This window comes from Odocoileus virginianus, chromosome 32 (assembly GCF_023699985.2).
Source record: "Odocoileus virginianus isolate 20LAN1187 ecotype Illinois chromosome 32, Ovbor_1.2, whole genome shotgun sequence".
Taxonomy (NCBI): domain Eukaryota; kingdom Metazoa; phylum Chordata; class Mammalia; order Artiodactyla; family Cervidae; genus Odocoileus; species Odocoileus virginianus.
This window is the reverse complement of record NC_069705.1, coordinates 29,351,818-29,412,765: the sequence shown is the minus strand read 5'-3', so window position 1 is coordinate 29,412,765 and position 60,948 is coordinate 29,351,818. Positions and strand designations below refer to the sequence as shown.

General features: G+C 40.6%; 2 protein-coding genes, 1 long non-coding RNA gene and 1 pseudogene across 5 annotated transcripts; 2 read left to right on the top strand and 2 right to left on the bottom strand.

The window, feature by feature from the left end:
- Window positions 1-512: 512 nt before the first annotated feature.
- RWDD4 (RWD domain containing 4) lies at window positions 513-10,083 on the bottom strand. Its single transcript, XM_070460091.1, has 7 exons — window positions 9,800-10,083; window positions 8,358-8,438; window positions 6,234-6,343; window positions 6,004-6,151; window positions 4,769-4,886; window positions 3,742-3,931; window positions 513-2,316 (listed from the first exon to the last, which is right to left on the bottom strand). Exons 1-6 carry the CDS (start codon window positions 9,821-9,823, stop codon window positions 3,825-3,827), a joined length of 588 nt encoding a protein of 195 aa, XP_070316192.1. The 5' UTR covers window positions 9,824-10,083; the 3' UTR covers window positions 513-2,316; window positions 3,742-3,824.
- Window positions 10,084-10,242: 159 nt separating this feature from the next.
- TRAPPC11 (trafficking protein particle complex subunit 11) lies at window positions 10,243-47,511 on the top strand. Of its 2 annotated transcripts, none has more exons than XM_070460090.1 (30): window positions 10,243-10,435; window positions 15,624-15,848; window positions 16,694-16,863; window positions 17,540-17,610; window positions 19,566-19,680; window positions 20,435-20,534; window positions 20,899-20,972; window positions 22,581-22,677; window positions 24,700-24,833; window positions 25,488-25,635; window positions 27,641-27,734; window positions 28,676-28,755; window positions 28,855-28,933; window positions 29,018-29,072; window positions 29,425-29,570; window positions 30,051-30,112; window positions 30,207-30,339; window positions 30,947-31,077; window positions 32,010-32,165; window positions 33,929-34,116; window positions 34,223-34,371; window positions 34,590-34,711; window positions 36,003-36,122; window positions 37,238-37,303; window positions 37,412-37,568; window positions 38,494-38,605; window positions 41,564-41,655; window positions 42,897-43,030; window positions 44,517-44,684; window positions 46,548-47,511. In XM_070460090.1, exons 2-30 carry the CDS (start codon window positions 15,645-15,647, stop codon window positions 46,584-46,586), a joined length of 3,396 nt encoding a protein of 1,131 aa, XP_070316191.1. In that variant the 5' UTR covers window positions 10,243-10,435; window positions 15,624-15,644; the 3' UTR covers window positions 46,587-47,511. The 2 variants fall into 2 exon arrangements, with proteins under 2 accessions (XP_070316191.1, XP_020732192.2); XM_020876533.2 differs by having other exon boundaries at window positions 46,542-47,511.
- LOC139032609 (glycine cleavage system H protein, mitochondrial pseudogene) lies at window positions 17,637-19,559 on the top strand (annotated as a pseudogene).
- Window positions 26,260-28,491, bottom strand: LOC110126708 (uncharacterized). Of its 2 annotated transcripts, none has more exons than XR_002310515.2 (3): window positions 28,428-28,491; window positions 26,626-26,675; window positions 26,260-26,312 (listed from the first exon to the last, which is right to left on the bottom strand). It is a non-coding gene; the product is annotated as an uncharacterized lncRNA (long non-coding RNA). The 2 variants fall into 2 exon arrangements; XR_002310514.2 differs by having other exon boundaries at window positions 28,366-28,489.
- Window positions 47,512-60,948: the final 13,437 nt, after the last annotated feature.

Sequence of the window (60,948 nt, the reverse complement as noted above, 5' to 3'; positions counted from 1 at the left end):
GCTACGGTCTATGGGGTTCCAAGAGTCAGACACGACTTAGCGACTGCACCACCACCACCACAGCGGGGAGGAATTTAGGCTGAAACCCAAGAGTGAGACAATTTGCGATGAGTTGCAGAAGAGCACATGTATGTATACCGACATTTACCGCTCCATCCAGAACCAACGGTCAAGACGAGAACTCTTCCCCAGGGGCCCCACGAGGGCCAGTCCTGGCCTCATGTGTGCTGTGCCTGCATGTCTCTCTGCCCTGAACTGATCCTGGACTTCACCTCCGGTCTTCTGGGTCCCCCAGGCTGTGAGAACTAAGGTTTTCAACTTGCATGTAACTTTTTAGATGCTGGGTATTTCTTACCCTCTCATCAGCTCATTTAAAAAATCCTTTTTTGGGGGGGGTGGGGTCCAACATTTTGCACCATTTCTGGCTGGATGGTACATTTTGCACTGTAAGTCAGAGCAGTTATAAAATCAACAGTTCTCTCTCAAGTGACTCGAAACAAGACATACAGAAATGTCACTGGGTGTGATTCAGGTTTTATTGCTTGTTACATCATTCCATACAACAGACTTTGACAAAATATACTGGGAGTATTAACCAGATGATGGCAACCTTGATGAGGATGTTCGAGTGTTTTACGTAAGGTAGGAAGACACACCGCTGCCACCATCGTCCCCTGGAATTTGTACATTTCATATAAAAAGAGTAAAAATAGTTCATTGGCATTTAACTAGCATCATTCTTTGTAATCTATGAACCACGACACACCTGAATAATTTCAGAACCTTCTGCGTAAAACAAAGCATTTTTTTCCTACTAGCAGATGTAGCAATTTGTTTCTTCAAAAAACAAGCAAATTGGCACAACAGAAATTACGCACACAACACGAAAACAAAAGTTAGCGTATTCCAGTGGTCCTGAATTTTGATGTCTCCATTGGATTAATCCAAGCAATAAAAATGTGATTCAGCATCTAAAAATGAGACTGAGCTTCTTCACTGTAGTTATGCTTACGTTAGAATTCAAGCGATTTAACTGACACCTATGTGAACCTAGCAAAAACCACTGCTACAACAATCTGCTCTCTTGCTAAGGAAACGTCTTTAAAAGTTTACTGTTGTTTAGAAACTCAGACCCAAGGTGCACAGGTATAACTTGAGGGACCAACAGCTGACCTTTCCAGAAACCACGGCAGTAGTCTAAGTATTTTTGAAGCTGGGCAGCATATACTATCTCACATACATGTCAGTAACTTCCTGCTAAAACTGCACTAATAGTTTCCTCTGTTAATGACTTAAAAAAAAAAAATCCAGCAAGTACTACAGTTCAGCATTTGAAAGACTTCTATGTCTATTTGTACACGGATGCCTGGGCTGAGACATACATTTGGGTACTGGAAAATGCACAAGGCTTAAAATGTAGTTTTATGTGAAACCACTTAGAAGAACTCAGTTACCAAGCAACTAAAAATACACAATGGATAAATAGGAATTTATTAAAACCGCTGTCTTTAACAATACAAAAATTAAATATTAAGGCATCTTTTACTCCCATCTAGGTATATGCAGCAAAGAGAAATGGTTTAAATGGGAACCAGCACTTTTATTCAAATATTTTCTAAAGTATTTGGCAGATCTTTTTTTTTTTTCCTTTCTGATTCCACATATCATTGAAAGCTCTCAGGATCAAACATCATTACCCAAATCAAAAGTATTAACAGATATATATTTCTTAAAAAGCAGTTCACCCTTGAAAAATAAAAAGGACCTAGAAAGAATATTACATATAAAGTTAAAATACTAGTATTTAAATCTCTCTGAAGCAATTTATGCTTCAGTAATTAAAAGAAAGAAAGAACAAAGACTTAAAGACGAGAAGCTTATTAATACGGATCATACTGTGAACACATTGTTCATTCATATTCTCCAATGGGATAAGAATCTGAAAAGAGCTTAAAACTCCTTTAAAAAATATCATATCCACCGGAATAAGATCACATAAATTGACATTGATTATTTATAATTCCTCACATTTCTCCGTTTATAACTGGTTCAATAAAGTGTTATACTAAACAGTAACATTTCACCTTTTATTAAGGCAAGTTTGTGAAAATAATTTAATACAACCAGATTCCTTTTTCAACTTGAAACATTTTTTTTACGTAAGAAACATACAAAACAATTGTTTTATAAAAAGCCACCTCAATACCAGAAAAGAGTAATGAAAGATTTTGAACCCCGTTTACTTATTAAAGGATGCTCTTCCCTCGTCTCAGATTCCAAGGGCTATTCATCGTCTTTAGAGCCAGTTTTGCTCAACTACAAAAAAAGATGAAAACAAACATTCAACAAGTTTAAGCTATCGTCTTATCTGAGTTCACTTTTTCCACTTAAAATCAAAAGTCAACATTTATAGTTAACAGAACAGGCAACAGGGTTCAGGTAACTTGTATCACCTAAAGATTTCACCACGTGGAAATACTAATATTTTTTAACTTCAGGCTCAGCTTCTTTAAACAGGATTCTTTGATAACATAACCTCAACAGAAAAAGTAAAAAAAATTCCTTGAAGCTTTCCAAGAAATAAAATTGGAAACAAGAGTATACAAAAGGTGCCAATTTATAAAATGAATGATATTCTTGGTTTTCTTTTACAAACAATAAATTCTAAAATTTTTAAACTGTGGTAAGAAAAAATGGTAAGATTTATCACCTTACCCAGGCAATTCTTACAATTTTGAAAATGATACAACTCTTGAATTGCAGGGTCAGCCTCTTGCCCAAGAAGATGATAAGAAATAAAGGTCAACCTCAAATCTTGTGGGTTGGGTTTTAGACCACCACGGTAAAGCAAACATCACAATAAATCAAGTCACACAAATATTCTGGCTTCCCAGTGAATATGTTATATTTACACTATACTGTTGCATTATGTGTATAAGAACAATGCACATGCCTTTATCAAAAAAATACTTCATTGCTAAAAAATACAAATCCTCATTTGACAATGCAAGGTTGCCACAAACCTTCAATTTGTACAAAATGGTATCGATGAAGCAAAGTGAACTGCGGGAAAACGAGGTCTGTCTATACTGAGTTTCTTTATTCCAATTGCAGCTCATGGCTCCTCAGTCTCAGATGATTGTGTACTAGGTTTTAGAACCACATAAATTGCTTCAAATAGTTTCTACAGAAAAGGCCCAAACAGCTGGCTTCAAAATAAACTCAGAAAACACTGCTTTTAAATTACCCATATTTGTGGGTCCTCATTGATCCTAACTTTGCATCACAGGAATTACTTCACATGGCACAGGGACACTAATTGGCATGAAAACTCATTTCACAAATTCCCAGATAGGGCATTAACTGGCTGTGTTAGGATCTATTGACGAGGAATGCAAGACAAATACTGAGAGAAGTGGGCCGAAAATTCCAAGTGGAAAGTAAACAATTCTGCACAACAGAAACAAAAAACTTTCCTTGAGGATGGTGGGCAACCAGATTTAGGGGTCTGTCCTAAAAAAAGTACTTCACCTCCACTAAGAAATCAAAGCAATCCTTTTCATGACTTGTACCTTCAAATTCCATATTATCTATAATTTAGAGTCATGTCTTACATTAACAGTCACATTTTATTGTAGTTATAACTTATTTCTATAGATTTTCCACTATTTAAAAAAAGAAATCCTAAAACTGAGGGGCCAGGGAAGAGAAAAATGTGAAGGATATTTCAAAAATACTTACATGCTGAATGTGAAAAAGGAAACACAGACATCCCAGTCCAATGCAAAGATTGATGGGGGAGAAAATGGAAGACATAAATTTCATTAATCGACAGCAGTAACTGTAACCATCTTTTGAAGACAAGAACAAACGTTACATACCTTCACCACATCAACCCAGTTCCATCCTCGAGGAAGTTCTCCTTTGTGATCTAGACCATAAAAACAGTAATTTTATTGCTAAGATCAATCAGAATATTTAAATTTAAGTAAGATTGTTCTATACTATTCTATACCACAAATGGATTAAAAATTTAAATAATTTATTATTAAGGCGGAAAAAGAGCTTATCATCATTCTGCACTGAAAGCACGGTTCCCCCGGGAATACTTGCAAGGTTTTAGATGTACTGCCTTTCTTATTTATCCTCTTCCAATTCAAGACAAAACCTGACATCATGGAAAAAGATGGAGGTGAGCTGGTAATGCCAGGAAGAGAAGCTAATTAATTTATTAGTTTGATGCCCGTGTACAACTTCCCTGCTTTATACAAGGTCCCTGCTTAATGAAATAAGTTGGGTCGGTATGCTGTTTTGTGAGTTATATAAATAGATCAACTACAGAAAAAACCATTATTTATTGTGTTATGATCTGATGGTAGACCAGACTTCATTTCAAATCAAAGCTGTGTTTCAAAAAAAAATGTCAACAATATACTTATCTGTCATAAAGGTAAACAAACAGGAAAATCCCAGACATGCCAGAGAGGGTCCCAGTAGGACACATATTTGTTCACTCTTCTAATATTCTACAGTATTCAGACTCATGTATACTTTGCCACTTCACCTTCTTAAATGCTTCTCTCTTGTGGTAAAGTAGTAGTAAGTAGTTTCAATACACATTTGTGACCTAAAATTGTCTCTGATCCAAATGGTTCAAGAATAAAGAGTGCAGAGAACCAATCTTCCAAATCTAAATAATACTTACTAGGCACCCGTATCACATCAACAAGCAGTCAAATGTGTCTTAAAGAAAAAAAATAACACAAACCTGTTTTATCTGCCAGTTTACGTTTCTGGGCTTTTGAAAGTTGTTCCTTTTTATCTTTTTTCTTACTTGACGGGGCTGTGCTAGGAGTTTCAACTGAGATGATGTTGCTTATGGATGTCTAGAAAAAAAGAAATAATTCTTAGACTCTTGCTAAAGCTTACTGAATTACACTAAATATGTCCACATCCTGAAATGAACTGACAATTTTAGGTTTGTGAGGTAAAAGAATCCTTCATTATTATATTCAATAATCAGGTCAGGAAGCTCAGCACACAACTGGTTTTACTCTCCTAAAAGTTCACACTGAAGAACATAATATTGTTACACTGTTATCACCAGTTCCTTGAGAAAGAAGATCTGATACCAGGATTATCCTAAAGCTCTGAAGTGCAGAGGTAATTTTACAACTCAGTTAATGTGCTTTTATTCAAAAGCTTAAATATGTCTTTAGAAAAATCACGTGTGCCTACTTAGACCCTTCTGGTTCCCAGAGAAAATGAAGGAAAATTTTTAAATATTTGAGACAGACAAAACTGGAAATGCTTACCAGGTGCCAAGCATTGCTGTAAACGTTGTGCATATTATCACTCATTTGATTCTGAGTACAATCTTATGAGGTAACTGCTATTATAGCACCTATTTTACAGATGACAAAGCTGAGCACAGCAAGACTGAGAAACCTACCTAGAGTCACGCAGCAAAGAGTGCATTTTCAGGGCCATGCAGTCGCGCTCCCAGGGCGGGAGGCACCGCCCTTCTCTGCTTCTCTAGCTGCCTCTCAGGGTCCAGCTCTAACTATCATTGTGCATCTAATATAAAGTCTCCTTCCAGGCTCTCGTGGTGGCTCAGTGGTTAAATAATCCGCCTGCCAATGCAGGAGACACCGGTTTGACCCCTGATCTGGGACGATCCCACCAGCGGAGCAGCAGCTAAGCCCGTGGACCACAACTACTGAGCTCTGCTCTAGAGCCCTGGAGCTGCAACTACCGACGTGCAGAGGTCGGAGAGCCCGAGCTCCGCAAGAACAGAAGCCGCCACGATGAGAAGCCCGTGCACCGCAACCAGGGAACAGCCTGTGTAGCAAGGAAGGCCCAGCACAGCCAAATAAATAAAACCAATCACAAACAAAGTCTCCTTCCAATTAAAAAAATAACTAACTAACTAGTAAAAATGAATCACTAGTAGAATAAAACCAAAACAAACAAAACGTGGCAAAAGCCGAACCCCCTGCTCACAGCAGAATGAACGGGATGATGGTTCTCCATGAACTGGTCCTTATGGTCCTTGGCGTACTCAAACAGCGTGTAGGTCATGGCCGTCCCGAGGTGGACTTCCACCGCCTCCTGTAACTTGGCTAGTATGCTCTGTTTTACGTCTGATGATCTGCAATGCACAGAAATACACCGCTAAGAGAAGAGTAAAGAGGGAGTTACCATGACTGAAATGACAACAAAACAGTACTCACATGGTGTTGTTAAAAAAGGCATTCATGGATATGATGGGAGGTGTCTGCGGATAGGTTTCTGTCCAGGAAATCTCTATGAGGAAGGCTTTGGGATCTCCGTTTTCACCTATCTGAAGAAAAGGGGAATCTTAGACTTGTAAAAAGTTCTACAAAGACTGATAAATGATGTTCGTTAGAATGATGACCCCTTTCCAAAGCTCGTGATCAGATAGGAAATGTCATTATTTTGAAAAGTTCAAGGAGACGAGCTAAGATCTTGCCGAGGGTGAGGGCAGTGTAAACATGTGTGACTTTTAACCCACTGAGGCTGTTTTAACAGCTTTCGTTGATGTCCATGGCCTGCCTCCAGTCTTTCCCAGGAAAAACTATATGTCTTATACGTACAGTTTTTATACCATCAAAGATTTCTGAGGACAAAGGTAAGAGAACAACCATGGAGAACAGGAAGAGAATAGATAAAATAAAATCGACACACTTGAAATACCTCATCTTTCCCTTCAGTATTCCAATTGCTAAATCATAATAGACATTAAGAACATGTAAATAGATAGGCATTAGCACAATCCCAAGAAGCTAGAAAATGAAATGTAAAATTCAGAGAAATAAAGAAAGGGCAGAGAGATAAGGAAGGAGTGCCTTAGCCTGGAGGACAACTCTTAAATAAGTTTTTCTTTTTTTATTTATTCTATTTTTGAGGTGTAATTGACATAGATTATGTTAGTTTCAGGTGCACGACATAATGGTTTGACATTTGTATACACTGCAAAATGATCACCATAATGAGTTTAGTTAACATCACACACACAGTTACAGGTTTCTTTTGTTGTTATGATGAGAACTTTAATGATCTACTCTCCTAGCAACTTTCAACTACACAATAGGGTATTATCAACTGCGGTTGCCATGCTGTATACAATATCCCCAGGACTTATGATTGGAAGTTTATATCTTTTGACAGCCTATTTGCCCTGAGTTGGTTACAGATATCTTTTTTCTTTTGCTTTCCCCAGCTTTTCACTTTGAAAGCTTTTACAGAAAAGCTGGAATAAAACAATGAACACTCATGCATGCTTCACTGCATATAAATCCATCAGTGTCTACCCGACAGGACCCTCACGTATCCTGCAACATCCTCAGTGAGTAACTGCTGGTGTCAGCGCAGACGCTGGGGGAGGACGGGGTGCCCTTCCATTCGCTAGGGTTGGAGGGGCCATGGATGGGGAAGTCTGGGGAGGCGACTGGATGCAAAGAGAAGGGCCTAGTGCTTAACTTCACTGTTACCTTTGGCCACGAAGTCTCTGCTGTTCTTCATGTGGGCTGGTATGAGGACTGTGGAGCTTGAAAGGGAATTGAGAGGCACTGAGCAGAGAGGGGAGTTTCTGAAGGAAATAACTATAAAGGATTTATTTCTTGTGAGGTCGGTAACAATCATGTATAAGGATCATTTCTCAATTTCTTTTAAATGATGACAATATCAACAACCATAAACCTTTAAGGCTATTATTAAAAAAACCTTCCCTGACCACCTGCCACTACTTAACAGTTTGGATAAATGGTTTATATTATTTGTTTACGAAATCAAATACTGGTGCTGTTCCATGCTGAAAAAGAATTATAAGCAACCTGAATTTTAAAGAAAAATTGACATTTCACACATGTGAGAGATATTCAGATATGTTGACAATATAGAACTACAAAAATATCAACTTTTCTTGACTAAGTTGTAAAGCAGTAAAAAGAAAACTAGGCGTGGCCTAGAGACCTGGATTTTAACCCTAACATTTATCACTGTGGAAACTTGGGAAGTCAGGGCTGAGATGCTATCTTTAAGATTAGAAGGTAAAAACCCCAATTTCTAATGTTTCTTCCATTTCTAATGTTTTATATTTCTGTTACAATAAACGCACGTTTATCTTAGTTTGAAAAAGCTTCTGAATTAAGTTTTCAAAGTTTGAAAATAATTGATGTCATGGTGATGAGTTTTCATTTTCATTTAAATGTGTCAGCAAATCCAAAGACATGGTAAATGTAAGCCACTAAATAAAAAAAAAAAAAAACCAACAGCATTTTAAAAAACAGCTTCCCAACAAAGTAGTAAGTGCTCCTATTCATGTCAGGTCTTACCCTGTATTGAAATGAAACTGGACTTAATTCCCGGAAACTTTCATCTCCTTCATAAATAGAGCGTAATGCCTCCAGTTCCATCTGAAAGAAATGAATTAAAAGGGTTTTAATTGTACAAATGGATTAGAAATAGAACATAAACTTATCATATGTCCACAGACACACAATTCTAGAAGACTAACGGAGCTAATAAGAATGAACAAATGGAGAAAAGCTAAAAGGAACCAGTGTGAGAAGAGGAGGTCTGAAAAACTGGGCAGGAAAATGATCTTCAAACATCTGAAGATCGGTCCTATGAAAGAAGAACCGCATTTTATTGTTAAATGGAGATCTGGTTCTCACCACAGGAATTTTGATTCAGTGTATATGAGACAGAGAGCAGGCATCAGTTTTACTAACAATTGCCCAAATGGTTCTAGGTGGGGGTCTCTGGGCCAAACTGAGAGAAACATTACACTGTACACTGCAGCTTCACAGTTAGAACTGTTCAAGCCTTAGCTTAGAAACTAATCTGGCAAGAGTTATTTTAGAAGCATTTGGACATCATGGCTTGTGGGCCTTCTTTAAAGGTAACTTCCAACCCCGAGATTCCATTACTTCTATCATGTACTGATAAAAGTGCTAACTTTCAAGCAGTATATTCTAAATGAAGAGTGAGATTGGGATTATTTATCTAGGAGACTGGGATTCTAGACCCGATTTTACCACAAACTCACTGTGCAGCCCTGGGACTGTCATTTTATGTTTGCAGACCGTTCTTCTTATCTGTACACATTACACATTTAGAAGCTCCCTCTAGAGATGACCTGGAGCATCCCTTCCGACTCATGTCATATGATTCAATGTCAAAGTGGCATTTCATGAGAAAATACCTAAGTGTAAACCATACAACTCTCCTAGTACATGGATGCTCAAAACAGACTTCGTATCTACTGGAAAACATCAGGTGGATAAATGATTCCTTCCACGAAGCCATATGGCCAGAAGACACTACGGTCATTACTTCCTTGCACCAGAAATCTAACTAACTCAATTAACTTTCTCTGCCGGCCAACAACAGATTCTAAGATGTAAAGGAGACGGGACTCCAAGGAGCCTAACTCCGAACGCGGGCGCTAAACAACAACTCCGGGGTTTAAGGCCAACCAAGTGCACCGGCTTGCGGGCCAAGGACACTCGCCCTTATTATCAAGAGACCTGGGGGTGTGGGGCGGATCCCCGGCTTTACAAAAATCCAAAACTGCGGGGCGGGTGGGGGTGGTGGTGGAGAAAAAGCAGAGGCGGGCACCCCATCCTGGCAGGCGTGCCGGGGCCCCTCCCCGCAGGACGCCGGCAAACTTGGGGCTGCTCCAACCAGACTGCCGCCTTGGGGGCGAGGGGCACGAGCGGGCGGAGAGGGGCACCGCGCCTGCGCGGGGAGGGGACGTCCAGCCCGGACTCACCTCCTGGTCCTCGTTGGCACCCATCGCCCCGGTTTCGGGGCGCACGGCGTTTCGCGACAACGAAAAGGAAGCAAGGGCCGTGGCCCCGAGGCCAGGGCCGCTCCCTCTCCGGCGCCCTGGGCTGCTGAGACAACACGCTTCGCGCGGCACAAGAGCCGCGCGCCCCCGAGGTCCGGGCTGAGCAGAGCCGTGGGGCCGCGGGCAGGGGGACCAGGAGGCCGCGGCCGCCGGGGCGCCGGGGGACTCGGAGGAGCGGCAGCCGGGCGGTGATCGCAAGAGCCCCGCCCTCTCCTCCTTCCCGCTGCTCCTATTGGCTCCTCCTTTCCCCGCCCCCCAGCTCCTTCTCCTCTAGGACGCGGAGCCCCTTCCTTACGTTTCCGGGAGCGGCGTCCAGTTCCGGGGCTGCGATTGGTGCATAGCGCTGTCACTCAGGTCCGGAAAGTGCTTCCTGTGCCTGCGCAGGTGGGCCCTGGGAAGTTTAGGTTGCTGGCCCCCAGCGCAGGGGCGGCGGCGGCTGGGACGGCGGCAACCCTTCTCCCGGCGGCATTCTGTGACATTTCTGCCTGCTTCCTCTCTTCCTCCGCCAGCTGGTGGTGACTGGCCACAGCCGCAGCGGGCCCGGGAGGTGCGACCTGGGTGAGTCCGGGTTGGAAGACCTCCGGGGCCGGGGCAAACCTCCGAGGGACATTGCTAGCGCCTAAATATGCTGGTTTTTTTTTTTTTTTTGGTGTGTGTGTGGGGGGGGTACTGTGGTTTCCTACAGCATCAGCGAGTGCATTTCTCTATTACCTGCTAAAGAAAAGACGCCCCAGCTTTAAGGGGGGTGGGGCTGGGAGGAGAGGAGGAAGGTGAGCGTCTGCCTTTAGGACTACAGCGTTTCTTCATTTGAGCCCCGGAGCAAGATTCTGCACCGTGAGGGGGGGCCCATGTCTTTCCTAAGTCGGGCTATTGCTTCACAACCTCAGCATCAGCTTTTGTTTCACCGTCCCGGCCCCAAGCTGTCGTTCCTCTTTTGATCGTTTTTGTAATTGGACATGGTTGAGTCCCATCCTTACCGGCCTTGTGTCCTGCGCATCCTGAACCTCCGTTAACTAAAAAATAGGGCCTGCAGCATTATTATTCTTATTACCTGCCACTTTGATTAGGTCACCTTTCTTTGCAGTCTGTCATTCCTGGTGGCGCTAGTGGTAAAGAACCCATCCGCCAATGCTGGAGGCATAAAGTTGGTGGGTTCGATCCCTGGCTCGGGAAGATACCCTCGAGGAGTGCGTGGCCACTTAACTCCAATATTCTTGCCTGGAGAATCCCATGGACAGAGGAGCCTGGTGGGCTACAGTCCATGGGGTCGCAAAGAGTCGGACATGACTGAAGCGACATAGCACTCATGTATTCCCTCCGAGAGTCTTCCTTGTAATTGATGATCACGCCAGCTTCCAGACTACTCCCCTTGCACTGCTTGGTCTCCCATCCAGAGTGTTTACTTCCTATTTCTCCATCTCCTTCTAGATCATAGTTTGGTTAGTTGCCTCATTGGTTTCTTCTGGAGATCTGGAAATTTCTCCTATAGGCTGTCATCGAGATCCAGACAATCTCTGCAATTGGCCTTTGCTGATATTCTTCCCATTTTTTTTTTTTTTTTGTCCACTGACAGGGCATAGCCATTTCAAATGCAAAAACTTCCTAAGGTAGTATGTGGCAAGACTTTCTGATTTATTTTCATATGGTAATTTTTTTGTACAGAGTTACCATCATTTAGAGCTGCAGAGTTTAGTATAATAGCCAGTCGCCATAGATGGCGTTTGAAATAGACTAGCCTGATTGAGATAGCCTGAGTGTACAATACAGACCAGACTTTGAAAGACTTAGTATTAAAAAAGGTAAGAAGTTTCACTAGTAGCTTTCATGGTTATGTTGAATTGATAATATTTTGGACATCGGTTAAATAGCATATTAAAATTAATTTCATCCCTTTTTAATGTGACTACTACAAAATTTGAAGTTATTTATGTATTAGTAGTTTATGTTATATTTCTCTTGGACAGGATTTTAAATGATTAATAGTCATTTCTGTTTCTCCTTATTTCCACCCCATATTCAAGGACCACAACTAATTCTTTTGAGTCTCTGGGGTTATTAAAGGAAGTAGGCATTTAGGGCTCTAATCTAGACTCTTTGGGATCAAGCAGTGGTACTCAGATTGTGCTTTGACCATCTCATTTTTCTTTTCACCCCAGATTCACTGAAACTAGAATAGCTGTTTTTCTGAACATGCAGTCCTTTGCCCTCATAGCTTAATCCTGTCCTCAGACTATCTGTTTAAGCAGTTCTGAAACGTCTGTCTATTGTGGACCTCTGTTGTTTCTGGTAGGCTTTCCAAACCGATTATCTAGTACCCAGTGTTCCTTTAGTACCTAAGGTGAGAAGCCTAATAGCCTTTCCTAAATCAACTTTTCAGGTAAAAATACCGTTCGGTGGCCTAAGTGCTCTCACAGAAATTGTGTGAGTCCTGTATGACATGCTGATGAAGATCACCTTTTAAACCAGTCTTTTGGTACATGTGTTTGGAAACAAGAAATTATTCTTTTTTTTTTTTTGATAAATTATTCTTATAATACAGTGATAATTTTGTTCGCAATAAGCACATCTTTATATGATTGCTTTTGTAAACTTAGTGCATCTTGGATTGATATAGCCCACTGCTCAGCTAACAGACACAATTGAAATATGTTCTCCTAGAGGGTTCCATTCATTACTAATTTTTCCCTTGTAGATTTTCCTTTAAGTGATGTTTTTGCATTAATTGTGGAGAAATGAGACAACATAGCTATTTAGATAATTAGCCTACAATTTTAATGATAGTTCAGGAAATCAAACATTAGCAGTTACAGAGAAATTAGAGATAATTGTACTTTATTGTATAAGTCAGTCAATCATTACTATATTATTTTTAATAATTGAAGTAGGTAGTTTGATCATCCTCCTGCTTTTTTAGTCTGTTCATCCTGAAGTTCTGTGTGGTTTTGAGATGTTACTAGAAATAGTGACTGTCTTAAAGTTAACTACAACCGTTATACATGTTGTTCAGTCGCTCAGTAGTGTCCGACTCTTTGCAGCCCCATGGGCTGCAGCACGCCAGGCTTCCCTGACCTTCACCATCTCTCAGAGCTTGCTCAAACTCATGTCCATCAAGTTGGCGATGCCGTCCAACCATCTCATCCTCTGTCGCCCCCTTCTCCTCCTGCCTTCAATCTTTCCCAGCATCAGGGTCTTTTCAAGTGAGTCAGTTCTTCACAAGAGGTAGCCAAAGTATTGAGCTTCAGCTTCAGTATCAGTCCTTCCAATGAAAGATTTTTAAAAAATGTTACACCAGTCAGTTCATTTCAGTTTCTCAGTCATGTCCGACTTTTTGTGACCCTGTGGACTGCAGCACCCCAGGCTTCCCTGTCCATCATCAACTCCTGGAGCTTGCTTAAACTCATGTCCATCGAGTCAGTGATGCCATCCAATCTCATCCTCTGTCATCCCCTTCTCCTCCTGCCTTTAATCTTTCCCAGCATCAGCGACTTTTCCAATGAGTCAGTTCTTCACATCAGGTGGCCAAAGGATTGAAGTTTCAGCTTCAGCATCAGTCCTTCCAATGAATATTCAGGACTGATTTCCTTTAGGATTGACTGGTTGGATCTCCTGCAGTCTCGAGTCTTCTCCAACACCACAGTTGAAAAGCATCAGTTCTTCTGCACTCAGCTTTCTTTATAGTCCAACTCTCACATCCAAACATGACTACTGGAAAAACCATAGCTGTGACTAGACGGACCTTTGTCGGCAAAGTAGGTCTCTGCATATGAATATGCTGTCTAGGTTGGTCATAGCTTTTCTTTCAGGGAGCAGGTGTCTTTTAATTTTGTGGCTGCAGTCACCATGTGCAGTGATTTTGGAGCCCAAGAAAGTACAGTCTGTCATTGTTTCCCCATCTGTTTGCCTTGAAGTGATGGGACCGGATTCCATGATCTTTGTTCGTGAATGTTGAGTTTTAAGCCAACTTTTCCCCTCTTCTTTCACTTTCATCAAGAGGCTCTTTAGTTCCTCTTCACTTTCTGCCATAAGGGTGGAATCATCTGCATACCTGAGGTTATTGATATTTCTCCCGGCAATCTTGATTCCAGCTTGTGCATGATGTACTCTGCATAGAAGTTGAATAAGCAGGGTGACAATATACAGCGTTGAGGTACTCCTTTCCCGATTTGGAACCAGTCCATTGTTCCATGTCCAGTTCTAACTGTTGCTTCTTGATCTGCATACAGATTTCTCAAGAGGCAGTTCAGGTGGTCTGGTAGTCCCATCTCTTGAAGAATTTTCCAGTTTGTTGTGATCTACACAGTCAAGACTTTGGAGTAATCAATAAAGCAGAAGTATATATTTTTCTGGAATTCTCTTGCTTTTTCTGTGATCCAGTGGATGTTGGCAATTTGATTCTGGTTCCTCTGACTTTCCCAAATCCAGCTTGAACATCCAGAAGTTCACGGTTCATGTACTGTTGAAGCCTGACTTGGAGAATTTTGAGCATTACTTTGCTAGCATGTGAGATGAGTGCAATTGTGTGGTAGTTTGAGCATTCTTTGGCATTGCCTTTCTTTGGGATTGGAATGAAAACTGATCTTTACAGTCCTGTGGCCACTGCTGAGTTTTCCAGATTTGCTGGCATATTGAGTGCAGCTCTTTCACAGCATCATCTTTTAGGATTTGAAGTAGCTCAACTGGAATTCCATCACCTCCACTAGGTTTGTTCGCAGTGATGCTTCCTAAGGCCCACTTGACTTTGCATTCCAGGGTATCTGGCTCTAGGTGAGTGATCTCACCATCATGGTTATCTGGGTCATGAAGATCTTTTTGTACAGTTCTTCTGTGTAGTCTTGCCACCTCTTCTTAATATCTTCTGCTTCTGTTAGGTCCATACCATTCCTGTCCTTTATGGTGCCCATCTTTGCATGAAATTTCCCTTAGTATCTCTCTCTCTCTCTCTCTTTTTTTTTCCCCTTAGTATCTCTTAATTTTCTTGAAGAGGTCTCTAGGGGAGGTCCCTAGATGGGGGGAGGTCTCTCCCATTCTATTGTTTTCCTCTATTTCTTTGCATTGATCACTGAGGAATGCTGTCTTATCTCTCCTTACTGTTCTTTGGAACTCTGCATTCAGATGGGTATATCTTTCCTTTTCTCCTTTGCCTCTAGCTTCTCTTCTTTTCTCAGCTATTTGTAAGGCCTCCTCAGACAACTATTCTTTTTTGTATTTCTTTTTCTTGGGGATGGTCTTGATCACTGCCTCCTGTACAATGTCACAAACCTCCATCCATAGTTCTTCAGGAACTCTATCAGATCTAGTCCCTTGAATCTACTGTCACTTCTACTGTATAATCATAAGGGATTTGATTTAGGTCATACATGAATGGTCTAGTAGTTTTCCCTACTTTCTACGATTTAAGTCTGAATTTGGCAATAAGGAGTTCATGATCTGAGCCACAGTCAGCTCCTGGTCTTGTTTTTACTGACTGTATTGAACTTCTCCATCTTCAGCTGCAAAGAATGTAATCAATCTGATTTTGTTATTGACCATCTGGTGCTGTCCATGTGTAGTTATTAAATTTTAATAGGTCCAATTCAAGAGTTAAACTTTTCCCATTTGCTCTGTTTTGGATTTGCTCGACAGTTTGTAAACACTCAAAGTCTTTTGCCTTTTTGTAATATTTCCTGAATGGTAGAGGTTCATATGTTAGATGAGGATATGGGCTTTTACTAAATTAATTATTAATGTTTTAACGTTTGCATTTCAGAGTTTTCGTGACATCTTAAACATGAGCCCTACACAGTGGGACTTCCCTGTAGAATTATGCTGTCGGCCTATGGCTTTCGTCACTCTCACAGGCCTGGATGTGGTCTACAATGCTGTCCATCGAGCTGTCTGGGATGCCTTCTGTGCCAACCGGAGGGCTGATCGGGTACCTATTTCTTTCAAGGTGCTCCCAGGTGACCATGAGTATCCTAAATGTAGACCCAAGGTAATGACATTATACTTGCAAGGGGACCCTCCTTCTCCCTCTCTCTCCCCTTCTTTGAGTGTGTATATCTTTTTTGTTCCTATATCTGTGCAGGAAAACCCCTGAGTTTATCAAGGGTATGGTTACAGAGGTGCGTGAAGAAAACTCTAGATGTTTTCATGTGTGTAATACGCTGCAAGTTCCCAGGGTGTTTTGTGTTCTGTCCTCTCTTTGCTCATGTGGAGTAAATGTTGGACCAGCGTGAGCGGGAGTAGTCTGGGTTGGTGCAGGTGCTTTGGGGGTGATGTGGGGGGATCTGGGTGCTTCAGGCCATCCCCTCCCCACGACGTGGCACTCCTGCTGACCCAGTGATTGCTCTTACGCCACTGTACTTAGGAATTATCCTTCATTTTTTTCTTTTACCCACAAGGAGGTATAATGCCATCCTGCCATGTGACTTAGAAACAAATGAAGCCATTATGGGCTTTAGAGAACACCTGAGCAGCTTTTACAAGAGCAGAATCTGGATAGTGAGGCATATAAGTAGAATTTATTGGGAAAAGGGCTGTTTCGTTCAGCCTCTCGAATTTGAAAGCTTGACATCGTTATTTGAAAGACTTGATGGCATTAGAAATGCTTCGGCTTTGGTCCTTTAAATGGTTACGGTACTGGCTCTAGGGTTGAGTGTCTACCTCTAAAAATTGCTGTCTCTTATTTGGTCTCTGTAAAAGGTGTTATCTTTAAAAGGTGTGGCATGTGTATGTGGAATGAGAGAAATAACCAGAAAGTGCCTGCACTTCATAACAAGTGGTCTCTGCTGTTCTCCTTGTCAAGTACCTCTTTTCAACTTTGGCCAATGTTTGCAGAGAACTTCGTATGAATGGTACATCCCCAAAGGGATCTTAAAGACGGGCTGGATGAACAAACATCTGAATCTGGTGCCAGCCCTAGTGGTCGTGTTTTATGAACTGGACTGGGACGAGCCCCAGTGGAAAGAAAAGCAGTCCGAATGTGCCACCAGAGTGGAAATAGTCAGGTATGGTCCCCTTCGTCAGGTTGACCGTGTGCGGTCAGACCCACCTCTGGGGCTTACCGAAGCTTAGTGAAGGCAGCTGAGTGCTGTTAAGACTGCAGTGGTCATTCGGGGATCTCTGGCCTCCAGGGAAACCTGTTGACTTGCTAACAGGTAGCATTAACTGACCTTAACTTACAGAATGCTAAGCAATGGGAAGAAATTTCAGAGACAAATTGGCCTGAATATCCAAATGTTTCTTCTTGCATTTATATATATTTTTGAACTGTAGTGGTTTATTATTTAGTCTCATAAAACACTTTTTGCTTTATTACCATTTGTTTCTAAATAATTCTTTTGGATGACTGTTCTAACATATCACTATAAAGAAATAAGTAGTTGTGTAACTTTTACATTAAAGTATATGTTAAACTTTTGCCTTCTAAGATTTTTTTTGTAAGAAATGAGAGCTCAATGTGAGATTATACTTTTAAAATTTAAATAATTGTGGCATGTATGTTTCATTATATGTGGGGAAAAAAATATCCCTAATCTTGATTTTTTTTTTTTTTTAGTTTAAATTTGTCTTTCTTGGACTAAATTGTCAATCTTGTATCTTATGTAAAATCATGAATATACTTTTTAAGTTTTTAAACACAATTTAATTATTAATTCATCTTATTGCTCTATTCCCCCGCAGGCAGAGTTTACAAGGGAGAAACACCAAAGTTGCAGTGGTTCTGATTCAGAAGAAAACCCCCTTGCCCCCAGGTAGCAGAAAGTTGCTTAACAAATAATTGGTTTATCCCTCTAGTTCTTATTACCAGGAGGCATTGTCTTTAATATTAAAATCTTTTGGCCCCCGCCGGCCGGGGTGCTCTAGGAGCCACGCGGAGACCCACTGCACCCGTGCGAACACGGCGCTGCAAGCGGTGCGGAGCGTGCGGGCGCGGTCGGCAGCCTGCGCGCCGTCTCGGCACCCAGCGCACCCTGCTCGCCGCGGCCCCGGGGACTGCGGTCGGGCGCCGTCCGGGCACTGCGCACCGGCCCTGCCCTGCTGTCGGTGCGGAGATTCACAGAAAAACACGATTGGGTAACAACAGAAAACGGTGTTGGAACAGTGGGAATCAGCAGTTTTGCACAGGAAGCTTTGGGAGATGTTGTTTACTGTAGTCTGCCTGAAGTTGGGACAAAGTTGAACAAACAAGAGGAGTTTGGTGCTTTGGAAAGTGTGAAAGCTGCTAGTGAACTCTATTCCCCTCTATCAGGAGAAGTGACAGAAATTAATAAAGCTCTAGCAGAAAATCCAGGACTTGTCAACAAGTCTTGTTATGAAGATGGTTGGCTGATCAAGATGACATTCAGTAACCCTTCAGAACTAGATGAACTAATGAGTGAAGAAGCATATGAAAAATACATAAAATCTATTGAAGAGTGAAAATGGAACCCCTAAATAAACTACTTTGAAACAACTTAATCTAGCATAGTTGTCTTAAATTAGTGGTGGATAGATATTTAAAAAGCAACTTTTAGCAAAAGAAACTACTTGTAACAATGTTCCTGAAGAAAATACCCCTTAACTTTCTAATGCCTTCAGATAAACACTGTATCTTTTCCACAGCATCCTGTGATTTTTAGGCTAGGGTCCAGTTATACTATTCAGAATTCCTGAAATTATCTCTGATAAAACTAATTACAAAAATTATGTAATTCAAGGATAACATGGTTATCTTATACCTTATATGACATTGTAACTTGCTTACAGCTATCCTTGGTTTTGGGTCAAAATGATCTTCCCACTAGAAATAACTGGCAGTGGAGAAAAGTTTGTTAGTTGTATAGTGTCCAGTGAAGAATATTACTGTCTTAACTTTGCAATATACTATGTTTGCTGGCGCTATTTTTATACAGTGAAGCAACAGCCTTGCAGGAGAATAAACAATTTAATAATAAAATATTCAACTTCTTAAAAAAAAATAAAATAAATAAAATCTTTTATGCATTTGGTTATGCGAAAGATGGTATGTTAACCTTAAAAAAGTGCCAGTAATGCAGGAGTAAATGCTTATTATAAAAGAATTAAAAACATTAAAGAGTGCAGATCTTCTCAAGTTCTGCTCCCCAGTTCCACTCACCTCACCTAGGGAGGCACATATTAATTGACAGCATAGTTGTTCACTTAATGTTTAAAATTAAGGTTTTTTTGCTTATGAGATCTAGTTGAAATTATATTCCTTATGTAATTTTATTTTTTTTTTAAATTTCCAATAGGGCAAAGATAAGTACTGGGGGGGAGTTTTTCTAATTTCCTATAAGAAAATGTCTTATTTCAAGTTCTTGTTTCTTCTACCATCTCAAACTTTAGAAGTCAAAATATATTTTAGTTTCTGTGTTGAAACTTGAAGCATCTTAAATAGTTTTGCAAACCATTTTCATGAATTAATTGCTTTTATTTTTAGTTACAGTTTTTGAAACAGTTGCGTGGCATATCTGTTGTCATTCCTTGGCCTGTCTATCTTGGCTCTCTAGAAAATTCCATAGTGTTTTTCTATAACAGAGATGTATGGTACAGCTTCTAAGCGCCCCACAAAGCTCTCAAGGGCCCCTGGGGTCCTACAGATGTGAAAAGTGGCTTGAGTTTTTTTTTAATTATGTTGTACCAGTTTGGGAAAGTGTTTATTTAGAAAAATATGTTGATGTTCTCTCCTTATGAAACTTGTCAACAGGAGAAGATGTCATTGCTTCAGAAAGGGCTGCAGCCTTATGCAACGCATGTGAGCTATCAGGAAAGTCTTTGTTTGTACTGCCCCATACAGACCACCTTGTGGGTTATATTATAAGGTAAATAACTGAGACAGTATATTGAATTATTTAAGTTTTGACTAATCCTTTTTATTTTACTTTTTTGCACATTTTCATTAGCTGTATTGAAACCCTTTTATAACTTCAGAACTCTTCCAAGGAGGAAGAACCTTGAAGGTCAATCTTTGTTTGACTTTGAAGTCAGCTTTCTTTCATGCCCTGGGAAGATACTTCTGATATGTGCTTATTTTCATAAGCAGAACTTTGAGTTGTTTATCCATCTTCAGGCAATTTGGTTCCTCTGTAATCTCATAATTATAGAATGAAGCAGGATTTAACTTACCCAAATGTTACTTTCACTTCATTTGCTAGTTCTCACTTCTGGTCCCTTTCCTGTTAGTTTTCTTTATCTTTAAACCCTAAATGTTATAGTCACAAAAACAGTCAAATCTAATTGAGTATTAGATATCTTATTTCTTTCATACTTATAAAATAATAAAATAAGTGGAGTGGGGGTAATCTTAGAGCTTACCTAATTTTTAGAAATTGTAAAAGTTATTTTTATTGATTATTTCCTAGAATGTAAATAGTTTTAAATGGCTTTTGGTTGGTCTTATTTTTAGATATTTTTTTCTAAAAATTTAGTTTATAGTTTGTTTTACTCTTTATCTTATGAAGTCAATCAGGCATTATCTCTGTCAGGATTTACTTTCAGGTCTAGAAATGTGGTTATTGAAAACACTTTGGTTTAAAGTAACTTTAGCATTTGAATGTTGGTTTTTTTTTTTAACAGATTAGAAAATGCCTTTTATGAACATGCACAGACTTATTACTACACTGAGATTAGAAGAGTGAAATCTCATAAAGAATTTTTGAATAAAACAACACACCAGGTACACGTCTTTTCCTAGAGGAGGAAATAATAGCAGCATTTTAGAGCAGATTGTTCATCATCAGTTATTTTTGAGGAGATTAAAGTTCTTAAATACTTTGATGTTTTTAAATGGCTTCTGTACTTTTGAAGTTTTTTTTTTAAGCTTTTAAAAATTACTTTATCTTTTGTCCTCTTTGCCCTTAAAGCTCTTGAAGATGTACTTTTATAGCCTTCCTAACTACATTTGTTTACTGGAATAATCCTTGAACCTTTCTTTTGAATATTTTCCTTTATACTTTTAGATTTCCTCTCAACAAGCATTATTATAATTTTTATATTTTTAAGAGAAGATGTGTAATGTATTTTTTTTCTATCTTTTTCAGCTTTTATTTGTTAGACATCAGTTCAAAATAGCTTTCTTCAGTGAGTTGAAACAAGATACACAAAATGCTCTCAAGTAAGTTACTAACTGTTGTCAAACTAGATTTTTCTTTATGTTAACAATAACATATTAACAGCAATTTCTGAATCACAACCAAACTTTAATTTTTATTTATTTTTTATTTTTTTTCAAACTTTAATTTTTAAAATGTTTATCTTGGTTAAATTCAGGTTCGTAATATTCAACTTTAATTTTTCTAGAGATAAATGGAATATAATGTTTGAGTTTTTTTGAAAAAATATCCATTTTATTATCAAAGATAAATTTTACAGTGCTAGAAAGCTTTCTGTTCTAATTTAATTAATTTCATGATCTAAAGAAATAGAGTACTAAAATTTTTCTCATCCTATTGCCTGCTTCTCATTTGTGTATTCAGTAAAACCCTTGTGGTAAGACTGATTTTCAAAGCTTAATATGTATTGAACATTATCTGAATCAGACTGAATGTTTTAAGGTGTGTAGTACATTTATTCAATTCAACTGTGATTTTATTTTTATTAATTTTGTTTTTAGTTTATAATACCTGCCAGTAGCATCATCTATTATTCAAAGGCTCTGTTTAGCACTTTGAAGAATAGTTGCAGATGCTTTGCAGTGGTTAGATATTTTATCCCTTTGCTTTTATTTTGCTACACACAATATAGTCAAACATCTCTTTCTAGCTTAACTGAATTTTTTAAGATTGACAGTGCCAGTGTAGCAAAAGGATAAAAACCAGCTTTATATCCTAAAATTGAGGAAGGGTTAAGTATACATGGGAGGTGGAATAGAGAAAAATTATAAGTAAGTCTGTTACTCAGAAGAATATTGCTGAAACCTCTTCTTTTTTGTTCCTAATGAAGTGCTAAACACCAAATCGTGTTTTATAAATCTCAGCAACTTCATGTATAGTTTTAGCTCATTTTAAAAGGTAGTTTATTTATTGTCCATGGTATTAGTGAAACACCTTCAATTCTAATTCTGTTCAAAAACAGTGCTGGAAAGAAAGCTATTACCTGGAGAAGTTAGGCGCAGTTTTCTTTGGCGAAGACTGCGATTTTTCTCATTACCTTCTGTCAGACTTTGCTTTCTCTCCCTGCTCTCTCGTTAAGCACTAGCTGCCCTGAGGGTGTCTCCACTGCAGTCCGTTCCCGAGACCAGTGGTCCCGACTTGATGTGGAGAGATGCCTGGGTTTAAAGCTGCTGACCCATCTCTGTCCTGATGGTTCCTTCTTTGCTTGTACAATGTCTGTCTGTTTGAGGAGCTCAACAGTGATGCTTTTAAAAATTACCTGTATTTTAACAGAATGTTAACTTTTCCATGTAACTCTTGGTCAATTTCCCACTTTACTTTCATTTTTTCAACTTACTTCTTGTCAGCTGCAGACAGGTGTTAGTGACCAAACAATCTACCATGGGTTCTGTTCTCAGCAAAAAGACATTGACTCCTCCCACACATAACGAATCAATGTGTCATTTTCCAGGGCGTCAGAGACTGATCCCTGTATGTTGTTACTGAAGCTGTTGGATGTTAAGACACGTTGAGTAAATGTTGACTGTTATTTCTGGTAATTTTGCTGATAGGAATCTTTCCTTAAAATCAACCGGCATCATGATTAACCACCTTCCCCGTGTTTTTATTAGGAATTACAGGACTGCCTATAACCTTGTACATGAATTGAGAGCCCATGAAACTAACATTCTGGAAATTAAGACCATGGCAGGATTTACAAACTACAAGGTAATAGTTCCACTTCCAAGAGTCAGGAATATTTGGCTTTAAATATGGGATTGTCCACTTAAGATTTGAAAATCCTGATGAGTCACTTGCTCTGAAAAGTGATCACTTGATAAACTGTTCTGGGCACTCAGTCATGTCCGACTCTTTGTGACCCCTCTGGACTGTAGCCTATCAGGCTCCTCTGTCCGTGGAATTCTCCAGGCAAGAATACCGGAGCGGGTTGCCATTCCCTTCTCCAGGTGGTTAATTCTGTTCTGTCCCATTATGTCCCTTATCTCAAGGGCTGCCCTGGTTCTTAGCAGCCTAATTGTAATGCTTGGTTATGAGCTATGGGTCCCAGAGTTCTCATTTAGAACAGTTTTATCTTTGTAAACTCCTTGAGGAGGGTCTTTTGTTTTTAAGTGGGCGCAGGAGACAGTGAGAAGAAAGCTGCCTATAGTACTGAATTTTAAAAGATGCAATCTATTAGAACTGGGTAAGCCTTCTTTGGTGTAATGGCATAGGTCCAGAAAAAGTCTACTTATTCCCCTTAGAGAAGACTTTTATACCTGTTATGTGAGCACTTTAAGATTGTATATGGTAGGAGTAGACGCCTCTGGAAGGTAAGAGAGGCTGTGTGTTTGCTTTTCATCTTTCTGCACTCATCTTTTAAAGAGGCTGGCTCTGGGTTAGTGATGTGAGGGCAGACAGACACTCAATTCATTACTCCTGTAGGTGTAGATTGGTACACCTTCTACAGAAACTATTTTTTTTGTAATGACTGTGAAGATTTAAATTTGCACATTCCTTTTGACCTAGCAATTCCATTTCTGGGAATTTATCCCACATCTGTGCTAAGACTTACAAATCACGTGTTTGAGGATATTTATTGCATCTTGTAATAAGAAAGGATTGGAAACCCAGCAGTAAGTGATTGGTCAACATAAATAACTCCGAACAATGAAATACACAACTATTAAGAATGAGGCAGCTCCGCATATTGAAATGGAATGATATCGAAAATATATTGGTAGGTGAAAAAAGTGAGGCACAGAACAGTACATTTAGTGAAATGCTATTTGTATGAAAATAATATTAATAGTTCACATGTCAATGCGTGCACATACTTGTCTGAGCATAGACTATACCACAAATGCCAGGAGCTGGTTGCCTTTAGAGGGGGAAATTGGATCCCTGAGGGACAGGGATGGATGAGAGATACAACTTTTCATTTATCCCTTTTTACCTAAAAAATAAAATCAAAACTGCTAATAAGTATGTGAGCTTTTCAGGTGGCTCAGTGGTAAAGAATCTGCCTGCCAAGCAGCAGACTTGGGTTCGATCCCTGAAGTGTCCCTGGAGGAGGGCATGGCAACCCACTCCAGTATTCTTGTCTGGAGAATGCCGTGGTCAGAGGAGCCTGGCCGGCTACAGTCCATGGGGTTGCAAAAGAGTTGGACGTGACTGAGTGACTAAGCCACAACAGTACGCATGTACAAATAAATCTAGGCCTTGTTTCTTCTTTTTTTTTCATTTGCCCCACATATGTATAGATTATTACTTTGAAATAGTATCCCAGAGAAAAATTTTTCAAGAATTTCTGTAATCCTTCTTTGATACAGAGGCTACTGTGCTTTTATTGTGCTGCACGGTATCTTTTGCTTTCTGATAGTTCTAAAACTGAAAGTTCATCTGTCCTTTCTCAGTTACCTGTGGGAAATATTTTATTTTTGCCCATCTTTATGCTCTTCACTGGGCTTAATATTTCCTTATGCTATATACCTTAAAACTTTCTAAGGTATAGAATAGATTCACTACAAATAGTGAATAATTTTATTTCATTAATCGATGGGACATAACCTTTTTAGATAACTTTGCTAACAGAGAAAATCAGTTCTATTGTACTTCAATTCTAGTGAACTTCAGAGATGGACATTCTGTAGTTTTTTTAAAGTTAGTCTCAAATTTTATATACTTTTAAATAAACACACTTTTGAGTTTGGGTTTCTTCTTGACTTCAGTGTTGGGTTTTACATCTTGCAGATCTGTAGGTTGTGTTTTCAACACAACACGCCGCTGGATGCAATCGCTCAGTTCCGCAAGCATATTGACTTGTGTAAGAAGAAAATCGGAAGTGCAGAGTTGGCTTTCGAGCACGCAGCATGGATGTCTAAACAGTATGTTTTAAATTTGATTTTCAGAATTTTTTTTTAATCAAATTCTTGGAATTGGGAGGAATGGAGTTAGCATGGACTTTGGTTTTAAATCTCACTAAGATATTTGTCAGTAAGTAGGTTTTTAATGATCCAGCATGTTTGGTGTAGTGGCAGATATTGATTCATACAGTTCCTTAATGGGAATCAGCTGCTTACTGGTCCCATTTCTTTCATTCAACACACACACACACACACAAATATATCAAGTTTCTCATGTGTCCAGACACTGAGAATATAGCAGTGAATAGACAATATCCCTACTGATATGGAATTTGCTCTCTGAGACTGATGACAGAAAATTGCTAAAATGAAAGATTTCCCAGACACATGGATGTATTTGGATGGTTGGAACCCCATGTTGACATCTGGTTTGATTATACATTAATAAAGACTTGCTAGCATGGGAGAGTTGACTTAGAGAATTTTTCTGTAACCTACAATCACTGTGTATTAGTGTTTACAAAGCAGTCCCCACAGTTTACAGCTCACCAGTGGCATTTACTGGATACAGTCTTCTGAGGTTATGGTTTCAGGATGAAAGACTAGTATTAATAGAAGTAAGCTTCTTTTTCTTTTCTCTCTTAAAATTTCTTGATCCCCCCCCCCCCCCCGAAGATTCCAGGCCTTCGGAGATTTATTTGATGAAGCTATTAAGTTGGGGTTGACAGCTATTCAGACTCAGAATCCTGGTTTCTATTATCAGCAGGCAGCGTACTATGCCCAGGAGCGGAAACAGCTTGCCAAAGCCCTCTGTAACCATGAAGTAAGTCACCGACTCTTGTATTACCTGGCAATTAGGAAGTTTAGTAACCTTCTCTTGAAAGAGGATAAAGCTGATTGGTGTTGATACTTTTTTTCCAAGCCTTTGCCTATAACAAGTTTTTATCGTTGATATTTTCAGGAATTAGGATTATTTTCAGCTTTAGCCTGAGTACTCTGTTTTCACCTATGAACTAAGCAGACATTTTTCTTTGAAGAACTGATTTTTGATTAGCCATAAGTTAGTGATTTTGACCAGGGAAAGTTGCTTTAAAATGAAAGCCACAGTTTAGTCTTTGCCACACTGTAAATTCATTGTTTTGCAGTTTGAAGGACACTGAGCAATATGCTTTATTTTGACCCAGTGGAGAGGACGTCACTGGACTTCTTTCTCTTCCTGGAGTTCTCCTCCATGGAAAACTCCAAAGAATCTATTTAGGTGTATTAATTGCATGCTTTTTTAAACTTGACATTTTATTTTGCCTTTCTCTTGCATGTTTATATTTAAATACCAATTACTCCATAAGCACCTTTTAAAATAAAAATATAGTATGTGTATATGTGTATATACATAGATAGAGACACTTACATTCATATAGTTATATCATTTTATTTTCACTTCAAGTCTCAAAATTCTTCTCTGAAGATAGGTGAATTTAAACAGCAGTGCTACTTAAAAAGCTGTTCAGAAAAAAAAAATAATTTGCTTATTAGTACTTTAAATGTTTGAATTTTTTCCCCTTAAATAACATAATATACCAAGACACTTTTCTACCATGTTATTTGTATGTGATGTATAATTTCATTGTATGTTTTATATTTTTAAAGTTTGTCATATTATCATCTGAGCACAGTATTTTAAAAGGCCTCATCAGGATATGTGTAAACAGGCATTTGCAAATACTGGGTGGAGTATAAAATGATAACTTCTGTCAAGTAATTATATTTCTGTCAAGTAATTACTTTTGTCAAGTAATTTAAAAACTGTGCCTACCTTTTGACCTGGAATTTCATATTCAGGAAGCCTAAAGCAGATAAGGGATCCTAAGAGATAAGTTTTAAGAGTTATTTATAAAACTGTTCTGACAGATTTATTAATTGTAGTGCAAAGTAATAATAATCTAAACAACTATAGGGAATCTGTTAAAATGTAGAATAGCAGGCAGCCATGAAAAATGATGTTTTGGAAGAATATTCAGTGATATGGTGAGATACAGGAAATGTCTTTAAATGGAAAAAGTAGGTTGAAAAATTATTTCAGCTGATGACAAGTAAACATTCACATATAAAATCTAGAAGAATAATGCACACACTCTTAATAGTGGTGGTAGGTCTACACGTAATTTAAATTTTTATCCTTTTCCTTTTGGAAGTTTTATTTTTCAACAAAAACTCATTACATTTTGGTTTCAGAGGGGAGAAGTTTATAAAAAAAAAAAAAGGAAAGCAGCATAAATTTGTGAATCCTGGTGCCAAAAATATCCTTCCTCCACCAATATCAGGACTTAATACACTTGCGAAAAGAAGAAAATCATATCTTTTTAAAAAAAACTTCTGATAACATTTTTATTTGCCCCAAAATATATATGGTTTAACTATCAAGTTTCATTTGTAATATATTTTTACTTGTTTATAAATAAAAAGAAAATGTAGAGAAGTTAGTTATTATGAGATCGTTTGTTAGAATCAGGTTGGCTTATTCAGTTTTATTTTTATGAGACTACCTGACCCCTCCCAGAATTCTTGCCTGGGAAATCCCATGGACAAAAGAGCCTGGCAGGCTATAGCAAGGAGTTGGACACGACTTAGCAACTAAGAACTCAGATGCAATATTAAACAGTTTTTGTTTAATTTTGTGAAAGTTCAGATTGTTTTAAAATAGTCACAATTTTGATATTTAAGTGTGTGGTTTGTATTTATGGAAGCTTTTCTGTTCTGACAATGATTGGGGAAGAGTTGGTTAGTGACGGGTTGTGTAAACTTATTCAGGGCTGTGTTTTAACTTACAGGCTTCTGTAACGTATCCCAGCCCTGATCCCTTAGAAACACAAGCAGGCGTCCTTGACTTCTATGGACAACGATCATGGCGACAAGGAATACTCAGTAAATAACTTTTCCTTTTCCCTTTTTTGTCAATCTCGAAAGGCAAGAGATTGCTATTATAATTTTTCCTTTGGCTTCATTAGTATAACAAATTGTGTTGAGGTAGAAATATTTGCTTTTTATGCATTCTTTAAAATTGAAGTACAGTTAATTTACAATATTGTGTTTCTGCTGTCCAGTAAAGTGAGTCAGTTATACATATACGTATATTCAGTCTTTTTTAGATTCTAAACATTTTTTTAAGATTTACTTTTTAGAATGCATTGTTTCTATCACTGCATCTTAGAGTAACATAGCTAATGATGTGATCAACACATTTGGACATCTGTTGTCTTAAACGAAAGAATTTAGTAAGCCACTGTGGCCAATTTTTAGATTTGACACTTTAAAACATTACTTGTACTACCTTAAAAATAATTTCTCTGCATCTTTCTTGTTTTATACACACTTAATTGGAGCAATTTCTGTGGCCATTAAACCTAAAGTGTTAAGAAATCATTTACTTTGGGGGAGGATGGATACATGTATACGTATGGCTGAGTCCCTTCCGTTCACCTGAAACTGTCGCAATACTGTTAACTGGCTATACCCCAATGCAAAATACAAAGGTAAAAAGAGAGAAATTATTTACTTCGGTCTCTAGGAAATGTATTCTATCTAGATAATGATATCAATACCACTTTTTTTTAATACCACTTTTGAGGTGGTCGCTTCCACTGAGCAGAAGAGTGTTGAGCTCAGCATCGCTCCATTCAGAACAGAGGCCGCACCGAAGATTCTGTGCGATAGAGCCACCTCTCAGACTCTTCAGAGTTCTAGAATGTTGAAGAGTCTGAAGTACATTATAGTAAAGGACTCAAGGAGTGTACACATCCAATGTCCCTGTGAAGGATTTGTGTTCAATGAGCTCTCTGAAATGGGCTGTGTCCTCTCTTACACAGGTTTTGATCTTTCTGATCCCGAGAAAGAGAAGGTGGGGATTCTTGCCATTCAGCTGAAGGAGAGAAGTGTTGTTCACTCTGTGAGTTTTCTTTTGTTTTTTCCCAACACAGACTGTATTTTCAAGGAAAACATGAGATTATTTTTATTGGAACGTTTCACACTTAATCTTTCCCAACAGGAAGTAATAATAACTCTTCTGAGCAATGCCGTTGCGCAGTTTAAGAAATACAAGTGTCCAAGAATGAAGAGTCACCTGAGTGCGTATCCCTGACGTGCCACTACTTCATGGGGCTTCCGAGTGATTTCAGATTCGTTTCATGCAATCTTTTTTTCCTTTATAGTGGTTCAAATGGGAGAGGAATATTACTATGCAAAGGATTATACCAAAGCTTTGAAGTGAGTCCTGTTCACTATTTTTGTAAGCGTTCTGATTCCCTTGCAGCTAAATGACAACGGAAATTTATATTGGAGGATTTATTACTTCTGTGTTTATTCCCACTTCTATTAAACACCATTTCTGTGATTTTTTTTTTAAATTTCAAGTAATATCTATTGGTACAGTCCTTTTCAGAGTCTTAGCAAACCTCACATATATTTAATGTGAAAATACCTGTTGAACTATTTCAGGAAGATTTTTCTGAAGTTTACATAAAATGAGTAAAGCACTTTCTTTTAGTTTCTTCACTAACTCTTTCTACACTGCCTCATGAGGCTGGCTCGGTGTGTCTGACATGTTTTCCTCTGTCAGGTTGCTAGATTATGTGATGTGTGATTATCGGAGTGAAGGGTGGTGGACCCTGCTCACATCTATACTGACCACGGCTCTCAAGTGTTCCTACCTCATGGCCCAGCTGAAAGATTACATCACTTACTCCCTGGAACTCCTAGGGAGAGGTAATGACATCCTTTGAGTAAAATCTGGAATCTTAACAACTGCAGAGCCTCTTTAAGCTTCTTTTAAATTGGAAGAATAATTCAGTATCAAATATCTGATAGTACTTGAATGACCTGCCGGTCACTTTGCTGAGAGAAGGGGTTTATACTTTAATGGAACTTATTACAGTTGAAGGTCTTACTGTAGTTGAGAAGAACAGATTTCTTCTGCCTTACTTTTCAAACTATGGTGTAAAATAATTTTTCATGTAAGAGTTCAAACTCACATACATAAAGTTTGAGGCTGATTTAGAAAGCTGAGCTGTCAGTTTTCTGGAATTGTGCTTAGCCATCTTAGAAGAGATATTTATCTACAGTATTTTAATACCTGTAGGGAGGTTATTGGGCTTACTTGGGGCTTACCCCCCTAATACCTATATGGGGTCACAGGCTTACTTGCCTGTCTTATAGTTCTGATTTTTTCTTCTTCCTTCCTATTAGCTTCAACGCTGAAAGATGACCAGAAATCTCGGATAGAAAAAAACCTCATAAATGTTTTAATGGTAGGTTGGAACTCTTTATATATAAAATCTGTATCTAGAAATGTGTATTTTTTTATAATTAGCTAAACAAATGTTTAACTCCGTGTTGATGCAGAATGAAAGTCCTGATCCTGAACCTGACTGTGATATCTTAGCTGTGAAAACTGCTCAGAAACTGTGGGCGGACCGAATCTCTCTGGCTGGCAGCAATGTTTTCACAATAGGCGTACAGGACTTTGTGCCATTTGGTGGGTAACCAGCATCTTTAGTATTATCTTAGAGAAGTTGCCCATTTTCTAAGAAATAAATAGATTCAGAATAATAAATACAAAGTCAAAGAAAGAATTTTCCAAATACAGTCATTTTGTAGATAAACTGGTTTATTTTTTATTTTTTTTACTTTCGCCATCGACATACAAGGATGGTCAGAATTTTAAATACTTAGTTTAGGTCTTAAAATTTTCTGCTGTGTTCATTCTTAGTTCAGATGTTATTTGAAACACATTTGAAAAGACAGTTATTTAAAAGGTTTATGCTTTCCTGTCTCAGTGGGTGTTTTGAAATAAGCTAAAAATAACAGAATGGTTCTTTTTTCTTTAAAACCATATGTCAGTTATATTTCAGGAGCAAGCATGCTTTTAAAATTAAAGAGGTTTTTGAGGTAGAATTCATTTAAATTTTTTTTAAAGAGTGAACTGCATTTATGTCTGTTGAAATGCTTCAAGTTCAGGAGTCAGTTAGAATAACCAGTGGAGATGTTTCCTTTCTGAAGAGCAGATGTAGGTCAGAGAGAAACATGCGTGGGGCTAGCACGTCTGGTGGAGTCTTACTTGGCCCGTTTTGTTTTGTTTCTAGTGCAATGCAAAGCTAAGTTCCACGCCCCAAGTTTTCATGTCGATGTTCCTGTGCAGTTTGATGTTTATCTGAAGGCTGATTGTCCACATCCCATTCGGTTTTCTAAACTCTGTATCAGCTTTAATAATCAGGTAATGGTAGCTTTTAATCTGATTTTTACCATGTATGTATTGTATTGTAAATTGCATTAGATAAAGTAAAATGAACTTCGTGAATTTTAGGTCTTAGTAGGTTTCTCACTAACAAGTGTTTGATAAAGTCTATCTAAAAATAAGTGTATTTATAATTTTCAACTTCTGTTTCCGCAATGCAAGTTTTACAGTTTTCCTATTCTAATTTTTGTTTTCACTTCCTGCTTAGGAAACCTATGAACTTTGTCTACATAGAGAAAAGTTTTATAATATGTAACTTGAATTTCAAGATGTATTCAGAATGAATGTGATCAGATTTTCAAAATCATTTGTTTTATTCTAACATTAGTATTAGCTTTTCATTATAAAACTGTTATCTTTTTTATTTTAAAGAAATGAAAGTTGAATAGATGGACATAAAGTAAATATGTAAATGTGCTCTTCCAGTTTCATTCCTTTGGGGGCATCACAGTTAACTTCTCAGATAGTTGAAATATCGTATGGCGCCCATATATAAGCAGCTTTTTTTCTACAGAATTGGGATAGTATATTTCTCACATGTGAACATTTTTGTAGTGTGATGTAGGCAAGTGCTTGAGTACATCCTGTTTCAGTTATAAGCCCACTTCTAATTTTCTGGTGACCCAGAAAGTACGTGAAGCTGTTAACCAGCACGCATTTATTGAGAGTTTCTATATTCTGAGCATCGTGGTGAACCTGAGAAAGTTCAGTGTATGTCAGCCCCATTAAAACAGAAGCATTTTGAGAGCAAGGGCAGGAGCAAGCCTGGGTCACTTGAAGATTAGTATGTTTTATTCAACTACAAACCATTACCCAAGGATTCCTTCTGATTAATTGGAGAATCTTAAAGCAATAGCATGAAATTAATGTGTAAGAAACGTAAACCATGATTCTCACTCTGTCTTTTTCAGGAATACAACCAGTTCTGTGTAATCGAAGAATCATCCAGAGCAAATGACGTTTTAGAAAATTTGACTCAAGGCAAGATGTGTTTAGTTCCTGGTAAAACAAGGAAGTTTTTATTTAAGTTTGTTGCAAAAACTGAAGATGTAGGAAAGAAAATTGAGGTTAGTTATAAAATGTGTTTAAAAAATATTTTCAATGATATAAGTAATAATGAATATGCATCAGAAAGAATTTCAATAATACTTAGGTTTATTAAGTTAAAAATGAAAATCTTCCATTTGGATTTACCAAGGGAAATCATTCATTACAGTTTTTTGATAGATTTCCTTTCAGTGAGAATATGTTATACGTAATATTTGGTAGTTGGCTTTAAATTGCTAGATAGTGTTGTGTTAGACATCACTTCCTGTTAACACATGAGACCAACCTTATTTTTAATGCCTGTATAATCAGTTGAGGAATTTTAAACTATATATATCATGTATATCTGTGTGTATATATTTTTTGTAATGTGGGCTTCCAGGTGGCACATAGGTAAACCATCTACCTGCCAACACAGGAGATGTAGGAGATCTGGGTTTGATCCCTGAGTCAGGAAGATCCCCTGGAGGAGGAAATAGCAACCCACTCCAGTATTCTTGCCTGGGAAATTCCATGGACGGAGGAGTCTGGTGGGCTATAGTCCATGGAGTCACAAAGAGTCAGATACAACTGAATGACTGAGCGCAAGCATTCTATAATGTAACAATTATATTTTGTAAAATACAACATAATTCACGCTAAGGTGTGATACCATTTTGATGTTTAAACATTGCTAATTGCATCGTTTTAAAAAGATAGGTACTTTAAAGGATTCATTTAATGTAGATAATTAAAATGTCTTTCAGAAATACATGATGAAACTCATTTTTATTGAGCATAAACTTTGGAGCCAAACTCCACGGGTTTCAGTTCCCGCTCTCCAGCTTACCTGTTTGTGGCCCTGGGCAGTTACTTGACTGCTTTTATCACAGTTTATTCATCTGTAAAGTGGGGATAATAGCGTTACCTCCCTCTTAGTGTTCCATGAGGATTAAATCAGTTAGTGTAAATTTCCTGGAACAGTGATTAGGATGGGGTAAGCCTCTCAGGAAGTGTTGCTTTCCCATGGCTGGAGTGGGACAGGTAAGCTAATCTGAACTTGGGACCATTCCTAAGACAGAAACATAAGACGGCACCCCCAGGCTTCCCATAGCAATTTTTGTGAATCTGTTTATTATATAATCTGTAAACCAGTATCTAGAGTTTTTGCTTATTCATTTAAAAAAATTCTTCTTGATTTTGACTAAACCCCTAATGTCATGTTTTAATTTTTTACAAGATACCTAAGGAAGTTTTTAAAAAATTTTAACAAGACACCTAAGGAAGCCTACCAGATGCAAGTCAAAATTAACAATGCTATTGAATATATTTGTGAATAGATTTAGTGGAAAGGACCTTTATTCAGTTAGTAAAGCATTTCCTTGCTTGTACTGTCGATGTCGTCAGGAAAAGTCTGTGTGGAACTAGGAGTTAGGTTAGGAGGAGGTGAGTGGTTACTGGGACATTCGTTAATTTCACCCAGCAGCCACTGCTTGCGTGTCTGTCCCTCGGGCACCACCCAGGTGCTGCGGTAACAGCGCCACACTGTCACGTCTCGGCTGGAGAGCCGGGTTATTGTCCTCGTGTGACGGGGAAGAGGTTGAAAAGTGGCGCAGGGTTGCTAGCTGGTGTCCCAGCAAAGGGAGCCCAGGAGCGGGCTCTCCCAGCCGGCGTTCCGACCTATGTGTCACGTCGTGGGTCCTAGGGACGCCACAGCCCAGCAGCCCACCACCCTGAGACTTCCTGGGAAGGGATGATAACAAACTGTACGAGGTGGCATTTCTGACAGACCTCCTTCTCGCAGATCACGTCCATGGATCTGGTTCTGGGCAGCGAGGCGGGCAGGTGTGTGGTCCTGAACTGGCAGGGAGGAGGCGGGGATGCCGCTTCTGCCCAGGAGGCCCTGCAGGCCTCGCGCTCGTTCAAACGAAGACCCAGGCTCCCCGACAGTGAGGTCCACTGGGACAGCATCGTGATCCAGGCGAGCACCATGTGAGTCGGGCCGCGGGCCGGTCGTGGAAGGTCATCTCACTTCTTTGAATACTTTGTTGTTGTTGTTTTTAGATCAGTTACTCAGCTAGCATTTTTTTCCCCGAAGGATCATTTCCAGAGTTCCAAACATTTCGGTCCATCTGCGACACGATCCCCCTGCCCTGACTAACGAAATGTACTGTTTGGTTGTGACCGTTCAATCCCACGAGAAGACCCCGATCAGAGACGTGAAGCTCACTGCTGGTTTAAAACCTGGTAAACTTTTCTTTTCAAAATTTCATCTGTGTTGATCTAACACAAAATAAGCATCACGGTATTAACTTCAGGAAATCTGTTTTTAAAAAATGGTTATGATCAAGTGCTCACTCTGCAGTGTTGATTTGCAGGACCACATTTGAATCTTCTGTATTTTTTATTTTATTTTATTTTTGAATCTTCTATATTTTTTAAATGTCAACATTTTGTACTTTCAGGACAGGATGCCAATTTAACTCAGAAAACGCATGTGACTCTTCATGGGACGGAACTGTGTGACGAGTCTTACCCGGCTCTGCTCACTGACATTCCCGTCGGGGACTTACACCCCGGGGAACAGGTGAGCTCAGCCAGCCGGGACTGGAGAGGAATGAGTTAGGTTGTAGTGTTAAACATGGAGTGGGTGTTAGACAGCTTTAGCGCATTTTAACAGCACATCCCGAGACTAAACAAGTCATCTAACTAATGCTCATTTTATACACATATTTCACATGTCTCAGGTCAGTTCAATCGGTCAGTCATGTCTGACTCTTTGCGACCCCTTGGACTGCATGCAGCACGCCAGGCCTCCCTGTCTATCACCAACTCCTGGAGCTTGCTCAAACTCATGTCCATTGAGTCGGTGATGCCATCCAATGTCATCCTCTGTCATCCCCTTCTCCTCCCACCTTCAATCTTTCCCAGCATTAGGGTCTTTTCAGATGAGTCAGTTCTTTGCATCAGGTGGCCAAAGGATTGGAGTTTCGGCTACAGCATCAGTCCTTCCAATGGATATTTGGGACTGAATTCCTTTAGAATTGACTGGTTTGATCTCCTTGCAGTTCAACAGACTCTCAAGTGTCTTCTCCAACACCATAGTTCAAAAGCATCAGTTCTTCAGCACCCAGCTTTCTTTATAGTCCCACTGTCACATCCATGCATGACTACTGGAAAAGTCATAGCTTTGACTAGATGGACCTTTGTTGACAGCTTTTTAATACACTGTCTAGGTTGCTGATAGCTTTTCTTCCAAGGAGCAAGTATCTTTTAATTTCATGGCTGCAGTCACCATCTGCAGTGATTTTGGAGCCCCAAAAAATGAAGCCTGTCACTGTTTCCACTGTTTCCCCATCTTTTTGCCATGAAGTGATGGGATCGGATGCCATGGTCTTAGTTTTCTGGATGCTGAGTTTTAAGCCAACTTTTTCACTCTCCTCTTTCACTTTCATCAAGAGGCTCTTTAGTTCCCCTTCGCTTTCTGCTATAAGGGTGGTGTCACATATTTAAATGTATAAAATATCTTCAGCAGTTTTTATACAAGGGATTTTATAACATGATCCTAATATAGGAAATCCATTGCATGGTAAAATAACTAAATAACATAAACTTTATAACTTCGTGAAAGAACCTTTCAGTCAACTTTTATTTCCAAAGCAAACACAGAGTTCACGAGAAGTTGAGAATGATAATAGAAAAAGAGATGGTCTGATAATGACCCCAGTCTTAGGCTGTGGCAGGAACAGCTACAAAAAAGTGTTCAGGTGTTTTCCCAGTTAGTGTAGTAAACTCTGGAAGGTGGGAGCATTATCCTAGAATATATATCAGGAGATAGTCTCTGTAATATTAATTAAAATACTTGTATGTTGTTGCAGCTGGAGAAAACGTTATACTTTCGCTGTGGAACAGTGGGCTCAAGAATGTTTCTTGTGTATGTTTCTTACCTGATCAATACAACTATTGAAGGAAAAGAAATTGTTTGCAAGTGTCACAAGGTACTTTTTTCATGGCGACTTTGAGAAATATCATATGTGGAGTGTTTTTCTGTTTGGTGTTATTTTAGTTAACCTGTGAAATGAGCAGCTTAGGTGATCATAGTGTCCTCCCAGCCCAACAGAGGAGGAGACCCAGAAATCTGGGGGTTTGTAGCTTGGTCACTGCAGAGAGTCTGGGCTCTGGGCTCTTTTAAAAAAAAGCCACTGGGAAGCAAAGATAAATAAAAGCCCATTGTTTTGTGAACAGACCCTTGCAGAGAGATGGAACAGGTGGGTTAAGAGTCCAGACTCCAGGGTCAGAGTCTGTTCAGCTTCTGCCTTTGTCACCTACTAGCTTTGTGGACCACCGCCCCACCGCCCCCCCGCACCGCCCATCTTAAAGCAGCAATAGTACTGACATCTGTTTTCTTGAGTTACTGTGAGCATTACAGTACATGTACAGTGATTATAAGGGCTTTCCAGGTGGCTCAGTGGCAAAGAATCCACCTGCCCATGCAGGGGACACAGAGTAGACCCCTGGGTCGGGAAGCTCCCCTAGAGGAAGAAATGGCAACCCACTGCAGTGCTCTTGCCTGGACCGTCTCATAGACCGAGAAGCCTGCCGGGCCACAGTTCACAAGGTTGCAAAAGTCAGACACGACTTAGCACACACGGTGATGCTATCACATCACATCATTGCTGTCATCATCATCCTCGTTCTAGTCACCTTGAGTCAGAGTGAAGTAAGGGACTCAGATAGAAAGAAGACCCAGATTCTATGCCTCATACCACTAGCTTCATGGCTTAAGGCCAATTGCTAAATCTTTAACTTTTGGTTCCTCATCTGTGAAATGGTGATGACGCCTGCCCTGCCCACTGTTGCTGGATCCTGCCATAAATAATGTATGAGAAAGCACTCTGCAGGGTGAACTGTTACACAGCCATAGATACCTTGTTAGAAATGTTAACTTGGACTCTCTACATAGGTTTTTACAAATATTGTCTAAGGGAAAGGTCCTAGTTTTGTCATGTTTAAGTTGGGATTATTTTTTGATCAGTAATTGATTTGTGTTCTGTAATTTTCTTTTGTTAAGACTAAGAAAAGCCATCGATGTGCCCTTTCCGTTTCCTTGCAGGATGAAACTGTAACAATAGAAACGGTCTTCCCATTTGATGTTGCAGTTAAATTTGTTTCTACAAAGGTATGTCCTGGGAAGCATATTGGAAATCACTTAGCTGATAGAAATTAACAGAAAAAAGGAACTGGGTCAGTGTACTTCCTGACAGACCTTTGTCTCCACCTGCAACAGTTCGAGCACTTGGAAAGGGTTTATGCGGACATCCCCTTCCTGCTCATGACCGACCTGCTGAGTGCCTCCCCCTGGGCCCTCACCATCGTCTCCAGTGAGCTGCAGCTTGCTCCCTCCATGACCCCCGTGGACCAGCTGGAGTCCCAGGTGGACAGAGGTGCGAGTGTGGCTCATCCCCCTTCACTAGCAGAAGACAGTGGGGGGACAGTTAGCATCATTTGCAGTTGACCTTGTTTTAAAGGATCGGATTCTTTGCATTGGAAGGCGAATTCTTAACCACTGGACCACCAGGGAAGTCCCAAGGATCGGATTCTTGATACTCAAAAATGTACTTGAAAATATAGTTCTTTTTCCTGTTTGGATTTTTAATAGAATGATTTTTTCTAATTTGTTTTTAATTGATGTTTACTGCTGTTTATAGTTTGAAAAGGGAAAAGGTATTTATCAAAGAAACTTTGGAAAATAGAAAAGTAGACAAATTTTCTAAATCATCCAACTAAAACAGTTTATAGAAGAGATAATACCTTTCTGGTTCAGGGTACCTTAGGCTTTCTTGTATTTCTTAAAAGGAATAAAAACTAGTTTGAATGTTAGCCCAAGCAAAATTGTGCTCAACTGGATTATAAGGGCAAATATTGTGAGGGAAAAAAATCACGATATAGTCTTAAGACCAAATATGTGTGTAGGTTGCTCAGTCGTGTCGGACTGTTTGCGACCCCATGGACTGTAGCCCGCCAGGCTCCTCTGTCCATGGAATTCTCCAGGCAAGAATACTGGAGTGGATAGCCATGCCTTTTGCCATGGGATTGTCCCGACCCAGGGATCCAGCCTGGGTCTCCTGCATTTCAGGTAGATTCTTTACCATCTGAACCAGCAGGGAAGCCCAAGACCAAATATAAGCAGGTTATTTTAGTTGCTCTGGTTGCCTGTCTTCCTTGAAAAAGTCATTTAACTTCTCCAAGTCTCTATAGATGATATACAAAAAATTGATAAGGTGTCCTTTTTTTGGTTACATTACGTGGATATAAAGCCCTCTGTTTATAGATGAGATGGTTGTGGATTATAAAGTCTCTGTCTTGCAGTTGTCTTGCAGACTGGAGAGAGCGCCAGTGAGTGCTTCTGTCTCCGATGCCCGTCGATTGGAAATGTTGAAGGCGGAGTAGCAACCGGGCATTATATTATCTCCTGGAAGAGGTAAGTCTGTGTCTGCCCTGCCTTTTCTCCATTATTTGCGTCATTCTCGTGCCTGTATTGTGCGTCACTGTCAGTTATAGTTGAGAGCTTCTGCCAGCCTGTAGAACAGGCTAGAAGCTACATGCTGCCACTGACCATTTGTCAAAAACACACAGATTAATAAGGATAACTTTCGTTCGTGTTTGTTACAGTTTGTGATCTATATACTGACTAGATTTTAGCCAAATTCTGATGACAGGACCAGTAAAAGCCTTAGGAGAAACTGCCCTCATTTGCAGTCAGTAGGACTGTTTGCACAGAAAACCCAAGGGGATCAACAGATTATGAGAATTATAGTTTCAGCAAGACTGCTATGGATATAGCATCAGTATACAAAAATCAGTTGGATTTCTATATATCAATAATAAACCTCAAGGCAAAGTACTTATAAAACAGGTATCATTTATGTAATAGCAAAATGATGAGAAACATATCTAGTAGAAGATATATATTACCTTTATGGAAAAAATTATAAAAATGTAAAACATTCAAGGAAGACCTAAAGAAATGGGAGAGGTACAAAGTAGTCTCTGATAAGACTTGGATAAGATTTAATATTATAAATTGTCTGTAGATTCAGTGCAATTTCCTTCAGGATCTCAGCAGCTTGTTTTGTTTCTGTGGAATTTGACACTCTCAGATCTAAAATTTGTATAGAAAGGTCAAATGTCAGTAATGGTCAGAATTTCTTAGCAGAGGTACAGCTAGGCAAGAGCACTTAGCCATTCAGATTCTAAGACTTTTTATAAAGCTACAGTGGTCATCACTATGATGTGGGCTCAGGGAGAAGTATAAATAAACCAGTGGAACAGAAGAGCGCGTCTAGAAATTGTTCCACCGATCACATAGAGAAATGACGTTTCATAGCAGTAGCATTGTTATCACTGGGGGAGGGATGAACTGTTTTATAATTGGTGGTAAACAACTGAGTATTGACTTGGGGAGAAGATGGGATATTTGTGTGTGCATTGTATATGAAAATTAATTTCAGATTTATTGAAGTTCTAATTGTAAAAAGCAAAACTTTACTACTTTTAGGAGAAAAATAAGAGTCATTTTATGACTTTGGTGTAGGGAAGAATTTCTTTAAATAAGACACTAGAAGTATGAGCCTCTAAAATTGATGAATTCGATTTCTTAAAATTAAGTTTTTCAGTTCATTAGAAAATGCCATGAAGAATGTGAAAAGATAGTACAAAGTGGGGAAAGCTACGTACAACATCTGAAATGAACAAAGGATTCGAGTTCAGATCAGGAACTTTTTCAGATCGTTAAAAAGAAACATCTAAACCGAAAGTTGAGAAAAATACTTGAGTAGGCATGGTGATCAGGAGAAGCTCAATGGTCAGTAAACACAGGAGAAAGAAGGTCAGCCTTACAAGTAATCTGAGATTTGTGTACTCCCACTACTTGGCAAAAATAAAGAGGTTTAACAATGCAAAGTTTGTCACGAGGGGAAGGAAAATTAGAATGCTGCTCTGGAAATCTGTTTGGCAATACCTGGTAAGCTGATGACTATACCATGCAATCCTGGAAAAGATTCAAACATACAGGAAGGGGACATGGGTGGGAATGTTCATAGCAGCACTGTTTATAATGAAAAATTGGAAACAACCTAAATGCCCACCAACAGGAAGTTAGGTAAATTGTGGCACAGTTGTACAGTGGAGTATTATATATCAGTAAAAATGAAGGAACCAGAGCTACAGCTGTCAGCCTGTTAATGTTAAATGAAACAACGCAACTGCATATGTTCAGGACATGAACAAATTGTGCAGAATTGGAAAACATGTAAAACATATGCTTCCTAGGCTGTATGTATAATTTGGAAAAGCATAAAGAAATAACCCAGGAATAATGGATGCCAAATTCAAGCTAGTAGGTACTTTTGGAGCGGAGGGTTGGGGTGGGGTCCAAGCAGGAATGGGTCCATGAGAAGCTTTAGCCCTGTTGTTATGTTCTCTTAGACTAGGAGGTGGATACATGGCATTTCATGTGTTATTTTCTTGTGTGGCTTAATTATAAATCTTAAAACTAAGTATTAAAAATAAGAAAGAAAAAATAATATTCTTAAAAAAAATTAGCTTGTCTTTCTTTCCACACTCCTGAACTTACCATGTTAATGTTTAGCTCAATTCACATTCTACTGTAGGCGTTAAAACAGTGTTTTGAAGGCACTGTTTGGTTGACTCTCTCGTGTCACCGTAATACCGTAAAGATGCATCTGTCTTAAGAGTGAGGGGTTGGCTGTGTTTGCCCGTGGCGTTTGCTCAGTAGTGTTTTGCGCTTTTGAAACAGTGCCACCTGTTTCAGCAGGTGCCACCTCTGCACACAGGCTCTTCCCACGGGTTGTCAGAGAGTTGCCAGCCGCCCCGTGGGTCCCACCCTGACTGTCCTGCAGGGAAAGTAGCCGACCGTTTCACAGCGCTACTCACTGTATCTCAGTGGTGTTGGAATGCCACTGTGTCGGCTGACAGTGAAGTATTTTTCGGTCTTCAGTCGCTCCTGCACGCCCCCAGCGCCGTCACAGCAGCGCGTGTCCAGTGGCCTGGCCCCTCCGGGGACGGTCCCCAGTGTGAGGAGGCGGCGTGTCGTCACCTGACACCACCCTGCTGCAGACTGAGGCCGTTTTGCTACCGGAACGCTGGGTTAGATGGTGTGCTGTGTGGTGCAGTTGACTTACGTTCTGACGCGAGTCCTGACTTCATCACTGAGACCAAACAGTAGCTCGCTCTTTGGAAGTTCTCAAAAGTGGGATTGGAAAAGCTCCTGCTTCACAAACTCCTTCCATTAACCCTTTAGAAAAGGGGTCATTTGTGTTTGCTTTGTAGTGAGTTGGTGAATACCCATGTTCCCTGGTTTTGACGCATTTACTTCTTGCATGAAACGTGGACTTAAGTGGCTTCTCTTCTGCTGTAGGACTTCAGCCATGGACAGCGTCCCCATCATCAGCACCATCATCACCCTGCCCCACGTGATCGTGGAAAACATCCCTCTCCACGTGAACGCAGGTGACCCCACTCACATTTTATTTGAGCTAACAAATCCAATGAGAATATTTATTTTAGCTTCTAAGATTTTTTTTTCTAACTTTCCCCGTTACAAGAAATGCCTACTATTTACAAAAAGGAGATTGTGGCCAGTCCTGTTTTATATATACCTCTACACACCCCTCCTGCCCTCATCATTTGGAAGCAAGTGCCTTGATGTTATTTCATCTATAGAGATTTCAGTATGCATCTTTAACGTCACTGGCTATTTTTCTAAACATAATCACAGAGTCATTTTGATAACTTTAAAAATTAGTAATAATTTTGCATTATGATCAAATTCCTGTGTTGAGATTTCCCTAGCTGACTCTGAATGTTCTTCATAGTTTGTTACAAGGCCTTTGCATTGCTGTGATTGGCTTCTGGTGATTAGACTCTTAAAATCGCTAGGCAGGCAGGCAGCCTCTCCCCTACTGCACTGCCCCTACCCCGCCACCAACGCCTCTACCACCTTCACCTCCCCCCTCGTTTCCTTGATGTTCATTTGTTGCAGAAACTGTCCTTCTCCTGTAAAGCTGCTTACAGTCTGGATTTGCTGACTTGCATTGTGTCATTTTTAAGTATTTCTCTGCCCCTATAAATTAGTAGCTAGATCTGTGCATGTGTGTGCTCAGTCATGTCTTCATGACCCCATGGACTGTAGCCTGCCAGGCTCCTCTGTCCATGGGATTTCCCAGGCAAGAATGCCGGAGCAGGTTGCCATTTCCTCTTCCAGGGGATCTTCCCAACCCAGGAATCAAACCTGTGTCTCCTGCATTGCAGGCATATTCTTTACCACTGTGCCACCTGGGAATCCCAGTTAGATCTCTAGTCTTGATCAAATTCAGGTTAAAGGTTTTGACAAAAATACATCATAGTTTCCACCAAGGGACCCATAATGTCTGTCATCCCTTCTCGAGCCATTATTGATGTTTAGGGAAATTTTTTTGTAGGCTGAAGAAATTATTCCTAAAAGGTAATTCAGCTCTTGGTAGCCGAGACCCTTTCTGAGCCAAATCAGTTGTAGAAGGATTTTGATTCTTCTTAGCCTGCTTTATCATAGCCCTGTGGCTGTTTTCCAATCAGAGAATTTAACAACAATGCGGTGCTTTCATTAATTTAAACAACTCCATGCCTATGGAATGAAATTCATTTACAAAAGGAACCCATGAGTGGTGAGCTTTGTTGTTTTTTTTTAACCAAGAGAAATGTCACCTCTTCAGATCTGCCGTCGTTCGGGCGTGTCAGAGAGTCGCTACCTGTCAGGTATCACCTGCAGAATAAGACGGACTTAGTTCAAGACGTGGAGATTTCCGTGGAGCCCAGCGATGCCTTCATGTTCTCAGGGCTTAAACAGGTACAGGTTGTATCTGACGGGGTTGCTTGTGAAGACACAGGAGTGTGGCCAGAAAGTGGAGAGCTATCAGAAATGAATTGATAAGTTTGACTGTGGTCCCTCTTGTTTTGATAGTGGTGAATCTTAAGTCACTTTTGAAGATTAATTACAACTTGCTGTAGAAGTGGGTTAAATGGGCCACCCTTTCCATATTGAGATCACATATAGAGGTTCTTTCTCCATATAAAATAAGAGTTCACAAATCCTTGGACAATAATAGAATCCCTGAAAATTTTTAAATATTCCTTTTATTGCTAAGGAGTTTGTGCATGTATCTTTTAATCTGAGACCTTTTGAAGTATAACTGCACAGATTAAAAGCCTAATTCGCTTCTAAACTATCGGTATAATTTTTTAGAGATTTTGATCCTGCATAGAATATCTGTGTTACGTGTAGGCACAATTTTGTATCTACATAGAAAAATTCATGATTCAGATGTTTTGCTTCATCTGTTCATCTCAGAGGTGGAAAAGTTCATCAGATTTTTGGGTGGAACATACTCCCAGGCAAAACCATGTTTTCAGTAAGAATACTGTCCTCCTGTGTCAACGTGGCAACAGAGACACACCTCCGTGGTCAGCACATGCCTTTTATTATTAATAATGAGGGTGTAATTAGAGCGCAAACTTGTAATAACACCAAGTAGTATTCACCCTGAGTCAGCCATCTGGCTGGCATGTCCTGAGTGCGGTGCTTGCTGTTAAATGAGTGTAGAATTACACGTGAAGTCTACAATAAGTCTGTACATGGATAGAGATTTATAATATTACCATATACCAAGTATAATGTTGGCTGTAATATGTTGGTTCACACACACATATATTATCTCTGACTCATCACATACCTTTATGTACTCGCAAATAAGTAAGCTTTTCTTGATTGTCCTGATCTCTTTCACGTATTGACTTAAAAATAATTAAAGTACCGAAAATCTTACCAGGTGGTGCTCTTTCCTGAAGTACAAACATCTTTTTTTCGCCCTGAAGTTACTTACCTTACCAGAAGTGTAAAATCCCTGAGACAAAACACAGGAAACAACCAGCTCCTCTCATGTCGATGTAATGTTTACAGAGATGCCCTTTTCCACGTTATCCCATCGCGCACTGTGGCTGTAACCTGCCTGGTCTGAGACACAGGAAGAGCTGAGCTCTGTAGTGTTTGCGTTGTTAAGCCAGTACAGATTGCCTTCTGCATGTTGGTAGAAGCTGAGAAACCGTGCGCATGTCTGCATTACATGTTCCCTGCGTGGTTCTGGCCTCATTAATTCAGCCCTACATTTCGGGGTCTGTCTGGAAGATGTATGAATAGGAGAGGGTGCAAATGTTTCTCCAGAAAGACTTAAGTGTCTGATCATTTGCCAGAATTCAACCGGTAACAGCATGTAGCTGTTGCAAGTTTATTTGATACATGGATTTGCTTATCTTTTTCTGTCACTTCTGTGATTTAGATTCGATTACGTATCCTCCCCGGCACGGAACAGGAGATGTTATATAACTTCTACCCTCTGATGGCTGGGTACCAGCAGCTGCCGTCTCTCAACATCAACTTGCTCAGGTTTCCCAACTTCACAAATCAACTGCTCAGGCGCTTCATCCCAACCACTATTTTTGTAAAGGTGAGGCTTAGACATTTTCTGCTTTTTATTGTCTTGGAAACAAAGGCAAGTAGATGTTTTTTCACATCAGTCAGTTCAGTCGCTCAGTTGTGTCCGATTCTTTGTGACCCCATGGACTGCAGCACGCCAGGCTTCCCTGTCCATCACCAACTTCTGGAGCTTGCTCAAACTCATATCCATCGAGTCAGTGATGCCATGCAACCATCTCATCCTTTGTCGTCCCCTTCTCTTCCCACCTTCAATCTTTCCCGGGATCAGGGTCTTTTCAAATGGGTTGGTTCTTCTCATCAGGTGGCCAAAGTATTGGAGTTTCAGCTTCAGCATCAGTCCTTCCAATGAATATTCAGGACTGATTTCCTTTAGGATGGACTGATTGGATCTCCTTGCAGTCCAAGAGACTCTCAAGAGTCTTCTCCAACACCACAGTTTTTTCACGTAAACTTCACTAAATAGTATTTGAGACTAACAATGTTAGCATTTTGTTACTACATAAATTCGGCAATATTGCTATTTGTTTCTTATTAAGTTATTATCAATTTTTTATTTTCTGTTTTATAGGTTTTTTTTAGATCTAATTTTAAAGATTTTTATTCCTTTGGGCAAATTAAGATTTATCTTGATGGCATCCTTAAACATGTGTTTCCTTTGGCTTAGTAAAATATATTTCTATTTTTGTTTTTCTTTTAAAATTATTTTATTTTATTTTATAATTTATTTTTTAATCAAAATGGATTAATTTTCTGAATAAAATCCCTGAACTTTTCTGATTCTAATAACTCTGTAATGCTACTGGATTTGGATCTTTTCTAAAAATGATCACCAGTCAGAAACTATACTCTGGTTTAATGTTTTGATTTTTTTAAACAGGGATATGATTTCCAGGTTCCTGTTGTTTGATTGACCTAGTCTTTCATTCATTCCATTCCTGCATTGAGCTTCAGTTGCCTTACTCACACATGCATGCATGTGTATCTACATGTATGAAACCTCCCAGCAACAGAACAGAGCAGGAGAGCCCCTTCACTGCCTCAGGGAACCCCCAGAATCGTCTGCTTAAATCACAGCCGCCGACCTGTGGTGCTGCGGTTCTAACGCTGGTCTATTGCCTCTCCTGCTCTCTTTCTGCTAAAGTCCGTCAGCATAATAAGGTCATTTGCAGGAATCTCATTCTTTTAACTACTTGATGACTCTCTGGGGTGTCGCTGACTTGTCAGAAACTTTACACCTAAAAGCAGTCACGATATCTTTTATTCACTCCCAGCTGTTCCTCTTCCGATGTCATGTTTCAAATTTTTTCAGTCAGTGAGCTTCGAGAAAGGGGCATTCTGTGCTTATCCGCCACTTCAGTCCTCGCAGTCTTTGTAGCTACTCACCGTAGAGTTCATGATGCATCACTCTTTCCCAAACAGGAGAAGGGGAGCCCTTGAATCCCAAGGAGCTTGCTGGCAGCTCAGGTTTGTGGCCCGCTTGGAGCCCGGGACACAGGCTGAGCACGAGAGGGAGGCTAAAGCTTTCCCACTCGAGCGGGAGCGGGGGCTAGGCGCCCTGTCGCACGCGGTACACTGCCGGGTGGGTGGCGGCTGCAGGTTAGGGGGCGAGGGGACTCCACGGGCAGAGGATGTGATGCGCTGGTGAGCTTGCTGCTAGGAACAGGGAGCGGGCCGCACAGAAGCTGTGAGGTCGCCATCCCCAGGCTCCCGTGGCGAGAGAACGTGGGGGGAATGAGACAGATGGGAACTTGCACACGTTTATTCTGTGTCCGTGAAACAGTTCCAAGTACTTGCAGACCCTCTCCAGTTAACAGCGCTTCTGTGGTCATTCTTACCGTGCACACCCTCCTTGTTTTCCCCTCCGAAGCCACAGGGCCGGCTCATGGACGACGCCTCCATTGCGGCCGCGTGAGATTCAGGATGGGCCTCAGCTATTCTCATGGAGAAACTGGACAGAACTGTGTGATTGTTTCCTGGTGAGCTGTACTTGATCATGGTACAGGTTAATCTTCTCTACTTTTTAACGGATGTTACACCAACTCTTCAGAGGAAGTCATGCTAAAATATTAGGAAAATCTCTTTTCTAGTTTGACTAATAAATATTTGAAATCTGTCAGAGTGATGTGAAAGGGTGTTAGCCCTTTGTTTTTGTTGAAAGTTGTCTTATGGACACGGGCATCTTCACAGTAAGGGGGTTTGTATGTGCAGTAGCCGAGGAAAGTTAAGTCTCTGAAATATGCCTGGACAAGGGGAGCCATGCACCAGTGTCTAGAAAGCTTGGAATCCCCGTGGGTGTCTTTGAGAGCTGGCTAAACCAGAAATAGAATAGAATAAATCTGTTCTCATGCATCTAATGTGTGCTCAGAGTCCATACACAGGAACAAGAAAGCAGTCACGTGACTGACAGAGAAAACTTCGAAAAAGTTTTAATGAAAGCAATGTAAGATGTCTAAGAAAAAATAACCTTTGCTTACCATCAAAACATTTCAGATAGGTTCCGCTTGCTTGATTCATTTACGAAGCAGGTACGTCAACAAGATCCTCACCTGTCAGGATCTGAACTGCAAGATGCTAAACATAATCTCCTAAACTGAAAGTTTTAGAGAAAGATGCATGGTCTAAATCTAAAGGTCTACAGCTTTTAGTTATGTCATGCAGGTTGAAAAGAACTGTTTAAAACTTTTGAAAATTCATGTACATAAAAAAAACATTGTGAAAATCCTCTGTTAAAATATCTTAATTTAAAACTCCCCCATTATCCAGAAATTTTTATTATTTAAAAGCACAGGAGTTGTAAAAAGGAAAAGAATGATGTAAATAAATAGCTTTCTCTTTCAGACCTGCTTGTATGTGTCTTTTATTTATTTTGAGCTGCTTGGATAGCTGCTCTGTGGAGCGGCTTTTGCTGGGAAACACCGTTGCAGGGGTGTGTGTGGTGGGGGTGTGTTGTGCAGCCAGGGGCTGTGATGGGCTGGGGGAATCTGAGCTCCCTGCCGTCCCCGCTGCTCACGGGGAGACCACGGGAGCTTGTCGGATTGTCCCAGGGCCAAGGCCCAGGTCTGGTGGCTTTGTTCACGTTGCCCTTTGTGTGTCTCGTCTTCTCACCTGGGAGACATGGATGATGTGATGATAATACCCTCTGAGACGCATGTTATGAGGATGATAAAAATTAAAAACACAGAGGGACTGTAAACAAAAATGCCATGAAGTAATGTTTTCTCTGTGCTCTTTTATTTTATATCCTACTCTGTTTTGTTAAAAGATGTTCCTGGTATAACGAATTGATTTCATGACTCACTAACAGGATGTAACCTGCCGTTTGAAAAATCACAGGTGTGTCTGACGCCGTACTCACATAATAAACGTCTCCTGTGTGTACACCGCCATTGTCAGACACGAAGTATCCAGGGCGTGTTAGGACACGTGGCTCTCCAGCATCCACTTTAGCATCACTAGCCTTGATGTCAGTGTGATCTCTGTGAGTGCAAATACACCACATAAACCGGCCTGTGCTTTCCCTCAGCAGCGTAATCCTTTCTCAACCAGGAATCCTCCCAAGTTGTTCATTTTACTGCAAATGTATTCCATTTACTTATTTACTTATTACAGCAAATTTTAATTCAGAAATACATGAAATAGTGATCTTGCCTGGGTTCCCCAAACAGAGCTATCACAGCATTGCAGGAGCCGTTGACTCAGTGAGGTTACAAGTGCCCAGAAGGACCATAGACCCTTCCGCTTGGAGCCTCTGTGCTTCAGCCACAGCCCCTCTGTCCCTCCTGAGAGGCTCCTGTCTCCTCTCTGAGTCCTGTGTCACCATATGGGTCTCACTATTATCCTTACCAGTACTACGCACCACTCCGGGGGACCCATTTTTAAATAAAGCATTTAAAACTTGGGCTTTGGGGGAGTGACTGAAGTTTGCTTTCTGATTCTTGAAGGAAAGCACTGGTTTTTAATCAGTGTGGCGCGTTACCAAGAGGATGGGGACGGTGCTGTCTTTGGAATAAAAATAATTTCGAGTTTGCTTCATTTTATATTTTTATGATCCTAAAATTACAACTTCAACTCAGCTTTCCTCATAAAGTGTTAGGTTCCTTATCTTTGAATTCTTCTTTTTAAGGGACTGTATAGTTCATGGCTCTTAGATTTTTTTATTTTTTTAATGTCTTCACCTTACTTGAAAAAAAGATTCTTTTGTTCTCATTCCGTCATTTCTTTCAAGGCCCGTTCATAACTCCACCCAAGAATATGAAAAGCCTGTCTTCTTGATGTTGTCCCTAACAATAGCTCTAAAGAGTTCTGAGCTGGAATTTCCACATTGGCATTACAAAGAAAGAGGGGGTGCTTTCAAGGAAAAACCAAGTGGGAAAGTTAAACTCACTCTTTTAATGAGGAGGGTCTATGTAGTTTCCACATGTACCTTTCTGAAGCTTCCTCTCTTGACCTAAAACCCCAGAAAAGGCACCCAAAGTGTCCCAACTCCTAGTACTTTTTACACTAGGTAAAAAAAAAAAAAAAAAATGCAGAAGATGGATTGTGTTATTTACTGGTTGAGAGAATGGATGATAACGGCTATAATTTTCAGGAAGCGGTTAGGTGCGACATTAGTGATTAGAGATTGTTGACTGAACATGTGATAGCAAATAGAAACGTGACTTCCTCTAGCTGTGGATTTGTGTTCTGAAACATTTCCACCAAGGGATCCTCATGCCATCCTTTGATGAGTGAGCCCCACGGCCACCATCTTTGTATTTTAGTCAACAATGCCATTCTCAGACAGCTACTGAAGGGCTGCATACAATTCGCCAAATGAGTATAAAACCCTGTGTTTTCATGCACGAGAAAAGAAATTCTTGGCTTAAGTACGTTCAGGTTCTCTTCCAAGGTCAAATGGGTGAGAAACTTTCCCTTCCACTCAATTTACCTGTGCCTGAGAGCGAAAGAGACAGTGATCACCGGGCCTTTTGTGTCTGCTTTCTGAAGCATGTTTTACCAGAGTCAGCCCTGCCAGGCACGCCTGTGTTTCCGGTGACATATACTGTGCAAATGATAGGTTGAGCCATGTTTTAAATTCTAGTTTCTCCGCAGTCATTCAGAGAATGCAAAACTCAGCCACCTTGAAGCTGGTTTTTCATTTACAGAAAACACTTCTCACGCAAAATCTATCAGCCTGCCTGGCATGTAAGAACTTGCAAATGCTAATCTTTATTAGGTTGGCCAGGATTTCTAAACCATGTATGTTTCCCAAATGATAATTGCCAATATTTACTGAGGACTACAGAGTACCAGGTGATTTTCAGTCTTAACCTCATTTGTTTAATACTCCAAAAAGCCCGGTGTGAAGTAGATAACTTATTATCCCCATTTTAAAGATGTGGAAACTGAGGCACAGAGAGGTTAAGTAACTTGCCCAATATTCTGGTTATCACTGCACAACAAATCATCCCAATACTTGGTGGCCTAACACAGCAATCATTTTTTATGGTGTCAGGAGGTCGGAAATTGAGGAAGGGCTTGTCTGGGCAGTTCTGATTTGGGTTCACTCATGCAGCTGTTCGCTTGGCAGTAGATGAAGTAGAAATAGGATGGTGAGAGCAAGGAGGCTGAAGCAGCTTGGGGTTAGCCAGCCATCTCTCTGTGTAGTCTCAGGACCTTTCCAGGTGGTCTGTGGGCTTCCTCGCAGCATGGCGGTCTCAGAATGCTTGGATACTCACATGTCGTGGATGGTGCAGCCAGGAATACAGAAGCCGCATTCCCTTCCAAGACCTGGCCTTGGACAGCACAGAACGTCACTTCCACCATGCTCACAGGCACATCCACCTTTAAGAGGAGGGAACATGAACCCTATCTCTTGCTGGGGAAATGGCCACATCCTAGAAGAACAGTGGGGACAGGAGAGCTCACTGCAATCTTTGGAAAACACAACCTGTCTTACCCAAAGACACGGCGCGTGGTGGAAGAGCTGGGATTCAAATCAAGGACCTCTGTCTGCAGAGCCCACATGCTGAACCGCTCTAAGGCTGCCAGTGTTTGCTCCGAAACAGATGAGCTTTGGCTAAATACGGGCTTGAGGACTGAGCCACTCCGCACTCTGTGACCGAGACCTGTTCTTAAGTCTATGGCAGCAGCGCTGTTGCCCTTACCTACACATTGACTTCCAAGTGTTCAGAGTGCTCGCCATGGGCCAGTTTCTGTTTCGGCGACTAAAGCATAAAGCAATCCTCTTCCTGAGGACCGGCAGTCCAGCCCGAGATGCTGCCATGCGATGAATGCAGTAGATGCGGGCACAAGACTGGTGAACTGATGAGATGTGTGGGAATGCTCCAGAAAATTAAATTAAATTAAATTAAAATTAAATTTAAAATGCTCCAGAAAACAAAATCAAAAACCGGAAGACAACCTAGGTCAGCAAGAAGTGGATGAAACAAGATTTGAAAAACGTTGATCATTCTTTAAAAGTAGGTAAAGAGTGCCTAGGGACTGTACTTTTGAATATGTCTGCAATTTTCCATGATAAAAAAATTCATAAAAGATTCAAGGTAGAGAGGCACCCCAGTGGAGGTGATTACAGGGTGTGAGTGAGGAAGCAGCGGAGAGGAGGGGCTCACTCCTGGAGTGACGCTGGAGTGGCTTCCGCGTCCCTAAACTACTGGGAGTGTTTCATGTATGGGAATGCGTTTCCATCACTCCTGAACCGACAACGTTACGGGAGCTGGGTTTTGAGGACATAGTTTGTAAACTAGACAGGTCAGGTGCTGGCTGGTGTCAGGTCCTGCCCACCTCCTTGCATGCCAAGCTCTCTCAGTGTAGACAGACGTGCACCACTGAGTGGCGCTGGCTTTGTTTTCCCTACCCGAGAGGTTCACATTCAATTGATGAGAGAATTAGGGGAGGAATGAAACCCACTGAAAACTGAAAGAACGCTCGCTGCTGTCAGCACTGTTGCCTCTGGAGAGCAGGGCTTTTTCTGTTGGAATTTGATCATTTTGAACAAAGTCTGTCTTCTTGTTAGTTGTATAGTGCTCTCATCGGAGTATTGAGGAGTTGTGGCTTGAAAAATGTTTGACCCTAGGTGATAATCAAAAACCATAGTCTCAACAGAGGACTGAATCCCAAATGCCCAACTTACCAGGAAACAGTAAGGAGCCCTTACATTCATGATGTGTTTAAGTACTGAATTGTTTAAACACAGGATAGCTCATCTGTTTATCAGAGGTGTTAGTGCCTACAAGTTGTTCAGACTACATTTGCAATATTTTCTCTGCTTGTAATTGCTACCACTTAATTCATTTCATTTTTTTAATAGAGAAAATTTCCAAACATACACAAGAGAAGAGGCTGCAATACACCTCCATGCGTCTACTCAGCTCTAACCATTCGTACTTGGCTATCTACCATCTACATAGCACTGTACCGACATCTATTCCCCTATTATATAATTTCACCCATAAATAAAAGGACTTTAAAAAAAGCATATAATGCATTATTACATCTAATAAGTTGCCAATAATTCCTTAGAAGTTGCCTAATATACAATATATGTTCAATTTTCCCTAATGGACTAAGCAGTCTTTTTACAGTTGGTTTGTTTCAATCAGCATCCTAACAAGGTCCATCATTATGTTTAATCATGTCCCAAGGGTTTTTTAAGCTTCATTTAACGTAGAACAGTCCCTTCCCCACTTCTGTTCCTTATCATTGACCTGTTAAAGAAATAGGGTCAGCGTCTTGTAAACTAGTCCTCACCCTGGTGTTGGCTGGTTGCTTCCCACGGTGTCATTTGGCTTGTTTCTCTCTTCCTTGGATTTCCCGTGGGCTAGGAGTTAAGAGTTTAGAGCTTGCCTGAGTCCCTTTCTACCTACCTCCTCCCCTGCCCCATTTTTTTTTTTTTTTTAGGAATATCTCACAGTTGATCTGCTGCCTATCTGTTGCCACACAGATCTGATTGCCTCACTTTTAGGGATGCTAAAATAGATCAGTGGGCTTACAGGATGACAGCTTAATCCCTTTATTATAAGGTTCAGCTAAACATCCATCAATGACAATTGTCTGAATCAGTCACTTAATTAGAAGTTGCAAAATATAATTTTAATATACTGGCCTGCATTTATTGGCTAGAATTATGCTGTCGAGAAGCATTCTTCCCCCTCACCCACTAGGTCTATGTAATTACTCTAATAAATAGTTCCTATAGGAAAGAAAAGAATTTTTAATAACTTGATTCTTTCTCTTTATAATTTTCAGGATAATGAGGGGTGCCTTAACTAACTCTTTGTTAACCAAGAGCTTTGATTTTTGTTTTGGTTTACTGGTCCTCTCCTTTTCTCCTTTCTTCTTATGAAATAATCATGTAAACGAAAGACTGCAAACAGGGGAGTTGGTGTGAGGACTTTCTGACATTTTGGTGGCAGTTGTCACCTTCTCTATAGGGACACCTATAGTGCCTTCCATCTGGCTTCATCTGAACAGAGGGATTCTTTTTTTTTTTTAACTTTATTTATTTCATTTTGGCTATGCTGGATCTTCTTGCAGTGCATGGGCTTCTCTTGTTACAGGGCATGGGCTTAGTTGCCCCGTGGCATGTGGGATCTTAGCTCCCCCGCCAGGGATGCAACCTGTGTCCCCAGTCTTGGAAGGCAGATTCTTAACCACTGGACCACCAGGGAGGTCCCCAGAGGGATTCTTATGCCTGTGGTTACCTCTGTAAAGCCTCTGCTTTGAAAAGTAAAGTTGACAAGGAATCTTCAGCTGTAAGAATGAGACCAACAAGAAAACTTTCTACAAACTTTTGTCAGACAATCACTCCTGCAAACCTGGGCCAACCACACACTACAAATCAATATTACAGAGGTTCCAAGTGATTCCCTAGAGGAATTAGTGCAAGAGCCTGATACAGAGGAAAGATTCAATGATATTTAATAAATGGATTTTCTGCGAATTCTTTGAAAACTGGATTATCACGGCATGGTGTATCTTTCAACACAGACGCAGATACTGTTAAAAAATTATTCAGGATACTTGTTAATGACAGTTAGCCAGACTTATTCAAGAGGGGCTATTGTGATGGGGTTTTGTAGGGGAGTAAGATCAGATTCAAGTCTGACAGAGATGAGCGTGGATTTGAAGGCAAGGAGCCAGTGGGGGTCAGTGGATGGGAAATTTGCTGTTGTTTAGTTACTCTGTCATGTCCTATTCTATGACCCCATGGACTGTAGCCCACCAGTCTCCTCTGTCCATGGGATTTCCCAGGCAAGAACACTAGAGTGGGTTGCCATTTCCTTCTCCAGGGGATCTTCCCAACCCAGGGATCGAACCCACAACTGCCGCATTGGCTGGTGGATCCTTTAGCACTGAGCCACCTGGGGAAATTTCTTTTACTGCTGAGGCAAACCCTAAAGGGGTGAGGGGGATTCTTGCTAGACCAACTCAACAGAATGCCTGCTGAAGGCAGTGGAGGTGGTCAGGTACCAAGGTGGGGAATTCCTCCTGATTTAGCAGGCTTCTTGCCCAAACTGGATTCTCCAGGGACAGGTAGAGAAGCCCAAGTCGGACCTGGTTGAGCAGATGTGCTCAGAGGAGCCTGATTAAAGTTTGGTCAAAGGAGGGGGTAGGTGTCCATGCCAGCTTACAACCATTAACCACCATGTTTTCTTTTTCAGGTTAATCATTCTTCCTCTATCAGGTAGTAGAGCATTTACTGTTTTCAAAGTCAAGTGTGCCTGAGCGGGTTGGGCAAGCTGAACCTTTCTTTTCAAGTGTTGCCACCCGCTGCCTCACAGAAGATGAAACCAGGGCCGCCCCTTGCGAGAGAGGCTCCGTGCATGAATAACGCCAGCTCACCACGCAGGACGATGTCGCATGACTGACTCCGAGTTCTTCGAAGCAGAAAGAAATTTCCAAAGTGGTTAGACAGGCTGGGTGACTTCAGGACAAGGCGCCTTTATGTTTTTAAAATCGGAACCCAGCTGTGACGAGCCAGCGAAAAGGTTTTCTTGTACCTGCTTGGATGACCTGCGGAAACCCTGGCTGGGCGGGTGAGCTGCGACTCCGCACGCATGCACGCAGGCTCCCCTTCACTGCACCCCCGGGTCCTCGCACCCCCGGGTCCACTGCACCCCTGGTCCACTGCACTCCCGGGTCCCCGCCTCCCCGCAGCGCGCGCTGAAGGGATGCGAGGACCTAGCTACCCACGGCTGCAGCGGCAACGAGGCTGGGCCCCGGCGCTGGACCCCCAGCGCGTCTGAGATGGACGTTCACCCCACTGGGATCACCCCTGGCTTAAACGTGGTGCAGCCCCTTCCAGAAAGCCGGCCAGCTGCTACTCTGAAAGAGGCCCCTGGGGGCGTTTTCAAAGTGAATGCAAAAAGGTTTCTAAGGATTTTGCCAAGCCCACGTAGGGTGTGGAGCCCTATTAAATCTACCTTTTGTTTCCAGGAGGCGGTATCATAGTCCAGAAAGACAGAGGTTGTGTCCAGTTTAGAACCTCCAGGCCACCCGCAGGTGTAGGGACCCAGTGTTCTAACACCCTGGCCTTCCTGAGCTCCCAGCTCACCCCCACCCGCTTCAGGTGCTAATAGAAGGGTGGAGAAGCTCTGTGACCAGAAAGCAGGAGGCTAGTATCTTAACCGGCTGTCAACTGCAGACTGGTACTTGTCATGGGCGCTCACCATCTACCTCCACAAGGATTAAATCAGCTGCTGCTGACCTCCGACACCCCCTGAAGGGCCGAGGGAGGAGAGCAGAAATGAGGCACTCTGAGCTTGGGGTAAACTGGCAGGACAGGTCTTCAGAGAGTTAGCTATGCTCAGGAACTAATTTTATGAGCCCAATTCTTGTATCTCCTCATATCTAGAAAAGCACTAAAATCCTTCATGGTGATGACTGTTTCTCGTGACAAGCAAAGCTTCATGAGACTAGTAGAAACCTTCTGGAAAAATATGTGCTTGATTACATGTATTCCCTTTCACCAAAATCACATTTGTACTGACGTTTCCCCCCTACCTCTTTGGAGCTGTCTCCCAGAACCATCTGAGGCGCTGTCTGCAGTCTGCTGTCCTCGTTTTGCCCCAGTTATAACTGAACTGGTAACCCTCATGTTGTGCATCTTTTTTCAGTGGACAGAGGCCAGGGGATGACGCCAGTGGATGCAGGTGCCTCTGGAATGTCCCCTCCCGGAAGGGAGCGTGGCCTGCATTGCAGACGCCAGCACTGCTAGACTCAGGTCCTGCCTGCATTTCCTCTTTTTTCCTGTTTGATTTGGCAGATCTGCAGAGCTCTCAGTGGGGCCTGAACCCCCACGGACAAACCTTTCTTTGTTAGAAGGGCCCTCCTCCCTGGTGAAATCACCTTTATCCAGATACATAGGTCTGATCAAAGGGAAATACTTTAATAGCATGGAAAATTGTTGCTTTTATAGTGTTGTGGGGAAAAAAAAGTTCCAAAACAGCGTGTGATCTGATCTTGTTTTGTACAACAAAACCAAACAAACACCACAAAAACACAAATACATACTCAAAGGAAAAAGGTCTGAAGTATATGCATCAAAGTCTACTTTTGGCTTATTGGATGATAAGTGATTTTAATTTTCTTCATTTTACTTATCTGTTCTACAGTGATTTCAACAGTAGACATGGTTTTTTCCTAATAAGAAAAAAAAAAGACAAATTTTATAAAAAACAAACAAAAAAAGGCAAACAAAAAAACAGTGTCATGGGCCCAGTGGGAAGAGGTCTGTGGGTGGGCACACCTGCTGACACTGTACCAATATACCCCCTAGAAGCACCCACGTAGATTGCTGGAGACACTCTGTCTTGTAGAAGATACAGATCTGCTCCTGTTTTGTGGCCACTCAAGGAAGAAGCAGATGAACCCCCACTGCTGTTATAACCACAATGCTTTTCTCTTACCCGGAAGATTCCTCAGGATGTTGGTGACTCTGATCTGTTGCTTGGCAACATGTTCATTGAATTGGTTCTCTTCCAATTTCCAATCCTCTATGGCCGGGGTAATTCTCTGTCATGTCTCAGCTTTTGGATTGTAGGAGGCAGGTCTCAATTTAGGTCTCTGACCTTGGGGACAATGTCAGAGGGACCCAAAGAGCTGCGAAGTCTTAACTAAAGGGAACCCAATAGCTTCCTTCTTGCCATAGCATCCTAAATGGGCCTTCCTGCAGAACCACAAGAATGTAAGTGCCCAAAAGACAGGTTTTATTCCCTGATCTGTCTCTCGCTCCTAGAACTATTCCTGACACATTAGAAGGAACCAGTAAATGTTGATATCCGTAAATATAGCGATAAACTATAGACTTACTGTTTGAAAATCTCTCAGGTGTTCAGATTTCTCTTTCCTTTTCTTTCTTAGTTCTTATCCTTTCTCCCTGTTCTTTTCTTTTCACTTTTACAATCTATCAGAACTTCCTTTCCCACCCCATGCCCATTTGTCATTTGCTCACTACCAATCCAGGTATTTACTAAAAATGACAACAAAACCCACGGGCCACAGCTGTTGTCTGAACCCTCGAAACTTCCAAGTCCCACCCAACAACGTCTTGAGACATAGGAGAGCCAAAACCAAAACTCAAGCGATTCCAACTGTGCGGTTATTCTTATTTCCAGCTCCTTGTAAACATGAGAGTGACTGGAACGCTGGTATCCCCACACTAGGGAGGCCAACGATTTTTGTCAAAACGTTGAGAAGGAGGGACTTCCCTGGTGGTCCAGTGGCTAAGCTCCCAGAGGGAGCAGAGAGTCCGGGTTTGATTCCTGGTCAGAGAACTGGATCTCGCATGCTGCTGCTAAGACCCAGGGCAGGCAAATAAATAAATAAACATTTTTTTCAAATGTGAGGAGAAGCTGTATCAGACACTGCAGGCTGAGGGCCAGTGTAATTTGTATAATTCGGAAGCCACAGGCACTGGACCCTGTTTCCCTTTGCAAAATCCTCATGTCTCTCTCCAAGCTGTGTTTCTGTATTCTGACCCCAGGGAAAGCTCTAGAAAATGTTATCTCTGGGGAAGAGGCAGGGAGGTGGGACTCATTTACGAAGGTAAAATATGATGCCGATTGTAATGATATTTTGATTTTTTCTTTGAAATTTCTTCAAAGACTCTGTATGGCATTTTCATCCTCAGAGAAATAAGAATGGGGTCACGCGCCCAAGGATTAAATAAAGCAGGACGTTCTAGGAGGAGCTGGACCGAGGCCCCTGCAAATGTTGCTCACTCTCCTCACTGCTGCCTGCTCTTCTTGTACTTGTGTCTCTGGGACCCCGATTTGTAGTAAAACTCTGTGCGCGCCTGCTAAGTTGCTTCAGTTGTGTTCGACTGTTTGCAGCCCTATGGACTGTAGCCCGCCAGGCTCCGGGGATTCTCCAGGCAAGAACACTGGAGTGGGCTGCCATGCCCTCTTCCAGGGGATCTTCCCGACCCAGAGATCGAACCTGTGTTTCTTAAGTCTCCTGCATTGGCAAGTGGGTTCTTTTACCACTAGCACCATCTAGGAAGCCCAAGAAAATTGTATTTCCTGCATTTGGAGCCCTGGTCTCCTCCCTGCTGATGTAAGAAATGGGAAGAGGCATGGTCAGGCTGCCATGTTGCCCAGCTCTGTCCACACTGAATTTTGTGACTGGTGGGTCCTAGAGCTGTGTGCTGTGAATGCTCTAGAAGGAGAGAGGCGGGGGCCAGTGAGTCTAAGCATCACCGTGGGGTATCCTGCTAGCCAGTGTCGTTTCTCTGTCTCAGTGAAAGTTCTCTGCAAGAGTTTGCTAACTTACATTCTTTGCAGCAAAAATAGAGTGATTTAAATTTTTTTCTCATTGAAATCAAGGCATCAGGATGGATGGATACATGATCCATCCACGATCTCATCCATGATGAGTCATGGATACATAGAACTTTTCACTCTCTGATATTTCCCTCTTGGAAACCCCAAAGAGGCCCAGTTGTTGGCAGCATCTATTAATCCTTCATTCTGATTTCTAGAGAACCTGGGCTAAGATAAGTTTGTTCTAGAATACCTTTTCACTTAAATGAAAATTTTTCTTTGTAAAATTTTTACCCAGACCATTCACTTTCTTAGTTTTACTATATTGTTTTTAGTAGCATTATACATGCAGAGCAGAAAACTCAAAAATGCAGTAAAATCGAAGAACTCATAGTCTCATTACCTAGTGATCAAGACCTTGAACATCTTGGAGAATTTATTTCCAGTGTTTATTCTCTACACCAGGGGAGGTTATTTTCTGAATCATCTTTCCCCAAAGCAGCCAGACCTATTATTTTCAAACTATTTCTTATGCCTGGCAGTGGATCCATTTGCAGATTTTTACACGGACAGCTTCAACTGGAATAGTATAAAGTCACAAGTGTATTCTCAGAAATTAATGGACGTTTCTAAAGAACCTAACATGCTTTAAACATGCTAGTAATGGGTAGATTTTTCTAAACACATGTAAACTCGTCTTTTCTCTTCACATGCAGTGGCACTAATAATAAGCTCTCACAAGGATGCTCTGAGAACAATAAGGCGTGGAGGAGGGCTGAGGTTGAATCACTATAAATAGGAATAGTCATGAGACTCAGTGGGGAAATGCTAGGCACTTAAATGTGTGTGTGCTTAGTCAGTCGTGTCTGACTATTCTCGATCCCATGGACTATAGCCATTTCTTCCTCCAGGGGATCTTCCCAACCAGGTTTCCCGCATTGCAGGCAGATTCTTTACTATCTGAGCCACCAAGGAAGCCCAGGCAGTTAAAGTGGTGATACCAAAATAAAGAATATTCATGCTGGTTTATCGGAAATTACGCTAGTGTTTTGGGAGACTATGATATCATTATTAATAACAGACTTTGTGATCAGCTGATTCTGACTTTTCTCTTTATATGTTGTGTGACACTTGGGTATTATTTAACATTTTTAAGTCCCAGTTTCCTCATCTGAAACATGAGAAGAATAATAGATATCTTGCAGAATTGTTCATTTATTCAACTAGGATTTGCTCAATGCCAGTTATTCAACAAATATGTATGCAGTACTGTTCTAATCTTTGGGGCACATTATAGATCACATGCATTTGTAAGAAATAACACAGAAAAATCTTGTGTACCTTTTACCAGTGTCCCCAAAGGTTTACCTTAGGTAAACCTAAAGTACAATGTCACACCAGGACTTTGACATTTTTGCAATCTACCAATTTCATTCAGATTTCCCCAGCTATAATGATCTCAAAATAAAAAGTTTAATTTAAAAAGTGCACTGCTCAGAGCTAACCAATGTTTTAAAATCAAATAGGGGAAATTTGGATGATGGATGGTAGTCATGGTGACAGTGGTGATTATGATACTAATTACCATTTACTGAGCATCACTGCAAATTCCAAGAGGACTGAGGAGTATTTATACCTAAAGTTCAGCAAATACTACATGTCAAGTTGGTTTCTGAGTTTTGTTTGTTTGTTTTGGTGGGTTTTTTTTTAAATGTTTTAAACTTTTTTGAGAGCTGTCTCCTACACCCTCAGAACTCCCTTTTCTCTTCCCATAGAATTGTTAACCTATAAAGGCTGTGAGTAGGTTCCAGGTATAGTGGTGGTTTGGTCCTACCCAAACCACCAGAGTAAACCATGTCACCTAATTTTATCAAAAATACTGTTTGAGGATTGTTTAAATGTTGCTCTCCTATTGTGCCAATGGGGATTTGGAAATATTTATGAATGCTATTGCCCTGACTGAAAGCCCCCAGAAAAAATATTATTGGGAATAACAATCTCCATGTCTTTATAACACAGTAATAATGTTATCATATCTTTACAGAAGCACTGTATGGTCTACGTAGAATTTTCATATAATCGCCTTAGGAGAAAGATGGAGCACAGATAATTTCATTTTGTAGGTGACAGAACAGGCCCACAAAAGTCAAATGATTTATTCATTTGCAGGTGACGTGTGGCAGAACTGGAATTTGAACGTGGGTTTTCTAACTCAAACCTAGTGATTTGCATTAAAGTGCAAATACATTTGCTAAAAATGCTTAAGTTGAGCTAATATGTGGTCAAAATCCAGGGCAGTGTTCAGATCATTGGCCTCTCACGGACTGAATAGACAAATGTTTGGCCAAATTGCTTAACTAGTTGTCCTTGCCTGGTAATATCTCATTCTAGTTTGCCCCCTTCTGGAAACTGTACTACACTCTCCTGGACACTCAAGTTTAAAAGGAAAAGTGGGGGCAAAGAGGTGCCCCCCCCATCACGTGTGATTCAGGAACGCCAGAATGTTGTATT

Excerpts from the sequence above, each read along its gene's own strand:
- TRAPPC11 (XM_020876533.2), top strand. The coding sequence starts at position 15,645 with ATGAGCCCTACACAGTGGGACTTCCCTGTAGAATTATGCTGTCGGCCT. Across the intron at positions 15,849-16,693 it reads ATCCTAAATGTAGACCCAAG|AGAACTTCGTATGAATGGTA; the intron begins GTAATGACATTA and ends CAATGTTTGCAG. Across the intron at positions 29,571-30,050 it reads CCTGGAACTCCTAGGGAGAG|CTTCAACGCTGAAAGATGAC; the intron begins GTAATGACATCC and ends CCTTCCTATTAG.
- RWDD4 (XM_070460091.1), bottom strand. The coding sequence starts at position 9,823 with ATGGGTGCCAACGAGGACCAGGAG. Across the intron at positions 8,439-9,799 it reads GTGCCAACGAGGACCAGGAG|ATGGAACTGGAGGCATTACG; the intron begins GTGAGTCCGGGC and ends CATTTCTTTCAG. Across the intron at positions 6,344-8,357 it reads CAGTTTCATTTCAATACAGG|ATAGGTGAAAACGGAGATCC; the intron begins GTAAGACCTGAC and ends CCTTTTCTTCAG.